We start from the raw sequence: 66,013 nt of genomic DNA on the forward strand, positions 1-66,013 counted from the left end.
AAATATAGCCAAATCAGACTTAAATAACACCACAAACACATGTGAGCATAAAATAAAATTGGTCAAATACAAGCTATAAAAGAAAATCAAAATCAAAATAATAAATCAACGAAGAAGAAGAAAACATAGCCAAAAGAAACAAGATTCGGCCGAAGAAGAAAAGATGATGCGATTGGAGGAAAGAGACGCGACCAGAACATTGACTTGATTTGGTTGTTAGAGTGAGAGAGCGGATCTGAGCTTCGTCGAAAAACAAGAACAAATCCGATGAACTCGAGTCGGTGAAGGTGAGTCATATCATGGACAACAGAGGGAATCCGACGGTGGACCCCTCACTGTGCGCAACTCGACTGCAGCGGCTCCTTCGGCTGCGGCAACGGTCGACCGCAACTGAGACAAAGTGGACAGAGATGGCTTTTTGAGATTTTTCACCTCGACAGAGATGGAGGTGCAGAGAACATATTCAGGAAGACAGAGACGAAGCACAAACAGATCTATGGAGGTCCGACTGGAACGACACGCAACAAGGAGGGAGACAGCGTGCGAAGGTGGCTGGGTCGTCAATGGTGATGGAGCACAACACTTGCAGCGGTGAAGGCAGGAACGAGAAGAAGAAACTAAGAGAAGCGGAGAGAAAAAGAGAAAGGGAAAAGTTGGGAAAGTCAATCCCTCATGGTGAGTGATATCTCTCTACTACATTATTAAAATTATGAAAGGGAGTAAGGAAAGGCTGGCAAAGATTCCTCTCGTTAGACTCTGATACCATGTAAAATAACAAGAGACGAAAGGAACATTGAAATAAATCTATATATTGAATTGATTTAGAAGAGTACAATATATAAAAAAAATACTAATGGGCTTAGCCCATACCTAACCTAAATCCTAATAAAATAAGAAAATAGATCTTTACAAATAATAAAGATATTCTAAAGATATTCTTTCCAACAGACTTCATTCTTCCTTCCCAACAAATTGGCCCAAACATTCACCATCCCTTCTACCTTCATCAAACCCCATGGAAACAACCTAGAAGCTAGCATTTTTGGAGAGAAAGACACCATCTTGAGGCATTTTGGATTTTTGTTTGTGAGTTTAAAAGTGAGATCTTTCCATGGTTAAAAGCTTGTATCACCTCTTATTACATTGGTGAAGCTTCAAAGGTGAAAAAGAATGATCTTTCCTTTGTTCTTCACGGTAGATTGTATGATTTAGGTTAAAGGATGAGTCTTGAAGTTGTTTATGTGTTTAAAACGTGTTGGTATGCTGATTAAATGACTAAACAAGTTTGAGGGTTCATTAGAGGTCAAATATGCCTTAAAAACACTGATTTCTACATTATGTCGAAAAAGTATTCGAATACTTTTTCGAGTAATATTCAAATACTTTCTAGAAAAATGCAATAATCGATTACTCTGTGAGACAACAGCGACATAGTTTAGTAAAATTGCGATATCTCGAGTTACAGAGCTCCAAATTGAGTGAAGTTTAGACCTATACGAAGCTAACACATAGGGCTACAATCCTGTAAAATTTAGTAGCCATTGTATAAGTGAATTGGTCAAAATTTAAGTTTAAAGTCGCGGCTTGGTTTCTAAAAATTTAATTGGCAGCAGTCACTTTGCAAAAGATGTAACGAGAGTTATACAACTCCAATTGAAACTTATAATATGTCATTGAAAAGATTGATATGTATAGATTAAATAGTAAAATATTAGAAGTTTTAGTAAAGAGTTGCAATTCTAGTTTTCAAAATGGTAAAGAAGGTTTGAGGTTGTATTCGCATATATAGTTGGTTTCTTTCGATTGTTCTTCAAGGAAATGATTTATAGACTTTATAGTGCTTGTAAGTGATGTTTTAAGGTTGTGGGACCTTAGGGAATGAACTTAGATCCTCCTACCTTAAGTTAGTGTCCCTACATAAATAATGACTACGTAAAAGATAAAATTGAAATGAACGTCATAAACTATTATATTTGTTAATTCTCATTACATCTTTGAAATAGGTTGTGATTTTATGAAGGCCTGTGATTGTGGTCCTTTGGATATTGCAAGTACATTGAAGTATGTTACTGATAAAGGTAAACTTTCGGTTCTCAGGGTTAATACCTTGTTGGTTTCACCAAACTCTATGGGAGGTTGGTTAATATGCATGGTATATTTTTGAAAAATAATTTATACACTGATATGTTTGATATCTTTTGAGATAATTTATGGCATAATGTGTTGATATATATGCAGATATGATAGTGTGCCGTACATGCAGGCGACATCCTTGGGTGTAGGGGTATGATTGGGTTCCTCATATATTTTTAGTATGTTGCAGACATACGTAATGCATACATGAGTTGAATTACCTAAGTTATCATTGATAAGTGAAACTGTAAAGCAACCATTTCATGCGGTGTTAATAGTTTTATAGGGTCGACACTACATAGCTCTCCATCTACCTGTCCTATGGATCAAACTCGTGACTATTTGGTCTCAAGCCTATTAAATTATTAGATCAACGACACATGAGTGATTTTCTGATTTTATATTATTTGTTTATAACCGAAAGGATATTATACATTTACAAGGAGTCTTTCATTGGAAATGGACTAACGGGGAACGGTACAATTGATTATTGTCCCTGGGCCATTGGCTATATATAGTGCGTTTTCGTTTCTGCCGGTGAAGTGAAATTACTGATATTTTACTAATATTAATCCATGGACCCTCCGTCCGAGGATACTGATTGTGCAGGAAAGAGCAACACATCACGAACTGCCATCGTCATAGCAGTGCCGGTTGCTGCTGCTGTTGTTGTTTTGGTGCTCTGTTTCATCTGCATCTATTTAAGAGCGAGGAAGCCAAGGAAATATTTTGGAAGTAAGTCTGAAACTCTCTCTGAGCTTGGAATTACAGTCACTTATTATAAACACTAGTGCCACAATTTAAAGGGACGGGAGTGTACTATTAATCATAACTGAACTCTTTCTCACAAACCTTACAGGATTCCTTCTATTAAATAATGCAAGATACGTTATTCATTCATTTCGCAGAAAAAATAAATAAATATATATATATATAAAATGGTTCAAAGCATTTATTAGTCAAACACTCCTAGGAATTGTTAGAAATCCAAACTCAAATTTGATGAATAAGACAAAGGCGGCTAATCACTAAAGAAATTTGCCAAAGAACCAAAATGAAGTCTAGTTAGTGGATGAAAAAAGTAAACTGAATGTTATTGTGTTTTAAAAGATAGTGCTTTATTAGTGTTTTAAAAGATAGTGCCACAGTGCTAGTTTGAGTGGGCAGTGAACCATTTCTATAATTGTGGCGAAAGACTTTAGTTGTAAGTAATGCTCTTGTATCACATGCAATAACTCACTTGTTTAACCCCGTTCCCAACGTGAAGCTCAAGAAAAAGAAGATGATGATGATGATGATGATATTGAAATTACTGAGTCATTGCAATTCAACTTTAACACCATTCGAGAAGCTACAAATGACTTCTCTGAATCTAATAAACTCGGACAAGGCGGATTTGGGGCTGTCTACAGGGTAAGATAATACTTTTTAAATATCACTTCTTCATTAAAAATGTGGTATACTCAATTACTTGCTGAGAATTTACTATTCTTGACTGTGATACATTTTCAGGGTAGTCTCTCCAATGGACAAGAAATTGCAGTCAAAAGGTTGTCCAAGGATTCTGTTCAAGGAGATCTAGAATTCAAGAATGAAGTGCTTTTAGTGGCTAAGCTCCAACATCGAAATTTAGTAAGGCTACTTGGTTTCTGTCTGGAAGGAAAAGAAAGGCTACTTGTCTATGAATTTGTTCCTAATAAAAGCCTTGATAACTTCATATTTGGTACGTTTGAATGCCTTTTTAATTGGACTATACCTCTATTACTTCTATTGTGACTTAAGACTAAGCTTAATTACATAGTATTAATATTCAAATGGCTTGTGTGTATATGTAGATCAAACCAAGAGAGCACAAATAAATTGGGAGAGCCGTTACAAAATCATTGCTGGTATTGCTCGAGGCATTCTTTACCTTCATGAGGATTCTCGGCTGCGCATTATCCATCGTGATCTCAAAGCAAGTAACATTCTCTTAGATGGAGAGATGAGTCCCAAGATATCCGATTTTGGCATGGCAAGACTGTTTATTGTGGACCAAACTCATGGGGATACAAATAGAATTGTTGGAACCTAGTAAGTATTCGAATGTACCAGAGCTTATTAATTGTTATTATTATCATTGGGCTTAGACACTAAAAACTGGAGATGGTTGTGAAAAGATTTTGCTTAATCAAGCTTGTCAATGTTGTTATGTAGTGGATATATGGCACCTGAGTATGCAATGCATGGATAGTTTTCAGTGAAGTCAGATGTCTTTAGTTTTGGTGTACTGGTTCTTGAGATTGTAAGTGGCCAGAAAAATTGCAGCATTGGTCAAGGGGAGAATATAGAGCATCTACTGAGCCTTGTAAGTCATCATTTTCTTCCCATTATATATTCCTTGAAGTTAGAAGAAAGCAAGGAATTAGAAGATTATGTGTTAGCCTATGTTAGTGCAGAAGTGGAATCTAACTTATATTGAGAAAATTCTTGCAGATGTGGAGAAATTGGAGGGACTGATCAGCCACAAATATTATAGATCCCATGTTAAACAATGATTCACGAAATGAAATAATGAGAAGCATCCACATTGGGTTACTTTGTGTTCAAGAAAATGTAGCTAGCAGACCAACCATGGCTTCCGTTGTACTGATGCTTAATAGCTATTCCGTCACTCTGGCGCTACCTTCAGAACCTGCATTTTATGTGGAGTATAATTCAGGGGCAACAAGACCAAGCGAATCCACCACTAAATCAGCTCAGGCATCGGTCGACGAGGCTCCAATTACTGAGCTACATTCTCGCTAGTTTTCTTTTATTGTAGTGATGATATTCATAAACAAAGTGGATTTAGAGTAAACAAATTCAATTCTTCAACCAAAATACAAAGTCTTGGAACACGTGTAAGTTCTTGTTTGCATGGACCATATATCCTTTTGTTTAAGTGAGACAAGAAACGTGTAATGCGACCTTCAGTTTATGAAATGCAGACAAGGGCTATTCTGCTAGTAGCACAGCTAGGCCTACAATAATTCTCAGGGGAAATCTATAGCTTGAAGGACAAGTACAGTTGATCTTCCTCAATCGTCTGCACCTCCATTTTCTGTAGGCATATATTTTGAATCTGAAAAAGTTTCAACTGCTGGACAAGATATAGAATCTCCGCCATCTTCCTCAAGTGCTTCCTCAAACGGGGACTATAACACTGAGATAATCTACTTTTAATACTAAATTTCCTATTTGCTTCGTTAGTTGTTATGATTTGTCACAGCTTGTGGTAATAAAATAGTGCTTTGTTCCTTGCGTATTTTAGCTTCTTTCACGTTGGCCAAGTAGAGAGAAAACTAGCAAGTGACAGTAACTTACAGAATGCACGTATGCAATAATTTAAAAATACATTAGACTTCTTATCGAGGACATATAGAACTCTGACATAGTCCAAAAGTAAAAGTGAATTCCAAATTTCCAACCCCCGATACGAAAGTGTATTGTGATTCTACTAGCAATAATCTCAGTAAATTGTTTCTACTAACAATTTAATACAACTCAAGCATCTAACTCCGAGTCCCATCCCATACACTGGACTCATGATAGTTCAACTATTCTCGGACGTTTTTTCGAATGATGATTTCCCCTTTGTTTTTCATGAATTTTTTCTTTACCAGAAATAGATTTTTGAACAGGAGAAAAAGGCTTTTCAACATCATTTCCATCATCATCACTGCTTTCAATTTCATCATCCCCATTGTCATCATCAGCACTACTTTCATCTGAATCGGTTTCACTACCATCTGCAGCCAATGAAATCACAGGCTGACATCTGGAAATAGCAGATTCAGCAGCAGCCACAGCCTCAGGTGTATGAAGATCAGCAACACCAAGCATCAAATCCTGCAAGATAATGAAACCAAAAATAAATAATTTAATCCACTATTTACGAGTCCGTACAGTAAACATATACTGGTAGGTAGAGGGGTTTTTGATATGCAAAGAGAGATATAAGACAGACTGACCATTTCAATAACTTCGGATTCATTTCCAGTTAGCTCTTCAATATCATAATTCTCACGACGGTCCTACATTTAAAAAAAAAAACTAAAGCCATAAGAATATAAAAAAAAAAAAAAAAAAAAAAAAAAACTATAAAGGGAGAAAATGGTTGCAAGCAATAAATATTCAGCAATCAAGTTTTAACCTTTGCATCAAGTTCCAGCCGCTTATTTGCTTCTGACATCACTCCTAGGAAGTCTTTAACCTTCCCTAAAACTGCATAAATAAACTAAATTTTATAACTTCATCTTCAAAGAGTTTTGCTATATTCAAACAACTAATTCAATGCTTATGACCAGAATATAACCAGGTTGTGTAAGATATAGCCATTTCAACAGAGAAATCTCAGGGAAAAAGGCAACATATCTCCTGTCTGTCCTGTTATATTCAAGTTTAGTTTTTCTTCAAACCATAAGTTTAGCAGCTATTGATTTAATAAAGGGATCGACCACATACAAAAATGCACATGAAAAGGCAGAGAAAACCCAACCAAGATCATCATGCACAGACAAATAAAAGAGACAGTCAAGTATTTGAGTTTATATTGGATCGCCAATATGATATAAGATCTTGAACTTTGATTTCCCTGCTTAAACTATTTCACTTGTAAGAATAGCAGCTAAAAAGCCAGTCTGTTTGGCAAGCAAGACCAGGTGAGCACCAGTGTCATGTGAATCAAACCAAAAGTAAGTTGAAGACCACGTAAAACTAAAAGAGACCCTTTCTAGGGACTCCTATAGAAGAGGAGAACTGGTTCAGACTGAGAATTCAAGGGAAAAGGTGGTTAATAACAATAAAGTAATATAGTATAAATATAAGTCCATCACACTAAAGCGTAATTGGGTGATAAGTTGCATGGATACAAATCAAATTACAATTCAAATCAAGAATCAAAAATCGTATCGAATCGTTAGATTCAAATATACAATGAAAAATAGCTTGAAATATATCATATAAATAAAGTATAATGCTCAATGTAATAATTTTAAATTAGGAAGTGACAAAATAACTTAACCATAAGTCTCACAAAACAAAATCGTAAGTCATAAGTCATAACTGAGTCAATATAATTACTCCATGAAGCCTATGTTTCAGAAGAATGAAAATAGAGCAAAGGAATAGCCAAATAAGATGCATAAAGTAAGTTAATGACTCTAGGGAGCCCCTTTTTCAACAGAATGAAAACAGAACAATGGAATAGCCAAATAGGGTTCACTCAGTAGCACTCTTTTAGTTCCTTTTCAATTAACAATTTAAGCTTATTTGAATTTTCGAACTCTTCTATGGGAATTGAAAAAAGAAAAGCAAAAGGGAAAGAAAAAATTAACAAATCGCTGAATCATGATTCCTATTTGTGATACGGAATTGCATCAATTCATGCATGTATAGAATGATTTGAACCCATCTCCGATTTATCACATGATATGAATCGAAAGAGTGTCTTTAATCATGCAATTCTAACAACAATGATAGTGTGTTTTAGTAAAAGCTAAACAACTTACCAACAAAAGTTGATGAGTGAGTATTAGGTGCAAACCCAAGTGTACCAAATAAGTGGTGTTACGGGTACGACAATTATTTAGGAGTACCCATGAATCATAGGTGCCATGTATATCCTAAGCATCATTATGAACACTTGTAAAGGCATACCATAGCCCAGTAATGAGATTTGAATCATAAAGGTGAGACTTTACATATGAAGCAAACCAGAGTAGTCACAACTAGAAAAAAACATGTGCCAATTTATTGGCAGTATCAGTTAATTCCCTCGTATACTAAGGAAACATTGTAATTCTAAAACACTCCGCCCAAAAATAATAATAATAATGATAGTTAAGCATCAGAATTAAACATGAATAAACAAATACAACAATAATAACGACCAAGAATTTTAGAAAAATTAGAAGAAGAAAAAATAGAACTTGATTATTAACACAAGTCCCACTTCTCCAATTAAGAAAACCCAGCGTCAGTAAAGTACAAAAAAAAAGGTATAAAAAAAAATAAGAACTTGAGATGAATTTGAAACAGTACGTTGGCTTGGAGGAACTGGGTCAGTCAAGGGCGTGTCATCAGACGGGAGTCTCTTAGTTTGAGTGCTTGATTCTCTTTTATTATCACAAACAAGAAGAGCAGATTCTGCACACACACAAAAGCAACTTTATCATTAGAGAGCCCATAAAAAAAGAGAGAGGATAGATAACAAATTTTCATTGAATAAAGATAGAGAGACCTAAGGCCGAAAAGGGCATGCCCTTGTGCTCCAACTGAAGAAGCTCTTTGCTTCTCTCTGCCATCTAACTCAACAGCTCTGCTTCTCCGAACCTCGGACCGTTACGAAGAGGGTTTAAGGAAAGTGAATGGAAACGTTGTCCAGGAACTAGGGGCGAATAGGTTTAAGGGGAAAATAGATTATGAAAACACAAATAAAAAATAGAAAATTGGGCTTATCCTTCTTGGGACTTTGTTGTGGGCTCGTATGGCCTAATGTTATTCTTATTTAAATTATTTGACTGGGTTTGGGCTTGGGCTTGGGCTTGAGTCGTTTGTAGGTAGATGAGATATTGAAAAGAGAAAACTAGTAATATATAAAAATAAAAAAGAGAGAGAGAAAACTAGTAAAATGAACGTTAGTAATAATTTTTTTTTTATATATATTTTGTATTATTGGATAAAATTTTATGTTGATATTATTAAATAAATTGGATCCAAAATTTATTTGGAGAATTCAATCAAAAAATAAAATATATGTTATTAAATTTTTATAAAACAAATAACAGCCTAATAAAGAAATAATCTTCACTGTTCCCCCGCACTCCGGATTAGTCCCATAGCCGGCTCAAAGATTCGAAGCTCGTGGGGATACCGGAGGGAGCCAACTCGTCTCAAAGAGATAATTAGGGTTAGGTAACTCCAAAAAAAATAATAATAATAATCTTATTAAATAAGATATCAATCTTATCATATCACCAGCTATCAGACATGGAGCCCCAAATATTTTCAAAATATTTATAATTCTATTTTTATGGATAATTCATTTATAAATAAAGTGTTAAGTCAATCAGGTAGACACATAAGTGACACGGCCACCAAAATGAGTGTGTGTGCATAGTAACAATTAAGAAAAAGTATATAATATATATATATATATATATATATATAAATAATTTATCTATAAATAAAAGGGAAAAATGTGTATCATTTTAAAGGATGTAAAGTTGTGTCATTTTAAGTGAGAGAAAAAGATAGATAAAGGAGGAGAGAGTGGACAAAAAAATATAAAGGTGTATGTCCTACCTCTTTGTGAGAATGAAAGAATATAAGTTATGTTATTTAAAAAGACAAACATTTTCCCCTAAATAAAATGTTAATCAATTAGATGCACACGTTATACTTTTTCTTAACTGTTGTTGTGCAGCCATTCATGATAATGCATAGTGTGATATGCAAATCTCTACGAAATCTCTTTAATAGATTTTTGAAAGCATATTAATCCAATATAAACTCGCCAATTGATTGGACACCCTCAATTTGTTAGGATCCAGCTAGGGGTGTAATTAGGCCAGGGCAGGTCAGACTTTGCTCTTTATGGCCTAAGCCTACACAAAAAAATGTTTAGCCTATCTGACCTATGAGTTTACCAAAGATTTAGTTTAAATGTCATATCTGCCCCTGTTATTTAAAAATAAAAAGCCTACATGGCTTATGAGGCCTTTTAAGCCTATCATATTGCAAGTTAAATAAATAAATAAAAATAAAATATCTCATTCATTAAACAATATTTCAAGAAACTAAAGTGAGACTCGTGAGAGCGTCTCATGTAGAAGCGGCGCATACCAAAAGAAAAGAAATTAGGTTTAATAATTTTTAGAATATAAATAATATTATATGATAAATATTTTTCTTTATTTAAAAACTTAAAGAGCCTATAGGCCAAAAGGCCAGGCCTTTTATATTTAGCCAATGACTTTATTTTTACACAGGGTTACCTACAAGCCTTTACATGTTCTAATTACCTCAAAGGCCGGGTCGGGTCAGGCTTTACATAGGCCAGATCGTAAGTCCCTGTAGACCGGTCTGACCCATTTACACTCTAAATCCAGCGCATTAAATATAGGAGAACAAACTTTATATATCTGGCTGTCAAATCATTGTCTCAAAAATAAAATAACAAGAGGAGCTCCCAACATTGATGGAAACAGCCACAGAAGATCTGGGCAAACACCAATAATTAAAAATATATTATAATTCATTAAGAACATTATTTAGAGAATTTTTTTTCCTTTTTAGAAATGTATTCATATTGACATACCTTATTACATAATTGGTATCATATTGCCCAAATAATTTATTTAAATAATTGTAATTATAATGCTTGAAAATTTTATTAAAACATTATAATTGTACAAGCTAAAGAAGAGTAAATACTTTTTTTAGTCCTCAGCAAATTTCACGATGCTCGTTTTAATCCCTAGCAAATAAATAGGCTCATCGTGGTCCCTAAGAAATTCAAAATAGACCAATTTAGTTGAAATCGTGGTCTCTCACAAATTCAAAAAAGACTCATATTAGTCCCTAAAAGGACTAAAATGAGTCCATTTTGAATTTCTTAGGGACCACAATGAGCTTTTTATTTGCTAAGGATTAAAGCGAGGATCGTAAAATTTGCTGAGGACTAAAAATGATATTTACTCGGCTAAAGAATAAAGGTACTAGCCATGTCAAAGCTAGCTTGTGATTTATTAACATTAAACTCACGAATAATTGTGACAGCGTATTTGAAAATAGGGAAAAGTTCATCAATGCTCCTGCGATTTGCTTCAGAATCACCTATGCTCTTGTGATTTTTTTTATCACATATGCCCTTGTGCTTTGTATAAAATAAAAGATCACAGGGGCATATGTGATAAAAAAACATACCCTTTTGCAAACCGCAGGGACATATGTGATAAAAACATACCCTTTTGCAAACAACAAGGACATATGTAATAGAAAAAAAAAAACACAAGGACATAGACATAGATGATTCTGAAGTAAATCACAGAGGCATCGGTGAATTTTTCGCTTGAAAATAAAACCAAAAGGAAAAGTAAGAGAAAGCGAAGTAATCATCCTCTGTTTTTGTCAATACTTTGGAAGAGAACATTCCCTTGGAAGATTGTTTTGGAACCTCTCATTGTCTTGGCAGTAGTCATATATGGTGTGGTATTTCCTAACCCATTTGAACCACTTTCTTTGTGTAGATGTAAGTGAGTTAAAGCTGTATTGGTTCCACCAATTGGTAGGGTTAGATGCTCTACAAAACCTCGGGTTCCCTTTCCACACACAAGCATCAATCTTGTAATTTCTAAATGAAGCTATGAAGGGTCCCTTTGTCCAATCAATCTTATCTTGGCCACCTCTTGTTGCCCACGTATCACCATTCCACAATGTCACTTTCAGACTCATTGGCTGCCATCTAGGAAATGGTACTCCTTTGTCCGCGTGGTTTCTGTACACTCTTATAGGAATCATGTCCACCATAAACCTGCAAAAGGCAAAATTAACTTTGCATCAACTATCATTTTGGAGACACAGTACTAAATAAACTTAAATGGACAGAAACTTAAGCACATGAAACTTTTCAATTATGTTTAATTATTTGAAGCTATGCTTCCTCTACTCATTAACCAAGTACAAAGGATTGAAGAGCAATACAGTCCAGGCTATAAAGAGGTTTTGTTGATTGTAAGAAATGGCTTACACAATCTGGTGCAGATTCCACAACACAGAATAAGTATGGAAGTCCTTTGTTGGATCAAACCACAGATAAATCCTCTCCTCTCTATTGTCAAACCCATCTGCAAAAATATTTGTTTGCAAAATATATGGCTGGCCAGAGACATTACCTAGAAACTCAAAGTCTATCTCATCTCGATTGGGTTGATCAGAGGTCAACTGTAATATATTACCAAACTGATTTGTGTCTATATTTTGATAATTCAAAACAAACAGAATAAAAGAAGAGTAAAGGGTTGCTTACATAATAGGCCAGGACTGTGCCTGCAGAATGACCTGGTACTAGTTTGATTTGCATGTCAATTTTCCCAAATAAAAACATCTGGTTCGAAGCAAAACCAGCTCCTACAATGATCCAAACTCAGTAATTAAGAAAGGAGTCTTTAGCATTGATATTGTAGCTAGTTAAGCTATACTTATTACCAGATTCTTGATCCAGTTTCAAGCTTCTTGTCTGTTCATCAGCCGATGTGTTTACATGGGTAGGAGACCATATCACAAAGAAGTCCTTATTGAAGTCTCCTGTTGAAACGACAGATGCAGTTGAAATTTGAAAAAAAATTGAGGAAACAAACCCAACAAAGAAGATAAGTGCTTTGTGGAAGTTGCTCATGATTCCTGTGAAAGAATATGTCTGAAGGTTGTAATTGATATTGAAGAAGCTATATATATATATATATAGGCATTGCATGGAAGGGTGACAAGTATGCGAATAGGGACAATGTCTGCTTTGTTAGATTAAGAATGTCTTTAGAAGGAAGCAGAGGATTTTTCAGATGTCAGAATCTTCATAGTTGAGAGTACGTGTGTTTGTTAAGAGTTCACATTGCAACATAAATAAATGTTAACGTACTCAAAAAGTGATGTGAATCGCCACATTAACCTGCTTAATTTTTTATCGGCGAGCCAAATTGAATGATGAATTCAAGAATATTGCCATCCGTGAGTCCTGATCTCCAACCCAACTTGTCACAGGGAAACTCATTTTAATCAGATTGATCAGAATAAGGGTCTCAAAATATATACCATTCTTTGGACACACACTAGTGCATTCTCAAGAAAAGCTTTTTTCCTCTCTTATCAAAAGAAAGTTTGCAAGAATGAGAAGCTGACTACATTCTTGCTTTCTTGCTTCCAGAGATTTTCTCTTAGGATAACTTGGTTTTAAAGCTTCCATTTTTCTAAGGATTTCCAAAGATTTATTCCTTCCCTCCTTTGTAGGGACGTCATTGATTTAGTTACAGAGCATAATTATATTTCTACAATTTTTTTTTATAAACTCTTATAAACAAAAAAATTTATAAATATAATATATGTATGGGAAAAGTGTGTATCATTTTAAAGGATGTAAAGTTGTGTCATTTTAAGAGATAGATAAAGGAAGAGAAAGAGTTGACAAAAAAAATAATGGTATGGGTCCCACCACTTTGTAAGAGTGAAATGATATAAGTTATGTCATTTAAAAGGATAAACAGTTTTCCCTATATGTATAAAGAATACATAATATAATTTGTAAACAAAAAAGTTTATAAATATAACATATATTTTAGTTATATTTAAAATTATAGTTTAGTGCGTTATTTTGCCCACGAAAGAGTATTCACAAACTTACCAAAAATAAAAGTAAAGAGTATTCACAAAGAATGAAATGGAAATCTAAGGTAACTTTTGACATGCTGTGGATTAGATGTAAAATCAAAAAACGAGTTGCACTTGATATCAATAAACGGACAAGCATCGTCATTTGATTGGGCCGTTGCTCCTTTATGACACTAAAATGCCGTCGAACAAATTTAAGTGGTTTTATTTTTCACAAGGTAGATTTAAAAAAATAAAATACAGGCAAATATTACCAGGAGAAGACAAGAGTTTATGCCTATTAATAAGTTGGTGTTAGTTTTGGAGTCAAGGTTGACGGACATCGAAAATTGATTTACTCTATTAGTTATAATAATGAAAAATGGATTGATATTATTATTGTTAATATTAAAAAAAACTGATTATTGTATATTAGAGTAATGCATGTAATATTTTCTTAATTTGTGCCAATTTATAATGATGGAAAATTGTTGAAAAAGAGAAATCAAGTTGAGTGAGTGAGTCATTTGAAAGAGAAAACTATAGAAAAATCTAATTACATAAAAAACAATAAAAGGGGGTACATGAATCCTTGGGTTAAAAAAAATAGTATTATATTATTTGTACTTTTAATATCTCCCACAAACATAATCCGGTATTAGGTGAATAACATTAAATTTTATTTATACAATAATTTTATTCCAATATTATTATTAAAGTTCTCGTAATATTCAAATATCTCTAAAATTCTTTGAATTTATTTTCCTTTTTGTTGACTTAGAACAGCCATGTATATTTTTAGGGATAAGATATTTTTATTTATTTATTTTCATGTCTCTCTTCTCTATTTATTTTTAATACCAATAGATTAGAATCTGAATTAGTTTTTACTATTTCTCTTTTTTTAAGATTTTGATCCAATAATATTAAAGATAAGTAAATAAAATAAATATGAAAAAAAGACAAAAATAATATATGATGTACCATATTTCAATTCTTGCACAAAATGATAGTACTGGTTGCTTATTGACACTTTGCTTTGGGAAGCAAAATTCTATTATATTGTGAGTGGGGTAAAAGATCTTAGGGAGCATCGATCACTTCCTTAAAGATTGACCGAGTCAGTCGGTTATGGTCTGAAAATAATTTCCAGAATTCGAAGGAAATTTCACAAAAAAATTAAATTAATCAAGAATATTATTGTTTAAAATAAAAATTATGCTACTTCTACACCGGGTTTCAATTCCTACATGAAAAAAATTACCCACCAAAATAATTTATGGGCTTGGTGTTTGTCATTTTAAATGACATAAGTTATACCATTTTAGGAGAGAAATAGACACAGAAAAATGAAAATCATGAGAGAGAAAAAATGAGTGATTTTTTTAATTTAAATTTAAAATAAAAAAAATTAATCTGTATCTACTCTCTTAAAATGACGTAACTTTATGTCATTTAAAATCACAAACAACTTTTCCATAATTTAAATTGTAAACAAGTTTAATCATAAAGTTTAGATTTTTTTGATTTTTTTTTTTGAATACATAAGTTTATATTCCTTTTCTATATAAGAATAAAAAACCTGAAAATTTCTTAATGCTAAACATCTGCATAATTTTATAAAACATTTCCTAATCTGTCTTGATTCCTTCATAACAGGAAAAGAGAGAATTTCTTCTTAATCTGTCTTGATTCTTACCTAATAGGAAAAGAGAGAATTTCTATACTTTTAAAGATGGGATTACTATTTCTGCTACTCACATATCAAATTTAAAGATAGATTAATTAATTTATTTTTATTTTCACCAAATTTGGTGATATTCACCTTAGTATAAATAAAAAAATTATTCGTGGTTCTTAAAAAATTCAAAATAAATTTATTTAGTTAAATTGTGATTTCTTATAAATTTCAAAAATACTTATATTAGTCATTCAAAAAAGACTAAAATAAATCTACTTTAAATTTCTCAGAGATTATGAATAATCTTTTTACTTATTAAGAATTAAAACGGGCATCGTAAAATTTAGTCGGTACAGAAAAGAATATTTAATCTTAAAAATAAAATTCATCTCCGAGAAACATTGTTCCAAAGCAAAAGTCAAGAAAAGGACAACACTTTCTATCCTGACCCTGGCGTCTGGGGTAAATGTACGGTTGATACTCCAAATCTGGTCAAGTTCCACGCAGCTTCCTTGTTTTAGATCGCATTTCTTGTTCACCATTGTTCCTGTCTACCAGACTACCACTCCAAATGAAAACTCTTTGACACCTGTCTACCACTCTAAATGTCACTATTTTTGTCTTGGCCTCACTTTCTCTACTTCTCACTTGTTGTCAGTGCTTCCTTCTTCTCTTAATCTGCTCATTCAGGTAGTTTATTATTCTCTCTCCAACTCTTTGCTTTCTTTCCTCTTCATTTTTAGAACAAGGGTATGCTTAATCTCCATTCAAAATTCAATCTTTCTTCTTAATTTGAAATAGCTATGCTTGCAAGACCATATATCTGTTTGCATCTTTCTTTCTTGTTTCAGAATGGTTATGACCCTTCAAACATGCTCTTGATGAAGATTAGGGTTTTAGTGGGAAGGACAAAATATGGGCTTGTGCTTCTTCTTTTCTGATTGATCTGTGATAAACCTTTTTTTTTATGAATTTTCGGTTGATGGTTGAATGACAAAAGGAACTTTTTTTTTTTTTTTTCAGTTTGGTTTTGCTTCTTGGGGAGGAGGGGGGGAGGCGGGTTCTAGGTATTGCTTGTGGTTTCTTCTGTGTCTTTGTTCCTTTGTGTGATTTTTTTGGTGAAACCCCATAGTGACTGGTTTCCTCTCGTCTTGCCAATTATATAGATTTTCGTGGTGAAACTGTTCAACTCCATACCAAAATGAAATATTATATTGTTTCCACTTTCCAAAATAAACTATTATACGGTTTTCCTGAGTTGATTTTCCTAGTTGCCATGGAAGTTGAGAATGAAAGTCGAAAACCTATTAATTGTTGTTTAACATGGTTTTGTTGAAATTGGAAAAGCCCTGAAAAAACGTACCTTAATTGAAATGATATCCACATTTGTAGAAATTTGAAATGGAGAATAAATCCTTTTTGCCCCTTTTATATTGTTTTTGTTTTTCATTTCTTTATTGGGTTTGATGAGGGCACAGGTGGGTGTTTTCTTGATACAGACATTAAGGATATTTTAAGTTTATTATGTGTATTTCCCTTTTAATGATATCTTTAGATTGATTATCATAGCTTCGTCAGATCCTTAGTGATGCATTTCCAATCCAAAGCAGGTGGCCAGCCCTTGCTATTTGGAGAAGACAAGTCAGGGTTTTTTTTAATTAAGTTAAAGCATGATAAAACGATTTCCAAGTAGGAACTATAGGTCCAAAGGCATCAAGGTAAAACATATTCTGCAAATTATTCTGTTGCTCGGTGTTTGCTTCTGGTTGATCTACCAGGTTAAGCACAATCATGATAAGAAGAAAGAATTTGTCGAGAACGATGCAAAACTGTCCGTCAGAACACAGACTGATCAGATTCTTCAACTTGGTAGAAAGGGCCTTCATCCAGTTAGAGATGAAGTAAATCAGAATAAAAAGCATGGGGAAGAAGAGGAAGATGAACATATTGTAGAGAATGAAGAAAATAAACATGAACATGATGACCAAGAAGAAGGAAACAAGCATGAAACTGAAGAAAGTGAAGACAACAAGCATGGAGGGAGAGAACAAGGGGAAGAAGAAAATAATCATGGAGCAGAAGAACAGGAGGAAGATGAAAATCAAAGTGAAGATATGGAAGATCAAGGAAGAGGAGGAGATGGTGATATAGATGAAAATGATGAAGAGAAATCAGAGGTAGATATTGATCGTGGTGATGAGTTCATAGATGAAGAGAAAGAGAAAGAAGAAGAGGGTGATGACAAGGAGAACGAAAAAAGGGAGGATGAGGAAAAAGGGGGTTTAGCTGAAAATCACAACAACAATCATGAGGCTCGGGAGGAGAATTACAAGGGGGATGATGCTTCTAGTGCTGTGGCTCATGACACTCATGCAACTAGCACTGAAACTGAGACATTTCGTTTGGAAAACTCTGATGCAAACTTAGAAATGAATATCACAAAATCAGAAAACGAAACAACTTATTCAGATGAAAGTAACAGGAATCAAAATGATTCAGACGTTAAGGTTACAGAAGGTGAAGTGATGGGCGAGATTTCTTCAAATGCAACTGCTGGTAAAGAGACTGGAAATAACAGTTTGTTCAACCTTGTTGATAGCTCATATCTAAATAAAACAGCCACAACCAGTAACCTGACAGTAGCGATTACTGAAGCAGCCGGTGCCAACACTTCAACCTCATCTGAACAGAACAAAACGGTGATATTATCTGAATCTGACCATGCTCAAAATACCACAATGAACACAACGATCACTGGAGATGTAAAAAATGTGCAAAAAGAGGGATTAGAGCAGAGTAGCAATAGAATTTCTGAAGAAAACCTCCCTGACACTAATTCAACTGTCTCTGCTAAAACTGAAAATGGTGATGCAGCTGCAGGAGAAACTTCTTATCCCGTGGCTGGTGAATTAGAGAAGACAATTAGATTTGTAGCTTCAAATGAAACTGAGAACACTTCTAAAAATTTGGATGGAAATGAGAGCTCTTATACCTCTGAAAGTGACAAGTCCGAAGGTAACACTGAAACGAGCGAGGCCATTGAGTCAGTTGAACATGATGCCATTGATTCTTCTGATACTCATATCCACGAGGATGTGACCGAGGTTCGAACTGATCTCGATACATTGCCAGATATTAGAAATGAAGGAGATAATGATGATGAGACTGCAGCAGAGTAATTTTGAAAGTTCATAGTTGGGGTTATCGAAAAGAGCTTTTTCAGTAAGTACATGGCAGATCCACATAGTTGTTAGAACCGGTTTGCTTGACTCAAAAATGTGTCAAGACAAGATCATCAGTGCTACAAAAATAGTTTAGGGAATATTAATATGATTATATCAAGTTCTGGATATGTATGATTTATTTCTACGTTCCACTATCTACTGCTATTGTTTCCCCTATTTTTGTTTGAACATCTTGTTCTTTCCTAGTCTTCATATACTAGAGTGGAGTTGATATGTAAAAGGAGTGTTTAATTAGGTAAAATATTTTTAATTGATTGAAAATTATAAATGTGTTGTGGGTAATAATGAGAAGTAACAAGCAGTGTTTTAAAATCCCGCCCCACCCCACCCCACCCCGGGGTCGATCCCTCCGAGTCACTGACCCCTCCTCTCTGAGGGTTCGGGTTAGTAGTTAGATTCTATTTGCACGTTGATCCCACTAACCTCCCAAACCTCAAGTTGAACCCTTGACTCCCGGGTCAGAGGGGTCATTGCATTTTAAAAAAAAAAAATTATATATACAAAATGATGTTACTTGATGTGTAAAATAAAAAAAACAAAAAAAACTCTTTGTTGTCTAGATTTAGAACTAGATCTGAAATCTGAATCCTTTTTCTTCTTCTCTTCCGATCTTCTCTCCCTGACTCAGACTCAGTCGTCCTGTTCCAATTATTTCCTTCACCGTGCTGGTTCTTCTTTCCTCACTGTTAATTTGTCATGTCGTTGCTTTTTCTCCGCTATTATCTATTGGGTAAGGGATCTCTTTTCACATACTATTGTATGTGCATGAGAAGAACAAGAAGGACTTGAGTTTGATGATATAGCTTTTCATTAACTCCATTGGAATATGTGTTTTATAATTTGATAATTTGATTAGCTTGTGAATATTGATTTGTAGTTGTAATTGGTTGAATTATGTTAAGTATATTTTGAATCTATAATAATTGATGGTTTGATTTTTTTTGAATTTTTCATATAGAATATATATTTATATTTTTTTTAATGTATAAAACCGGGTCAGCGAAGTGATCCCGTGACCTCCCAGTTAAATCCGTGACCCCCCGGTTGAACCCGTGACTCCTGACCTCGGCCGGGTCAATGGTCGGGCCGATTTTTAAACACTGGTAACAAGTACGATGATGTATAGAGGAAAATGCAAATATGACATCTAAAAGATTTCATTTAATTTGTAAAGAACCAATTCAACCCAAAAGCTTAAGCTGTTGGGTGAAGCTACATTAATGATTTTATATATCTCAACACGCCCCCTCACACGAGAGCCCACTGGGCTCGAAGGGTGGACAATGCACAGACCCACCTACTTGTGCGAAGAAAGAAATTTCACTAGAAATAAAGTGAGGGGCGGCGAGATTCGAACCCGGGGCACGAGGCTTTGATACCATGTAAAGAACTAATTCAACCCAAAAGCTTAAGCTGTCGGGTGAGGCTACATTAATGATTTTATAAATCTCAACATAATTAATTAATTTTCGAATTTTTTGGAATCTTGAGTGTTTTGATCACGCACACGCACGCCTATTATTGTTTTGTAGTGCACGTGTGGGTATGTGTATCAGTGTATGTTTGTGCATGGCAACTGTAGTTTTGGAAAGTGATTAATGTTTTTTATATTGTGAGAGATAATTTTATCTCATATATATACATAAAAGTGTTTGGGGTAATATAAAAAGAAAATAGACTTTACATAATTTTATGTATTTGTAAGAGATGAAATTATCTCCTAAAAACAATCCCTTCAAGAATTTAGCTGGAGGGGCAATAGGCCGTATGAAGAAACAAGATTTGGTTTGGGTTTACACTTCATTTTGTAAATGCGCCTTTTGTCTTTGATAAGTACAAGCATAAGGCATAACGGATGAGTAAATTTATGGGCTGAGTGGGGTATCAATTGAAAGAATTTGATAAAACTTCTGGCGTTGCATGGTTTGTAACAGCATATCTTGTAAGGCCGTGATATTTTATCTGTTGTTGAATTAAAATTTTCGGTAAAATCATATTATTCTCATTTCAAAGTCAAATTATAATAATGCAAAAATAAAAAAAAAACGTGTGTCTAATGCTGTATACGAATGCAAACAGAAAGAACACCAACAAAACCGTTAAATGAAACGTTTGAAAAAAAATTAAATCTTTTAACCAAAATCCTAACATTCTATTGCATTGGATGCTTCATCACCTGTTCACCTGCCCTTTCAGCCAGGTTCCACCTTAACACAAACATGGACCTACTAAATTCCTCTAACTGATCGTTATTCATGTCATCAATCGGCTCGTTCCACCTACGGATGTGCAGAAATTCTAAAAGAACTGATCTGGTTTGAGAACTGCACCAACCCACGCCAAATAAACTATTTTTTTTTAAAGCAGTTCTTGAACTAGGACTAGTTTTTATTCTTACAAGCAGTTCAATTATAAATTCGTTGGGGCAAAAAATTTAATTAATTGTAATTTAAATACAAAATTATGAATTTATTGCTATTTTGAAATTATTTACGTATATATTACAGTGTGTCACGCTCAGATTGGACGTCACCAGTCACATCTAAGTTAGGCGTCAACCACGAGGCACTCACGCCTAATTTAGGCGTGACTCATCTGGTGTTGACACGTATCACAAAAAGTTAACAATTTAACGTAAAACTTCGAAAGATCACAACTTTGGACTCGGGTATCCAAATCAGGTAATTTTTTTTAATTCCACATAACTTTTCGAGATCTACGCAATGACACTTCAGTGTCATTGCGTAGAGCTCAAAAATTTATGTGGCATCAAAAAAAGAATTACTTGATTTGGATACCCGAGTCAAAAGTTATGATCTTCAGAAGTTTTACGATTAAACTGTTAATTTTTTGTGTCACATGTCAATACCAGACGAGTCGCGCCTAAATTAAGCGTAAGTGCCTCGTGGGTGATGTCTAAATTAAGCGTGAGTGATCACGCCCAATCCAGACGTGATATCCTGCAATAAATATGTAAATAATATGAAAACAGCTATATATTCGTAATTATTTATTTTTTTGCCTTGGTTCCCCGAATCGAACTATTTATAAAGGGGAGAGATCTTTTGACTCTAGAGTAAGACTTACAACTCTTACTCCTCATCTCAACCGTTGATTTCTGTCCATCTAACGGTTATCTATAACAATTAATTAATTATTTATTTCAAATATATAGTAACCGTTAGATGGACGAAAATCAACAGTTGAAATAGAAAGTAAGAGTTGTAAGTCTTACTCTAGAGTCAAAAGATCTCTCCCCATTTATAAAACATTAGATTCATATTCAATCCCTCGTCACTGAGTAATTGTTATAGATAACCGTTAGATGGACAGAAATCAACGGTTGAGATGAGGAGTAAGGGTTGTAAGTCTTACTCTAGAGTCAAAAGATCTCTCCCCATTTATAAAACATTAGATTCATATTCAGTCCCTCGTCACTGAGTTTTAAATATATAGTAACCGTTAGATGGACGAAAATCAACTGTTGAAATAGAAAGTAAGAGTTGTAAGTCTTACTTTAGAGTCGAAAGATGTCTCCCCATTTATAAAACATTAGATTCATATTCAGTCCCTCGTCACTAAGTTTTAATTACATCTCACAAGCCCTAATTACCCTATCCTCTTTTCGTTCCAAATTCGTTCATAACTGTCGCTCGTGAGGCATCTCACTACCACTGATGCAATACCATAACGTAAGAACTCAGGTTTTCTCTTTCTTTTTCAGCTTTATTAACTATTGTTTCATTCTAATGCAGCTCTCTATTTGGGTTAGTTCGGATTCATCGCTAGACTTTGACGATTTGTTTAAGGATGCTTACATTTTCCCTAATTTTTAGTCGTTCATGCTTGGTCTTTCTATTTACCTTGATTCTTTTGAGAACCGGTTCTAGTTCAAATAGGTTCAATCTGAACTGATTTAAAATCGAAACGAATCATTTTCGAAACGAATCATTTTCAAACCGAATCGGGTAAAAAAAATTGGTTCTTTGAATCGAATTGGTTTAAACCAGTTCAGTTTAGTTCTTCAAAAAAATTCTGTTTAATTCGACCACCCCCTCCCCCGATTCCACCAATTCTCTTTTTTCCAAAACTTTGCTAAAGTCTCAGTGCGTGCAAGTTTCTTCTTTTCCAATTCCAACTTCTTTATGGCCTCCTCATATTCTCTATCAAGTGCATTTTTGTAGGACACTGATTTGTCTCTGACTCTGTAGGGTTAAAATCTTTTGTCTTTGCGTTGGGATGGCCAATGCAGTAGCATTTTCAGCAGGAGAGAACACAATTATGGCCAGTGGCGTATCCACCTTAACTTAGGTAGGGCTTAGGCCCTAGTTACATTTCAATAAATTTTATTTATTATATATAATTATATATATAAGTAATTATAATCGGGCCCCAGTTAAAGTTGTAAGTTGACCCTAGCTAAAATTGTAATAATGGTAACAGATGAAGATTTGGAGCTGCTTTGCGTGTATGACCATATAACAGATTGTCTTCTTCTTAATTTCTTCCTCTTCTTCTTTCATCTTTTTTCAATTAGGATTTTCTTCTAACTTTTTTTTTCTTATTCGCACTCACCACCAGAAACCCGGAGCGCAACCATTTTGCGACAAGGTACGTTATTTCGTTTTCTTTCTCAAGATTTTACGGATACATGTTCTTGGAATATGAATTGGTAATTATATTGTCCATTGGGAAAAAAATTGATTTATATTTTTGAATCTTATAAAAGAGAAATTCTTTGTCTTTACTTACCATAATTGTTTATTGGGTGTTTTTAACATGAGTGAAATTCATGCCTCTTTTTTTTTATTTACAATTTTTTTCTTATGGTTGTATTTATTGATTTTATTTCTTTTGAAAAATGGAGTATTGTTTTACGTTTACCTTTTTTTAATATATATATATATATACACACACGGGTACACTACAAAAAACAAGGCCTATAGGGACATCAGTTTAACCACGTTTATCAAAATGTTGATAAAAATCCAAAACTACCCCTGATTAGCCACATTATTTTCAAAATGAAGTAAAACTCTTTTTAAGTTTTTTATTATTTTTTCTTCTTCTAAAAAACGTTTTTTGTTTCTGTTCACTACTCTATTTGACGTTTCTGTTAGAGATAAACCCTAAAGTTTATCTTGTTCTTTCCTGCTTAAAATCGAATAGGGTTCAGCTTGGAACTCAGTTCCTTTGTTAATCCCGAGCTTCAAATCGTGGTATTTGATACCTAATACCTCGAAGCAAGTTCTCCGTTCCAACAAACTAGAATTTCTCAGTGCTAAGGTCTGCTTTCAGATCCTTATAAATCTATGAACGTTTTCAATATTTTTTGGTATTATATATTTTTATTTAATTATTTTTTAAATTTCAAGTTTAGGTTTAATTGCTGTTGATATTAAATTTGAAGTGCCTTAGATCTGGTTTTTCCATGCAATTTTAAGGTTCTGGAATTATAATGGAACTTCAATTTTTAGGGCTCTGAAATTATAAGGAGATCTGAAGTTCTTTTGTTCATTCTGTGCGCAGATTGGTGTCATTCTGTATTCAGGTACTCTCTCTCTCGTTTCTTTCTCTGTATTCGTGGGTACTTGCTCTGTTACATGGGAATATTATAATGGTATGATTTATAAATCATACCCTTATGAAACAGTCATGGAAGAACATCCTCAAGATACGAGCTAGGATTTTTGGGTCATGCATTGAAGCATTGAGAACCGTCTCTGAAATTATTTTTTCCAATTGTGGACATGTTTGGTCATAGTAATGAGCATGAAGTTCAGCTTTGGATACAGAAAATATTGCGAAGAGGAGGAAAACGATTAGAAAGATGTTTTTTGCTGGCAGAGGAGCCATATGATAAATCAGATTAGAACTCGAGAATTAGAAAATGTTGATTAGATGAGAACTTCATGAAAAGATATATATAGAATAGAAGTGAACGATTTTAGCAAACACATGCTTATTTCTGAATTATTGTACTTTGAAGCCACTCAAGGTTGGAATATTAGCCTAGAAGTAGAATTTTGACTCCCCTTTTGTTCTGCTTTAAGACTAGTATATCAATCCACCTAGACACATCTTTGATAATTGATTAAGGGGATGTTATGGTTTTGTTTTCCTTATAAGAATAGGTTTTTCCTTATTCAGGTGTACCGCATAAAAGTACATCATTGTTAGGTAACATACTACTTCCTTAGTTGTTCTGTTGGTGTATACCTTTCAGGTTAGTTCAGTTAAGCTATAAAGTTGATGAGAGATGGAGTACAAGATTCTGCACTAACAAATTGCCTCCTTTATGCAGGAAGTTTCCTTTTATCTGATGTTCGGGTAATTAGAAAGGAAATCAGAATTAATCGAAAGGAATATTTTTTGAACATTCATTTTTCCGCTCGAATAATTGAAGATATTGAGACTATTCTTAGTTATAAATGACATGCTAATAATTGAAGTTTCCTTGTAACATTCATGTTACAAGGCCCTAATGGAACATCTGTGACTATTCAGGTTTTGGATTTTGATTCCAAGTTAGTTTGGCACCTGCACTAGCCTTTCTTTGTAGTTTTAATTTTTATATTTTTCCATGTTCAAGTTAATAACTACAACCCATTGCATACCTGACCTCCGGATCTGATGGCTTCTAACACCATCATCAACTTTGTTTTTTTCTCAGATTCGATTCGACACAAGAATCACTTTCCTCCGTTCAAATATTAAGTGTGAAAAGATGGTAATTCTTATTGTCTCCTTACAATTTACATTCTACTAATTCAATATTTGAGGACTTGCTTAAGTTTTGCTTTACTATTTTAACTCTGATTATTTGATTTTATAATACTTATTACTTTTATAACATGTTAATTGCCTTCTAGGAATGTCAAATCTGAACACACCCAAGATTAGTGGAGACCTTGCATGTGTTTTGTTTGGGACTTTGATGATTTGGTAGAAATGAATTTTGTGATAAATTTTCTAGGATGCCATTGAAATATAATATAAATGCCATTTACATTATATTTTAAATTTTAAATAAATATTTATTATTTGTTAAAATAACATCAATTATATTACTTTAAAAATTTTAAGTAAATTTTTTCCTAATAGATTTGTGTAATTACGAAAATATTTTGATAACTTGATATGTCATCTTTTTTGGCTCCTACTAAAATTAAATCCTGGCTCTGCCACTGATTATGGCTGCATGAACATTGTATAAAATACAGAGTTCGCTGGCTCTTTTGAACAAACCTGCTAGTCGTTTCGAGAATTTGACCTTCTTGTTGCTATCCTTGTCAATCTTCTTGCGGCCTGTGCTTTTCTTGCTGTGATCAAACATATCCCTGGCAAAGGAGAACTAGGGTTATGGTATACGGTATTGGTGGCTTAGTAAAATTGTAATTCAAATGGCTTTCTTACAGTGGCAGGTTTAAATATCAACGGCTGCCTAAAACCCTAATGGCCCGACTAATATGATTTTAAGTTTGACACTTTTCATTTCACCCTCCAAATAATTTTTTCTATAATAGAATATCTGAATTGGACTTATTATTCCATGTAACAATATCCTATAATATTTGGCCCTTTAAGATTCTAAATCAAGTAATTATCTTTTTTTTTAGAATAAATAAAACATTCTCTAAATTCTTACATTTCAAATTTTAAAATGGTTTCTATAAATCAAGTAATGAGTTCATTTTTTCTGCCGTTAATGGTTTCAATAAGTTAACTGCACTGAGCTCAAAATGATATTGTTTTGAGACAGAAATCAAGATATTTTTGTAATTTTAATTTATTTCAGGGTTATAATAGTCTTCATAATTATAATTTTTTAATATTCAACACCAAAACGATGTTATTTTGGGAGTAAATGCAGATAACTTACCTGCAGCAACTGCAGAAACATTTTTCTGTTAAAAGATTGACCTTAAAATAGCACTCAAATAAACAATATTAAAAAACTATTCAATATTTTTTTTTTCTCTAGGCGCCACTAAAAGCATCTTAGTTGGACTATAATATAACGGTTTGGTTAAATGTTATAGCCACATATAGAAAGGACATTAAATATCAAGTAAATTTTGCAACTCTCTATATTTTTGGGATAAGTTATTTTACCTACTTTTTTTTTTTGCCTACCACTCTCCAATATCGTTACATTAGAATAAGATTCTGATCTAATGATCTTTAAAAGTGATAAGCAAGGGTAGGCAGAAAAAAAATAGGTAGAATAACTTATCCCATCTTTTTTATTATGTAGGTTTTGTAAAATATATTTTCAATATAATTATTTTCTAAGGTTATTTTCACAAGATAAGATATTTTCTTAGAAATTATTCTCAATCAAAACAAATTTTAAAAATTGATATGTACCTCTAATTTGTTTTAATATTGTTTGATTTGTTAACAAAAATGGCTTTTTTTCCTTTGAAGGTATGTAATAATTGGCCAACAAAATATTTCCTTTTGATTCCCATATGTATTTTTCATTAAAACAAATAAGATTTAAATGTATTCAAGGCTTTCATTCCAATTTTGTTATACGCGTTATTAGGAGGATTTTTGTAATCAAATATTAATGAAAATAGTTATTTGTATTCTGCTGTACGATTCCTGTTTTAGAAATTTAGTTTCAAGTATATTGTGAGGGTATTGAAAAAAAAAAATTGCTCTGACGTGTTATTATTTATTTTAAACCAAATTCTATCCGACTCGATCAGTTTTACATATTTTTTTTTTGGTACATAGTTTTACATAATTTTAAGTTTCTCTCCGTCCTCATAGGCCCAAATCAATAGCTAAAATATTTTTTCTATAAATATATGAATCCATCCCTCTATATTTATATGAAACCCTAATTTTTTTCATGCATGCATTATGCACACACCACCACCCTTTATTTCCAAGCATTGTGTAACATCTGTCCACTAATTAACGTCTCCGTCCTAATTAAAATATGAGTTATATTTATCTTATTTTGTATAAGAGAAACAAATTTTTTACACACACAAAAAAGAGGTGAATCCCACCTCTTTTTTCTCTCTCTCGTCTTACCTATGATCTCACATGTAGTTTTGTTTCTACAACATGAGATAATCATTTTTGCATAAGAAAATTATTTTCCTTAAAATATATAAGATTGAGTAACCAGTTATTGTAAAAGTCTAAGAATCACACAGTAATAGAATAGTTTGATGATATAGTTAGTAACGCTGACAAGATACCCTATGCTTAGATGTTCATTTACTCCAATCCAAAGAGCTCCAAATAAGATATTCATGTTCTTTAATTTGTTGTATATTTTTGCAACATCACAATAGAATTTTTCATATGACATTGAAATTTAGAGGTGATCGAATTGTGTAACCATAATGCATTTAATAGTTACATCACAATTTCACGCTGTGCACATCATGAAGATTTTTAGTCTAATATTAATCTTAACAGAGTAAATACTCTTTCAAGTTCCTAACAAAAAAACACGGTCCCTATTTTAGTCCTTTACAAAAAAAAACAGTCTTGAGGTTCCTAAGAAAGAAATTCAAAGTGGATCCATTTAGTTGAAATCGTGGTCTCTCACAAATTCAGAAAAGACCCACATTAGTCCCTTTAAAGGACTAAAATGGGCCCACTTTGAATTTCATAGAGACCAGACAACTATTTTTTTTTTGTAAGGGACTAAAGTGATGATCGAATTTTTTGTTAGGGACAAAAAATGGTATTTACTCATCTTTAATAATTGGGTGCAATATTTTGATATTTCTTATTATAAATAAGTTGGAAATAGGGTGAACTCTGTTGTGTAATATATAAGTAGGGTTTTATTAATTTCATGTTAAAGGAGATAGTTATCTCATGTCATAGAGATAAATTTGTGGGCTCCACCACTGGAAAAATAAAAGAAAAGAAAAGAAAAAGGTGGCACAGTTATCGAAGGGTGTGTAGGAGAGAAAATGTATCTTATGTAACATAAGAATAGTTTTTCTCATATAAGTATGGTGTATGGTTATACATATAGTGGAGTCTCCTTGATGGAGAAAATTAATTTTGTCACAGTTGTCTCCTGTGTAAGTTGTATAGATCTCAAACACGATTATTAGTTAGGTAATTGATAAAATTGCGGAAATATCCAAAAGTAAATAATTTTATATATATAGAAAGTACATGGTGAAGTTTGTGATATAGAATTATGCATAAACTTTTTATCTGTCCCACATAAAAATTATATGAGGAATTATGGTATATGATCAAAAATTAAATTTAGAATAAATTCATATATAGAAACATATTAATTATGAGAAATTAATGTGTCAGAACTCATTGAACATGGAAAATGAAACATACTCAAAGGTGTAACCTACGAAGTCCTTATAAACACACAGAACAGTTTCAGTTTATAGGAATCTTTCTATTATGTATTCATTTCTACAGTTACTAATACAACTTTTTACTTTTTCAGCAACTTTTTACTAATTCTTTGTGCTTTGTATTTTTTTTTCCTTTGATATTTTTTCTATCTTCAATTGATAACGTTCTCTCTCTCTCTCCTTTCGCCTTGTCCCAAGAAGGTCTACACTCTTTATTCCAAGTTTGTTTGGGGGTTTGTTTAAGTCATTAGAGCTGAAGTGGGCATGGTAGATAATTTGAGTTATTTAAAGGGCATATATATATGTTATGTTGAAACCTTCACGTTATTGTTGTAATAGAAAGAATATACACTAAGTAATTTATCAATTGTAAGCATTTATATGAATAAAGAAATCTGTTTACCAAAAAAAAAAGAAATCTACAAGAACAGCAACAAAAGCAGTAAAGATAAATGTGAAATTTTATTCATGAGGAATCCTTGGTGAAAGGACAAATTATTTCAACCATGATTGTTCTTCAACCGTTGTTATTGAAAAAGAAAAAGCTAATAATAAGAAGTGAACAACTAACTAGTCAGGTACTAGTTTATGATCACTTCTATGGATACAAAAGCAAACCCAAATAAACTGAAAAAAAAAAAAAAAAAACTATTCAAAGATACCCATGCCGAAAACCGGCATTGGGAGGTGTTGAAGCAATATTAATCCCAGCAGCATATTTGTTCTCAAAAGCATCATAACGTCCAAAGCCATTAGCCCCAATAATTGGTAGAGATATATTGTTTTGGTCCATCATGAATTTGGAAGCATGTTTTCCAACAACCTTCTTCAGCTCCTCAATAGAACCCTTTAATTGAAGCAATTCATGCAAGCCAAGCTGATCAACAGGGCTTTCCCACCAAAACTGGCGCTGCCTAGCTTTCCTCACATGATCAAGCTCTTCTCCTTGCTTCTTATCAATCTCCAAATGGCTAAGAAGCTGAGTCAGCTGCATGTTGAGATCACGAACATTTGCATTTCGATGAGCCTCAACAAGCAGGTGAGCACTAGACTCTTGTGGAGGGTTTCGAGTCAGATAACGATCAATGATGGACTCAACTTCTGGATGGCCAAAAGAGAAAGCCTTATCAGCTGGAGAGAAAACTACAATTGCAATATCTACCCCACAAAGGGTGCAAAGCTCACTAGCTTTCTTGAAGAGTCCTGAACGACGCTTAGAGAATGTAACTTGCAGATGACTTTTTTTCCCTATTTTCTCAATAGGGATCTTTTGCCGACCTAAACTAGACTTCTTCTTCGATGACATAATTGAAAGAAATGACCACTAAGAGAGAAGAACAGAAGAAAAGAAAGAAAGCCAAATGCTGCTTCTTTTGGTTTTGGATTCCTATAGAGGAAGCTCACATCGGTATATATATATTGCTAAATCTTTGGTGTCTGACACCTAACACATTAATTTTCCATTTTATGTTTTATTACTTTTTATTATGTTTCCAAAATTAAGAAGTTATATAATCTTCAGTTTTAATATCATGAATTTAATGTTAGTGATGTAACATTACAAATGTAAAAATTCTTATATAATGTCAACTAAGAGTTTTATAAAAGTTATGTTGTAAGAAAAGTGACTGTGTCATGTTACTGAGATTCGTTTTCCGTGTCTTAGTTTTTTTTTTCAAAAAATGCGGACCACACAAGATGTTTTGTGTGTAGGAAACTTTACCATGTCATGTTAAAGGACAAACTAAAACCCCTTAAATAAACTTTAAAACTGCACTCAAATAAATTTAATAATAAAAATCTATTGAATGCATTTTTTTCTTCTTCTCTATGGGCCACTTAACACATCTTAGTGGGACTCTAGCCATTTTTTTAAATGTTACAGCCACCTATGGAAGGACACTAAATCGTATATCTTTTACGGGAAAAGTGTTTGTCATTTAAAATTATATAATTTATGTCATTTCACTATCACAAAGATATGAAATCCACACCTTTATTATTTTTTGTCCACACTCTCTTCCCCTTTATCTATCTTTTTCTCTCACTTAAAATGACACAACTTTACATCCTTTAAAATGATATACATTTTTCCCATTTTTTATATTATGAAGGTTTTTTAAAACATATTTTCATTATAATTTTTTTCCAATATTATTATCACAAGATAAGTATTTTTATAGAAATTATTCTCAAACAAAACAAATTTTAAAAAGTGATGTGTACCCCCTCTAATTTGTTTTAATATTTTTTGATTTGTTAACAAAAATGGTTTTTTTTTCCTTTTAAAGAATGTAACAATTGGCCAAAGAAATATTTGCTGTTGATTCATATATGTATTTTTTCATTAAAACAAACAAGGTTTATATGTATCAAGGCTTTTATTCCAATTTTGTCATATGTCTTATTAGGAGAATTTTTTGCAATCGAATATTAATGTTAACATTTATTTCTATTCTTTTATATTTTTCCTTTTAGGACGGTTGGTAACGTAGTACAAGATAGTTTTAAGTTTATAGAAATTTAATTTCAAGTACTTATGAGAGTATTAATTTTTATTTTTTACTTTTTTTTGTATCACTAAATGCGTTATAATTTATTCTAGGTCAAATTCTTTTTTAAATATAATAATAGGAATTGACCACGTAACTTAATACAAACCAACCAAATTCCTGATACAAGAGTTAGATACATGAAAAGACTTCAAGTTTTTCCTAAGGAACCTTAGCTATCTGAAAGGATTTTAGATTTTTTGGAGGAACCTTCACCCCAAGTTAATAGTTAGGAAAAAAAAATTATAAATATGAGTTCACTTTTAAGGTATACATTTTTGAAAGCCTGGTATTTCATGCATGCACTATATATGCACATACCACCAATTCTTTAATGACTTTAATGTTTCTACAGTGAAGGTAGATAAGTTATCTATATTTACTCCCAAACGATATCGTTTTAGGTTGAAAAACTAAAAAATTATAATGAAAAAAATTATTATACCCCTAAAATAAACTATAATTACAAAAAAAACATGATTTTCGCCTCAAAATGATATCGTTTTGGACTCAATGTCGATAAGTTATCTATATTGACGGTAGAAAAACTAACCCTTCTTTAATTTCAAGAACTTTCCTTATAATAGAGATCTGTCACATGTGATTATCTTCTTCACATGTGATTATCCTTCCAATGAAATACAACTTAACTATAACGAAAAATATAATTAAAATGTAGGAGATTTATTATAACTAATACAACTTAATTCACTACTAAAAAATGTATTTTTTTCAACCGAAAAATTCCGTCGAAAATGGTTAAAATTCCAAATTTTTGACGAAAATTAAGCCATGGTGTATCTCTTCGTTGCTAACAATTTTTTTGACGGATTTAGAGATTCAGTCAAAAATTTTAGACGGAATTTCCGACGAAAAATCAATGAAATTCCATCGAAAATTATTGTGATGGTTTTCGACAGAAAATGGATTTCGTCAAAATATTTCAACGGAAAAACAATTGAATTCCGTCCAAAATTGTTGAAAAAGTTTTCGACGGAAAATAAATTCCGTCAAAAATTTTCAACGAAAAACAATGAAATTTCATCGAAAATTGTTGAAAAAGTTTTTGACGAAAATTAAATTCCGTCGAAAATTTTAACGGAAAAGCAAAAGAATTCCGTCGAAAATTGTTGAAAAAGTTTTCGACGAAAAATAAATTCCGTCGAAAATTTTCAACGAAAAATCAATAAATTTTCGTCGAAAACTATGTAAAGATTTTCGACAAAAAACAAATTCCATCAAAAAAATTTAGAATTTATTTTTTAAAATTTCTCTCTACAAAATTAATACTAATTTTCTATACTACACCTGATAAAAAGATATAATCAAAATAAACAACATATACCTTAATCAAAATCAAATCTCCTTAATCAATACAATACAATCAAATCTCCTTAATCAATACAATAAAATCAAATCTCATTAAATCAAATCTCTATAATCAATGCAATAAAATCAAATCTCCTTAATAAATAAAATTATAACATATCAATTTATAATTCAACGTAACAATTTCTTCTCGGCCTTTTTTGAACTTCACATTAATAAACAATCCTTCTATTCCTTGGCTTTTTTCTCTGTCTCTGACACCATCTTCTTTTTCATCAAGAGTTTCATCTTCCAACTTGGAACTGTCTACGGTGGGGGAGTGCCTAATTAATAAAATCACATCATAATGGATCCCTAAGATCATGTATATTTTAAGATCATGTTTTAAAATAAATTCAAGAAAAAAATAAACAAAATAAGAAATCTTTACCTCCTCTGCTCTTTACCTCCTCTGCTCTTAAAGTTCAGTAGTGATTATTTTTGCCAACAACTCTGTCAACAACTCCCGTTACAGCCAATGAGTCTAGGATCTAATTGACCTGATGACGCAAACTTTCAGTATTAACATTCAATTCCAGACTAGTAATATTGGTACTGATAATTGAAAACTGAATTCAGAAGAGAAAATACCATATCAATATTTTTGTCCCCTGCACATAAATAATAAACAAATAGCCTATACCATCAGAAAACTTGCTTTAGAAAATATGGAAAATCATACTTTTAAGTGAATTTCAGTCATGGCTGCAAGCAACGGTACTAACTATCAGTATTGGGGACCTGTTGAAGAGCTTCATTCACCATTTCTTGCACCGATTTCCCTTTTGTAGGAAATTAAGGAAAATATAAGTATCCAATGGAGTGCACATGATGACAAGGACAACAGAGAGATCAGCTGCCATAATTCATTAGTGACCAAAATAATTTTATAGGAATTTGTATGTAGAAGACTCGAGAAAAGGGAGCAGACAGTTTGCTGATATACGAACACAATCAAGGCCCTATAAAATCCACCAATTCAAACAAAAAGTCAAATTAAAAATGAAAAAGGTCATGGAAAAATCCACTAATAATACTGAAAAATCCACTAAAAGTTAAAGGTACACTATCATTCAAATAGAAAACAAAAACATCAAATTTAACATTAAGAAATAATAAATAGCATTAAGAAAAGAGTTGGATAAGAAAAAAAAATTATGAGACCCGTTTGAAAAATATGAGCGTGGGAGATAATATTTTTCTTATGCAACATAAGAAAAGTATTACCCATTTCTTATATAGCATTAACATCAACATTAAAAATGCCTTTATCTCAAAAACTGGTTGTGACTTTTAGACATACTCTGAGGGAGGATAATTCATGTGTAGCTGGTTGGCGAATTTTATATTAGACTATAAGAGACATGAATATTATCTTGTTTGGCAGAAATCTCCTATTGGCATCCAATTACTATTGCTTGCTGATCTGTCAAGTGTTGCGAGACTTCGTACTTTGAGTTGCAATAGTTAAGTTTTTTTTTTTTTTTTGTTCTTTCTTTGTAATGTGACTTAGGCCTTTTGTTTTAAAAAAAAATATCCCTTTATCTCAAAATTCATATAGCATATGTCATATGGTATTAAAAAAAAAAAAAATCAAACCTTTTCATATAAATTTTTTATGACGCCATCGAAGAGTCACGTCGATTAGACAAAGACTTAATTACAAATTACAATATAATTCAATGCGAATTATTTAATAAATTTTGGTTAATTTTAACAAAGTGTGCATCATTGCTGTAAATTACGTACATAAGATGTTGTTGTTTTTTTTTTTTTTTTTGGTAAACATAGGATGTATTATTAAATTGCGTTACGATGGTTACGACTCTCTCATATAACATCATATAAAAGACTCATACTAAATTATTGAGTAATTTTTTGCACATATATATATATTCATCGTGATAATTTTAATGTTCTTTAACCGTCTTATTACGATAAACTAATTCAAAATAACGGAATTAAGTGGATTCATTGGACTTCAAAAAACTATGATTTTGGACATATATAGATCATATATAATAAATAAAGATGCCCTTTATTTGAACAACATATATAGAACTACACCGTTGGAGGACCCAACTACATAACAAAAGAAATGACATGAAAGGGATACATTTTAACAATACATGATAATGGTTCAAGACAAGCTAGACAATGAAAATCTGAACCTCAGCTAATCAGTCAAAACCATGAAACTGATTAAGCTTGTTTTTATACGGTTATTAAAATAACAAAACATAATTTAAAAAAATAAATAGGGCATCATTTAGGGAGGATCAAAAAAATCCAGCAGGTCCATACCCTCCTCCCATGTTGTTAAAGCCATGGTGGCGCATCATGCTTCCATCAAACATATGATTCTGCAGCATAGGGTTCTGAAGCATTGGTGGCTGAATCATGTGTGGCAGAAACACCTGAGGTGGTGGTGGAGGTGGCTGATGCATTGGGTTGGAAGAGGAGTTGCCTACAAAAAACTGAGTTGGGTTAGTAGCACTCTGAATGATAAGCCTATCAGCATGGCGAGTGATATGTTTCTTGAGCTCCTCCAAGGCCACTTTGAATTGATCAAGTTGAGCCCTATTCATGTCCTCAATGGGAAAAGCCCACCAAAACTGAGCCTGAGTTGCCTTGCGCATACGGTTAACCTCTTCGCAGCGCTTCCTCTCAGTGTCAAGCTGGTTGCTGATCAGAGTGAGTTGTGCATTGAGCTCACGCACGTTGGCACTGCGGTGAGCCTCAATGAACTGCATGGTGCTAGAGTTTTGTTGTGGTGCTCGCATCAGATATCGATCTATCACAGCATCAACATTGGGGTGGCCAAAGGAAAAGACTTTCTCACCAGGTGAGAACACAACGAGAGCAACATCAGCACCACAGAGGGTGCAAAGCTCACTGGCTTTCTTGAAAAGCCCACTACGACGCTTTGAGAATGTGACTTGGAGGTTGCTCTCGTTGCTCATCTTTTTCATCTCGATCTTTTGACGACCCTTGCTTCTCCTTGAGCTCGACATGGTTGAATGAAAATTCGTACAACTCAGGGAGGGAAGGATAGAAAAAAAAAGTTTAGGCTAGCTGTGAATGACACACGTAATGGGGCTGTGAAGGGATCAGTTTATAGGCAAAATTAACATGTGGTTTGGTTGAGCAAATATAACACGTGGCTGTCAACACTCAAGCATTACACCCTTTCGTTGCATTGAAATCGTTTCTAGATTGAGAGATTCTGAAAATCCCCTTTGCATGGCTCATATGGTAGGAAATTCAATGTAAGGAAATGTCGGCCTCAAGGCGCACTTCATATTATATCTTAGCTAATTCATCATTTTTTAGATGAAATGTACCTAGATAGAACCTGCAAAGTTTCCATAAATAATATAGCTATATATCGTATTATTTTTTTAGGATAAAAATAGTTTAATAAGGTGAATCAACTTAAAAAAAGTATTTATATACTAAGCAATATGATAAAATGTTAATTATTATATCATTAAAATAATTTGATTCTTGAAAATTTCTTGAATAAAATATTAATTTGGGAAAAAATAACAACGGTGTCTTCATGACGATTAAAAAACCGTCTCTAAACTTATAGATTAAAGATGAGCAATCACAATGTCGCGTTAGCGACAATTGAAGAAATTATACCTAAGCCTATAGATTAAAGGTGGATAATTATGATACCTCATCTATAATTGGTCAATTAATCAAGAAATTAACTTTGTTAATTAATTAAGGGGAATAATGGTTTAATTTATTATAATTTAAGCAAGATTAAATAAAATTTTGAAATAAATGTGTTAAAGGAATCATTGAGTTGTAATGTATTAAACAAGGGATATGTTATTCTACCTATCATCTACCTTTGAAATTCTGACCTATCGGTGTTGAAGGGTGATAGACAAAGGTAGGCAGAAAAAATAATAAATAGAATAACCTATCCCATTAAACAATGTTTGGCAATTAATTTATATATTAAATGCAAATAAATGAGAATCATTGTTGCTTGTTCATCCCTTCATGTCAAACGTAAGACACCTGACCATTGATTTTTATGATGATTTACCTTTCATTATGAAAAACTAGACAAATTGTTACGGTTATTTAGCCACGTTCGTACACTGTGATAAAGAGACACCAAATTATTACGCGATTTGGAAATATAACAAAATTAGATGGTGGAATTTTTTTGTCTTTGTATGCTTTTATTAGTTTTGTCACTCCCCTTGTGATAATAGCACTAACCATTTCTCTAATTCTTCACAATTTATCTTTGATTATCTTTGTCATTCTCTAAAATTGGCCAAATAAAGATATCAATATTTATTTCACAACTAATAGCTACCGTCATTAGCTCAGGTAAATAAGCATAACTGTAGCTATATTAATATTATTACCAAAAGGACCTTGGTTAAATAAAAAATAATTGTAGCTAAAATATTGTGACAGAATAATATAGAAACAATTGTAGTGTGTGTATATTCTTAATTAGTGATATTTTGTTTTCATGCTATTATTCTTAATTTGATGCTAAACCTAACTAATTCTTTAGATAAATAAAATTTTTCTTGTTCTGCCCAAGTTTCAAATTTGCACTAACCTACCAAGTGCTAGTCAAATTAGTGGCACTTACTTCCTCTTTTTGTTATGGTATAATGAAAAGAAAATGAGGTAACAGTATGTTTCCAAAAGGTAGATTCATTCACATTTTGATAAGAAAAAATATTACCAGAAGATCCTGAAACAAATAGAAAGCTAAAGCAATTAATTAAGATGTAGATAATTTACAAATTACGTTTAACATTTTCTTCATATGTTATTCTCCCTTAAAACCAGGAAATCTGAAGCTCTAGGATCAAAAGCATATGGAAATTGTTAAACTTCAAATCTTGAAATAGGTGTGGAAAAAAAGGCACAAAATTTCTATTTGCGTGAGAAACAAATAATTAAGACGTGGCTTTAAATATAAACAACCAATTCTTTAGAAACAAAAATTAGAAAAAGATTATAAATGTCATGTCTTTTTTTTAGGTATTTACACGATAAAAAAAGGTCGTTTAGTAGACTTTCATGTCAAGTTAGGGTTTTAAAAAGGACAAATCAAGCTTAAAAAAAAGGGGAAAATATTGTAACAACCAATTAGTGTTACTATCAATGTTATTAACAATCAATTTCACCGTTAGATCGATTATGTGGATCCAACGGTTATATTTATTTCCATCTTCGTATGGTTATGATTCTCCATATTTAATACTTTATATTTATTTTCACCTTTGTATGATTATTGATTTTACAAATTATTTTACGGGCAGATTTTACAAATATTATTTTTCAAATTATTTTTATTGTACTATTTTATTTCCATCGTCCCTCAATACATACTACTATAAATAACAATTTTTACGGACATATTGCGCAATATTCAAGTAATTTTCATCAAAAAATTATTTTTTGACGGGCTAAACGAAATTTTTTTACTGTCGAAGTATTATTTTTCCGTCGAAAACTTGCGTATGACAAATTACTTTTTTTATATAATTTTGTAAAAAAATTCGATGAAATTAACAGATAAATTTCGTTAATACGGAGAAAGAGTTATTAAAATGCATATATCGATGAGAAATTCAACTTTCTGATTAAGAATTTCTTAGAAAAAAATAAAACAAAACAGGTGCGACTTGACGTACACTTTTTGACAAAATCATTATATCTAATTGTAAAATCTTCACATTAATTGTGATGCATTCTATAGCACAAAATGAAAGATTTGTATGAAAAGTTATAAAATAAAAATTAATTTAAGTATTGAATTTTTATTTAGAAAATCATTAAATAAATTGATTTAGTTTTTAAAAACTCTATTAGATTTCAATCAATGTGTCCTTCCCTTAATTTTCAATCAGTAAAAGTGTTGATAATAACCATTTAATTTAAGTATGGTGGTGGTGATGATGGTAGTGATGGTGGTGGCGGTTACGGTTATGGTAGTAGTGGTAGTTGTGACAGTTGTATGGTGGTAATGACGGTGGCGGTGACGGTGGCGGTGGTCGTGTTGGGATGGTGGTGGTGATGTGTAGGTGAAGAGTGATTAAGAGAGGCAAGTGTTTCTTTTTTCTGTTCCTCAGCACAAAAATTGAACCGATTTATTATCGAGAATAAAAAATAATCTGATTTTGTCAAATACTATTTCTATCTATTTCTATTTCCGAGAATAAAAATTAAAAGAAAAAAAAAAACTGATTTTGAAAAAGTTATCATGGATACCCTTAACTGAGATTTACACTGCAAGTCTGTGACTCCATTGTTAACTTTAGTTCATATTATTGCCTCGTTGAACACACTGTTACATTGACATATATAACACCTCTTGAAAGAGATAATTCATAAGAAAATTAAAATACAATTGAAAAATTTGCAGCCATAGGATGAGCACTGCACGTCGTGTAAATGATTATTTTTAACTGTAGATAATCTTAACTGTCAAAAAATTTAGTTCATTAAAAAAAGGAAAATAGTTGTTATAAGGCAACTATCTTATATTACACACTCCTGTAAATTTAGTGCAATTATCTTATGGTACATATTTATGGAATCTTGTGTCTATTTTTCTTTTCTTTTTTTCTTTTTTAAAATTATGGGCCATAACTTGTTTTTACCCATATAAGATACTTATCTTATATGACATAAGATTAATAATTTTCTTAAAAAAATATAAATATAGTTAAAAAAATTGCAACCTCAAGATGAGAACTGCATGACGTGCAGTTAGTTTTTCAGCTGCAGATTATCGGTTTCTATTATTTAATAGTGATGACGGGCTCAATATCAAAAGTATATAATTTCATTTTAACTCTTAAAAATATGATCAGGTATGATTTAAATTTGAATGAATTAATTTTTTTTTTTTTTTTGATAACAGAATGAATTACTTTATATTAGGAGGAATATGTTTTCTTTGGGATGTGCTTGGAAGCATAGGCCTGGATATATGAAATGGGTACTGATCAATTCAATAGATATTGGATTGGATCACAAATATTTGAACCTGGTTTAATGATAATCTGAAGTAAATTTGCTTTGAATGATCTTTGACGCGGGATACTAGTCCACACTCCACATGCTAATTTGCATAACTTGATTTTTACACATGTTAAAAATTTTAATACTCAATCCGTTTAAAAGTGAATAATAAACTTATCAGTTTAATTTGCATGTTAAACGGGACCACCGAGACTAACCCACAAAATAACTGGGCCAATGGGCATGACTCATGAGGCTCTTCATGCGTCATAACCATTGTTAATAATAATAATATAATAATAACTTTGTAACATACTTACACAAATAATGTAATCAATGAGAAATATATGAATATATATTGAATAAAAAATTAACTCTTGCCTCCAATCATGTTCTGTCTAATCTTCAATAAGATATATATTATTATATTTAATGATGTTTATATCTCATATTCTCATGTAATTGTTAATATAATGGAATTCATTAAATAAAGTGTCAACACATAGTTAGATGTCAATATAATTTTTTTATACTACATAATTAGCTGTCAATATAAAAAAAATTATTGACACTACATCAAAATTAAACGCATAAATTATACAAGTATTGTAACTTAAAAAAAAAAAAAAAAAAGAACCTTCTTACTTCCGCTATCTGTCTTGGCAATGTTTTCCTATGTTACATCAATATGAAACACAAGATACAACACGACACGTTGATACGTTAATTTTAAAATTTTGACATATTATGATACATTTTAATATTAAATAATATTTTTAATATGTATAATATAAGGGAAGGATTATATTTACAAATTTTTTGTTTACAAACTACATTATGTGCTCTTGGAAGTAGATTATGTTACATTATATACTTCTGAGAGTATATAGTGCAATTTGTAAAAGTTTGTAAAAAAAAAAATTATAAACGAATCTTTTCTCATAATATAATTTACATTTAATATATATAGCAATTCATAATAAGTCATATAACTAATCAAATATTAAAATTTCATAACATAAATATAAAGAAAAAATAATTTTACATATCTTGTTAATTTTTCATGTCAAATTTCATAACAAAAAATATTTAATTTATAAATTATTTTTTTATATTTAGTTAAAAAAATAAAATAAAATTTAGATCTTAAAAAAAAATGTCAAAAAACGTTGATCGCATATAAAAAAACATAGACCGATGTCAAAACGTGTCAAGAGTCGAAGAATATTGGCCTTGTGTTCCGAACATGTCAGTGTCCATCATGTATTTTTCACCAAAAATAAACATGTCGGTGCTTCCTTGAAATATTCCAGGGGGCTGTAAATATTGTATATTACATGTACAGTCATTTGCCCCTTATACTACAATGCAAAAAATAAGGAAGATATATACTCAGTTAACATATACTAATCGCATACCCTTCGTCGACGCCCATAGTGATGAAAATAGAAATGTATATAAAGAGGGGGAAATGAATATTGGCAATTAAGTTATGTGAATTATGTTATTTACGCTAAAAATGTTATTTGTAGTGTATCTGACATATTGGAGTATATCACATGCTTGCCTGGTCTCATTACTACGACCACATTCCACTAGGTCGTTGAAAGTATTTTTGTTTTCCCCATTAGCTATTATATTTGAACTATTTGCAATAACCAACAAAACCACATATTCATAACCAATCTAAAGAACTTGCAGAATAATCTCATCTCCGTTTAGGAACATTTTATTGTTACCCAGTGGAATATTCAAGACATCCGGAATTTTTACAAATGAAATTCAAATCTTTGTACTTATTTACCATCAATGATGGGTGTCATAGAAACTATATTTTTAGGATCAAAGATATAATAAATAAAGATAAATATGATCCAGAACATAATAATAATTAACAAATCCAAAAAATTATAGAGTTTTAATACTTGGATGTAATTCTTGACTTTTTTTTATGCAAATTTCAGGTTTAAAATAATGAATTTTAATTGTGAAAATTATTGAAGTTATAAGAGATGAAATCCAAGCCAGGAATTCAAAAAAAAAAAAAACTTATTATTTTATGCTCACCAGGTCCAGCAAGGACATTGTTTTTCTCACAATCTCTCGCTCCGGTGAGCAACATAAGCGAGCGCGTCGAATTTTCTTCTTTTCTCCTGAGCAGCTTGCTTCAATGAACTCCTTAGCGAGTCTGGTCTAAATTAAAAGCTCTCTTACTTTTTTAAAAGAGACGTGACTATGGTTACAGATAAGGGGATTCACGCGGCAGAGGAGATTTGGAGAATGCAAAGGAGAGCTCTTGGAAAGGAGAAGGAAGAATAACAATTCAAGGCTTCACGGTGGATCATCTTTAATTCGATTTTATCATGCATTCTCTTTATCTTTCATCTATTGTTTTTTTTCATGAACATGCTAGGTTAATTTCTTTTATGTTGTTAAGGTGAGATGGAACCGATAGGTTCTTGAACACTGTTTATGCTTTCTTGTAATTGACATTTATGATCTAAATTATGCAATTAATCTATTTATTAATGATTATTTTTGTTTATGAATTGTGCACTCATAGATAAACATAGAGTCTTGTATGTCAATAGGGATATTGGTATTTTAATTCTGATTAATTAATTGCTATGATTTGTATATTTTAAATATAGACTTATAAATTCTATGGCATGTAAGATTCTTGACGTTAATATTTACTCTAGAAAATGGCTCTAAAAAATTAAGACTTTAAATAAAAGAAATGATTAAATCATCAAAAAATCCGAACCTACGCTCTTGAATGTTTGAATTCAAACTTAGCTTTCTTATTTGCATTCTTAATTCTTGTTCTTGGTTATTAATCTTGAAAATAAAGAAGAAAAAATATTGTTTTTATATTCTCTTTTTTTTTATTAATTCAAAATTATATTCTTCAAAAATTACAAAATCGATTCAACTTTGATTATATAAATAAGTTATTGATTAATAAATCAATCCTCGTGAGAACAACATCCCCACTCTTTATCACTTTATTACTTGATCCCGATTTATAGATCTCTCGATTCAATAAATAAAAATAAGAAGATTGACCCATCTCTTATGACTCTTTCAAATTTGATAAATGTTGGTTGATCGTGTATTTCATTATCGTTCAATGATTCAGAGTCTCATTTCCTATTTGATATCTTTGAATTCCATATTCGAAGTTGCAATCAAATCGATTCTTTTTTATCAATCGATTTAATACATTTCTTATGTACCTATAGGTGCTATATTGGATTTGAATCAGATTTTGAACACGGATTTACTTGCCGAGTCGTAACAATCAACAAAACTTGCATTGATTTGGATAAGCATATAATTTACAACAAAGACATTTTTGCTCCTTTTTGAGAGAGAGAGATTAGACAGCCATATTTCAAACATTTTAGCAGCTTCGTTGACATTTCATACCAGTTTGTATATATTGTTAAAAGTACGATGTTCCTCAATTTTCAAGAAAGCCACCAGCAAGGACCACCGACTCAATAGAACTATTCACTTCCCTTTACTTTAGGTAGTAAGTTTCTTCTTACACTTGCTCTGCACTAGGTTAAGGAGAAAATCTGTAAATATGTGCTCATAGTCTGGCATTTTTCCATACCCTGCAGTGGATAAAACCGTAAAAGAAGATAAACTTCAGCCGGTATAGGATAGAAGGCTAGCAGCATATTCAATATATGTGCATTGCCAAGAACTGGAACAATAAATTATTAACATGTTAAAAAAAAAAATAGACAAAATTTGAAGTGAACAAACAACCAAGAGATAACCAGTGGAAGAATGCAAAAATATCAGTCAAAATTTTTTGTATTAAATGCGTATGGCTTGAGATAATGCAAATCTCAAACCCATAATCCAAAAAACATCTTGATGAGAATATTCTGACTTCAAGAAGTTTTCTTTCTGTGAATTCCATTTCTTACTAAAATCCTATCACTGACTAATATAGAGCTAGTTTCTTTCAGGAACGAAGTTCAAATTCAATTATCTTCTTGGACTTTATTAAGCGACATACAGTACATAAAACCAAGAAACGAGTTATTTTTCAATTGGACGTTTAAGGGAATTTCTAGGACAGAGTATAAAGAACAAACGCTTCACACAATTTATGCACTAACACAATCAGAAACAATGGGACTAGCTTAAATGCAAATAAGTATATACTTGCCAGGAAAGTAGTTGATATCAATGACATAAAACACATCCTTGGTCCCATGTTCCCGAATCATATCTATGTTGAACAAGCGGAGTCCCTAAAGGTAGTGATGCAATTCAGTTTTAGTATATCATCTAGAAATGAAAAGTGACAGTAAATGATAGTAAAAAATAAATGATTATACCAATCTATGACGGAGCTCCCTTGCAAGCTTCTCCAATAAAGGTCTTGGTGGATGTTCTGTAATCAAAAGTGTCACGGTAAGTTGAAACTAGTGACTAGTTCCAGCCATTTACTCACACAATCACCTAACTACATAAAGGCCTCATGAAAGAGAAGGGGAAGAGGTAGTAGTTGCTGCACAATGGGATTCACTCTGTAGTGAGTCAATACACATGATGTAATGGCAGGTCTCAACCATTCAGCAGGTCCACGTAAAGTTTTAAAAAGACAGTCCATATCAGGTGGGACGTAGAAGATAAAAGAGTAATTCACAAAAACATTTGACATTAGCAAAATATAAATAAAATGCAATAATATTGCTTTCAAAAAATGTTCCATCTTCTGCTGGTGGTGGGAGAGGTCTTAACTTTCTGGTATTCTTATCTTGAAAGAAATCATATTTCATCTATTGAAGAAGATGATGAAAAATACAACTGAAGAACTTGAGTTTACAGAAGCTAAACTATCTACTATTTATACAGAGTTAAAACAGTAACAGTAATAACTAACTAACTGTAATAACTAACTAACTGTAATGACTAACTAATGAGGCACGTGTACTGGACAATTTGCAATTCTTCTTTCTTCAGTATTAGAAGATAATAAGAGGAGGGGCTTTCTGAGTCTCACCAGCTATACTAGGATCCAGATCAGCATCATCTGCAGAAGCTGCTGCACATGAAACTCTTGGGAAACGGAATACACCTGCAACTTTTGATAGCTCACGTTTACTGATATTAGGAAGAGAGAAACGTCTCACAATCTTGATGGTATCACCAACAATATAAATCTTAAAGAGAAGACCACCTGCAATGTCACAGCCCACCACCCCCAAAAAAGAGAGAGATTACATAACAATGCAAACTGAACAGAAGAAGATTATGGTCTATGGATTAGTTCACAAACCATGATTGACAAACTCTTGTAGAACAAGTGGAGGTTCAAGTTCCGAAAGAGAGAATTCATCATAAGCAAGAAACAGTTCATGTGACTTTGCACTGCCATCCACAACTAGTGGTTTTGCAACTGAAAATTACCAAAAAAAAGGGGTGAATATTTTCAACATACACATCAACATCAGAACACACAATGAGAGATGATAGTATATCTGAAAGGAGTAGATCCTCTCATGTTATTCACGATCATGTCATGTGAGAGGATCCTAATTTAGGAGAAAATCAATGGTGATGATTTTGTCATTCCCTAACTCAATATTTTTTCTCCTTCATATATCTGAAACAATCCAATCAGGATAATAAGTAATAACCTCAGGCCCATTCAACCCGAATTTCCTCCTTCAATCCATTCAAGAATATCCCCTTTAATTATTCTGGGTGAGAACAGCTTGGGGAGAGTTAATGATATGAGTAAAAAGAAAATGAGCTCTGGAAGCCATGTGGACTGTTACAGTTACTGACACTGAATGGGTACGTGGGTAACGCAAATAATGATAGGAGTAACAGTTTCGACCTGTAACTGGATGAGAATGTGGATAGTGCAGTTAATAACAGAAGACTTGTAACTGATGCAGTTAATGATAGCAGAGAAGGGAAGGTTATTGGGAGAGGAGTTTTCGTTGTTGTTACTCAGTAGTTGAGTGAGAGGAGAGGGCCAGAGGTTATTTTCCTCTGGAGTTTCCATACAGATATCCAGTGTAATTTTTCTATCTTGTGTAAGCCAATATCTTTTTGCTATCTAGAAGGGATTAATAAAAAAAGATCACTCTTTCCCTATCTTTTCTTGATATTCTTGACAAGTATCTTACAGGTTCTTTGATTCCATTCAAATCTTCTAAGATATTTTCATTCAACACCATCAATGCAGAGGTTGGCTTAATGCATGCCAATTGCATGTGGCTAGAATGGTATGTAATAAGCATATCCATCCCTAGATATAATGACCTGGAAAAGGATATTAAACAAAGATAAATACCTAATGGCAACTTCATCCCAGCTTTAGCGACTTCATAAGGGATAGTAGATGGGTCTTTCTCTTTTGTGATAACTAGCTGTCGTGGAATGCCAACCTTGCCTAAAAAACAACAGTAGTCAATATATAAATGCAAATAAAGGTGAGATTTGCAAAAAACTAGTTTACCATACACTGAAATACAGGTTCAACTAGAAAAATCAAAGAGCCAATAACTTCTTACATTCCAATATATTAAAATAAAAAAGTTGAGTAAGTAGCCCAACACAAGAGCATGATGATGTATGCTGATGTTATAAAACTTTTGATTTAAGATTCATGCACAATCAAAAAGTTTCTCTGGGGGAGTTTTAAAACACTTTTATCCCAAACTAATTGGGGTTCGTAGCTAATACACCCAAATGACAAGCAAGAAAAAATTGAGAGGAAGAAAAGAATAAAAATAAAATGAAAAATAACATGAGAAATAAAATAAAGATAAATAAGAGAAAAAAATAAAGAAAAAATTAAAGAAATAAGAGAAAAAAATTAGAGTGGAAAAAAAAAAGAAACAAAATTAAAAAATAGAAAAAGGAAATTGTAGTAAACAAGTTACCGTTGCAGTCAGATAAGTTTAGATCCACCACATCTTGCAGCATGGATTGGCGGTTGTGTAAATGTTGAATTGCACCTGGAGGATCAAGGACAGTTACCTCTGGATGTTTTTGCCTGTAATCCTTCAAAAAAAAAAAAAAAAAGGGTCCAATTAGCTACATCGAACTACAAACTTCACGGACTAACTAGAAAGCATGAAACCATCATCAATTACATATTTCCAGTCAGCTATGAACATTTTAGCAGAAAAGTTTTAAAAATAGAGCAATATTGTAATTTACCATCTCATTAAACTATCAAGCAAACTTTTTTAGGAGACAAAAGAAGCAAAAGATAAAACTTTTATAAAGTCAAATTTGCGAAGAAGTAAACCAGACTTCTCGTGCACTTAATCTATTATTAAACCATCTGTCAGAAGCTTTCTTATCCCTTCTATGCTGATCTCGTTATATGTATCGGGGATTTTCAATATTATGAAATTCCCAGACCTGGTTGCATTTGGTATGTAGCATTATTGGCTTCTAACCTATAAACCCAGCAGCCTTGTACTGTAAGAAATTGGATCTCCATGCCAAAGTACTGTAATAGTCACTATCAATCAAACGTAAAAAGAAACAATATTTTCAACTAAGACAATGAACCAAAAGACAAAGGGAAATAATAATTCGTTCTTTGGGCAACAAACTCCACCAATGCCTAACCAAATTATTTAGATTAATCGCAAGAGTAAATCCTCACTTGTGTGAATACTTGAGGGACTGATTTCAACTATCTGATCATGATTCATGATGAGGAGAGCAAGAACTCTGCAAATTTTGTCAGACAGTAATAAGTTTTTAAGACTCCAGAAGATTTGGTTGTCCAGCCAATCACTACCATTTCATACTTAACTCCCAGACTAATGATCCTAACGATTAAATGCAATGTCATGACTGTATTCGTCAAAAAGGATTAAAACATCAAAATTGTACAACGTGAAAGTAGGTAGAAGTGTCTGGAGTTCACAAACCTCAATAATCCCATGCCACTCCTCTCCTAACAGCTGGAAAGGACAAAAAGCGAGTCAGTTTATAACATAGAGAAGACAGAAACAGAAATAGTTCTTAAACTGCTGATAACCACCTGTCACTGAGCCACTAATTCAGAAAAACCATAAAAAAAAACACCCATATATGAAGAATTTCACACGTAAATGATGATAAAATCCTGAAAGAAATGTCACAAACCTTATGCAATACGACATCAAAAGGACCTTGTTCTGGCAGCGGCTTGTTTAGATCAATTGCAACAAAGTTTATCCCCTTGTTCCTGCCCCACACATAAACAAATATAGTTGTGAATAGTTTTTTTTTTTTTTTTTTTAATATACACCGCCGGCCAAATATATTTTATAATAAATATATATGAGATAGGATCCGTTTACAAATTTTTTGTGCAAATTACACTAAGTACGACCGGTCGTACACTGCATGATTAAAGTATGACCGGTCGTACTTAGTGTAGTTTGTAAGAGTTTATAAACAAAAAAAATTTATAAACAAAAAAGTTTGTAAATATAATCTGCCAATAAATATATATATATATATATATATATATATATATATATATATATATATATATACATAAATTATATTTGCTGTAATTCTGATGCCCAGATGGTAGCAATCTTCAATGTGAGCAGACTACAAAATTTGTGGACAATAATGTAAATTGAACATTCCAGAGAAACAAGCAAGGTGAATTAATTTAAATTGAGAATAAAGAACAATGTACTAAGAGTTGACCTTGGGTTGTCAGTCACAAACCCAAAGGTAGGGCATAAATAGTGGAATATTCTCATTTAAATTAGAATGGAGAAATGTCCAAGATCTTACCAAGAAGTAAATAAGATGGTAAGTTTACAAGAAATATTATAAAAAAAAAGGGAACACAGTTGCCCGGGTTCGACTCACGAAAGTGATAGCCATTACCCATTTCATCAGGCATGGTGCAAAATTGCTCCACCACTATATACTAGACAGATAAAGACACTACGTGTCGCCGTGAACCCCACCACTGCAAAAGCCGCTTTAAAGCTAGCGAAGCAGAAAACGAAACAAATGAAATGATCCAAACAAGAAAAGAAAATAATGGGTTTGGCAAACCCATTTGTGGAAAATTGGAAACATAAATCTCAAATGTTGCATGAATATGCATGCAGATGAAGATGAAAGGTTAAAACCGTGCAAGGCCAGTCAAGCTTGGCTGCAGAAAGCTCTTCTTCTTCTTCGACGTCAACGCGTACCCAACCACCACTTTCTGCCCGCAACCGCCACTCGAAAACGCCGTCGTACCCGCTTCTTTCTCTTCTCCTTCTCCGCGTGAGATTTCTCCGTTAAGCCTCATCCCCAAAATCTCCTAAATTCAAAGATCGAATCTTTTTCCCTTATTTTACAATTTTCCACGGTGAAACCCGCCAGCTGAGTTCTCAATCTTATATTAAAAATGAAATTTGCGAATCGTGCAAGAAGGAACAGAGGATGAAAAAGATGGGAAAATAATAGAGACGGAGAGAATCTCAGTCTAGAAGTTCATTTTGTGTACATAAAAGTATGTGTGAGGGATAGAGAGGAATGTGTTGTTTGTATATATGGTTTTATGAGGAGAGGAATATTCAGTGAGCATTTGCAGAGAGGATTGGGTTTAGGTGTCCCTGTGAGAATGGAGTGAAATCAGAAATAAATAATAATATAATATAATTGTAACATTAATGATGGTGCCAAGGTGCTTTGGACTTTGGATTTTGGAAACTCCTCTGCTTTTATACTTTCTCAATTTTACCCCTTTTCAGCTTTATCTAATTCTTTTGTTTGTTGGCATACTCTGTGGAAGTCAAAATATTTAAACTTTATACTTTATAGGCACCTGCTATATGGGGTTGGGATACATAGTATTGGCAAGAACAAAGTGATCTTTATCTTATCCTCTTTATCTTATTTTAGAATAAAGTTTTTTTTTTAAAGAGAGTATCTTTCTTTATTTATTGTTTTATAAAGCAATATTCATTTTTAATTTCTACACTTATCGGATAAGAATTTTGTTATTTTCTTTTCTCATTCTTACATTTATAGGTACAAGCTAATTCTTGTTAAATATAGGAAGATATGACCTAACCACAAAGTGTTTTTAATAAAATTTAAATCCTTGGTTACTTCTTAAAAATCCAATAAAAGATTAATCATTTAAACCAACTAAATTGATTTCACATAATAAATTGTGTGGTTGAGCAAAATTCGTTACCAATGAGTTTAGGAAATATCTCAATGTAAGTTTTATAAAGAAAAAAAAATGAAAATGTGATAAACATTTTATAGGAAAAAAGAAAAAAGAAAAAAGTTTTCTTTTTGAAATTTCGGCTCTCCACTGAAGATTACTTTACACGGGATATAAATTTTACACGTTATAAGCATTTGACGATATGTCTGGTACACAGATATTTCTTCCGTAAAGCTTTGGGTTGTGTACTTTTCTTTGTCATTGTAAAAGCTAAATAGCCTGACGTTAATACCAAGATAAGCTTCACAGTAAATAGTCACTGCCTTTGTTTTTGTTCTACCTTTCCATAATATTTAAAAATAATAATAATAATCCAACAACTAAAGTTGTCGACTACTGTATTGTTCATGGGGTTCAAATGACATTTACCCCTCTCTTTCTCTCTGTCCAGTCAAAGTTCATTTTCATATTCCAGCAATAAGGAATATTTGCAGGAGTCTAGGAATATGCTCGGAGTTAACCCGTGTAAATGCGTGATTTGAGGGGCCAAACTCTGCACCACCCCCCAGAAATTGACGTTCATAGAGTATGGGAGAGTCAAGATGTTGAACCATCGAACATTACAGGTAATTGGGCCATGCAGAAGTCTGTCCTAAATATATATACAGCATGATTTTTTAATATTAGTGTCAAATTTAAAGTTTGATACTTCATTTCATAGTCGTTAGATCAAAAAAAATTAATGACTTTGATTTGTAAGTATGTTACATCATTGATCTTTTTTTATCTAACAACTATGAGATGAGATGTCAAACTTCAAATTTAACACTGATATCAAAAGATCTTATCTTATATATATATATATATATATATATACGCTCAAGTTCAACATCAAGTAAGTCAATTCATTGAAAGTTGGTTTTTTTTTTTAATTTTTTGGACTTTGTTTTTTTCCAAAATTGAAGTTAGACTAAAGACCGACCTTTGTATACAATATTGTGGTAATTTGTGATAAGACTAAATGCATGTTTGGGGTTTTTTTATTTTTTTTCCTTATAAATAAAAGTTAGATCAAATAAATTTTTAAAAGTTCTTATAATAAAATTAATTTTTTTATAATAAAAAAAAGTGAAAAATTCTTAGAAGAAACTTTTTTAAATTGTATCTATTTTTTAAAAAAAAAATTGTGTTTATTTTAAATAAACAATTTTTAAGTAATTTTTAATTTAAAAATTTTATATAATTACCAAACAACTTATAATTTAATCTATAGGGGGCGTTTGGTTGAGAGGAAATTTTTATGAATAATAGGGAAATAAGAATAGTGGGGAAATGGTTGGAAAGTGAGTTTGGTAGGAAAATGTAAAAAAAGTTGTTTGGTTGAAAAAAATATTACCGGAGAAATTAGGTAACATTTATGAAGTCTATGTTTGGCTGTAGGTAAAATATAGATGGGAAAAAACGATGCTATTACGAAAATAGCCCTGTTTTAATTTTTTTTTTGAAACAAACATGCTACCCTTTACCTTCAAAACAAGAAAAAATCTGTGTCTTTGGAGGGTATAATGGTCGTTTGAGATATTGTCTACAGTGCCTTTGCTGGTTTTCATAAAAAACCACCTCCAAGAATTCTTTTTGAACAGTGCCAAACACCATCATTCCACTTGCATATTCAAAATGCAATGCAATTAGGATTGGTGGGAATTTACACTAAATCTATGGAGCCAAACGAGTGCTTTCCGGAATGCTTCCTTCAGATGCATGGGAAAGTTTGAAAAAGAATGCAACCAAACACCACCTTAAAGTTTTTTTTTAACTTTACCTTTAGCTTTTAACACCAAACACGCTAAGATTTGTAATCTTCCTGATCTTTTGTTTTCAAGTCTACCTAGTTTGAGCTAAAAGCCCTCTAACCTAGTGACATTAATTTCCTTCCCCTTCATCTTGAAAGGGATATATATTGGATTCAAATACCCAAGGTTGCCTAGAGTGCGACACTGTCAATTACTATGCTGATTGTTTGGCAAACACGGAAAATTGATGATAGCAGAGGGTTATTATTAATGGAGTAAAGATAATTCATCATAATAAGTAAACTTTATATTACTTCTCAACAGTGCTGAACCCATAAAATTTTATTTATATTTGTATATTTAAAATGGACGTTCGGGTGTAATGTCACGGAAAAAAAATTAAAGAAAGTTTTAAATATATTAAAAAACAAAAGAATATTTTAGATAGATTAATGTGAGTCTGCTTTAAATTTTAGATGGATCACGATTTTAACTAATTGAGTTTATTTTGAAATTCAGAAAGATCAAGAGTTGACTTTTTTTCCAAGAAATTAAATTAGGCCGTGTAATTTTTGCTGAGAACTCAAAAAATACTTTATTCTTTTTTTTCCTAAAATTTTATATTTGCACTTGCAGACAATTGCATAAGAGTAGGTCCGTCAATCCATCTCAACCCAATATTTAAGATATTAATTTTATGTTCCTTTCAGTTGTATGATTATGATTTAGTCTATTTTAATCAATATAGAATTTCAGTATTCATATTTGAATTTTCTAACAATGATCACTGCCAATAATTTTACAGATTGTTTTAGTATTTTGAGATCTCGAAGGTAAAATTGGTGCATCAGTAACACACACTATTATAGTTCTTCGACTGAAAGCAGAAACACGTGACCCATATTATTCACATGCATGCTCCAAATTTATCCCTTTTTACTTTTTTTGGTTGACATATTGGCATCCACTTTTTTGCTGCAAATTCCATCATACACTTTGTCTAGGATTCCTGCCTATTGTTCTTTGTTTTTATGACTCAAAATATTATTATACCAAACTATTGCAGGCAATGTGATTTTACTGAAGAATATACAATTACGAAAATCTAGCCTTTGGAAGAGCTTAAATCCCTCGTGACCTTACACGAGTCCAAGGAGCAGGACACGTGAAAACACTTTAGAGTTCAAAACCTGCTCTGCTTGGATCCTTGTCGTTTATGTTGGTCGAGATGCAACGAATCACAGCTGAGAATCTTTTCTAATTCCCTCCAAATTATCCACATAAACCAATACTGGAGACATTTATAATTATAACATATATATTGTTAGAGTATAATCATCTAATAGCTCAAGTTTTTAGGTGAATTGATTCTTTACATAATATCATAGTTTTGGTGTTCCAAATTTGATTCTCGCCAGAATTTCTTAGTACAGATAGATTGGACTTAATGCATCATCAACTTCTCAAGTCTAATGTACTCTCTTGTGGAAGGACGTGTTAAAGTATAATATAAATCATTAAAAAGACTCCCACCTAACAATTTAATCTTAGGTGAATTGATTTTTTACATATATATATCATAGAATAAGCTTGCACTAGTATGAAAATTGCATTAAATATCTCTAATTTTTACAAGTTGTTAATATATACTAGTTTGTTAAGAAGGTCATTCGAAACTGCATGACGCTGATACAGAAAAATTGATAATTAGATATTTGTATAACATAGGCCATAATAGCCCATATAGCTGTCTTTATACAAGAAATTGCATGCAACGAGCCAAAGAAGTAAAAACAAAGTCGGTTCGTAGATTAATTTAGGACATGATTCATGTATAATTTATGCTTAGTCATACTTTTGATCTTCCTAATTCCAACGAGTTTTAATTTGATTCTTCTCGTTTTAATTGTTATAATGTTTTCGTCATAGTTTTTAAACTGATAAAATTAAATCATCATGTCATGTTACCTTATCCACTTGTACAAAATATATATATTACATTACATTGGACTTCCTTAGATGGGCACTATAGTATAAGTTTTGCCCTGTCATGTGGCCAAGTGGGGACATGCTCTGTTGCAGAGTGGAACCAGTTTGTGCATAAGACTCACGTGCTGCTGTATGTGTTCCAATCCTGTGCCACGAAACTTTTATTTTATTGCACGATTGCAACGTCCTGTCCCGTGCCACCGAACTTCTTATTGCATTCGTCCAACTGCCCGCTTCTAAATGCGTGTGCTTATGATCTGGCCGGTTTTGATAATTTGGTCTGACTTCAATAATTTTTTAAATGAACAGTAATTTATGAAATTTTATAACACAAATTAACATTTTTAGATGATATATTTTTTTATATAATTTTATTTAAAATATTATTTTATTTAATTTTTTAAAATTGTATGACTAATTAATAATATTAAAAAAATTGAATCAAATTAAACCTCCGACAATGCTACCGGTTACCACCCCTTCTTGTATCTAGTAACCATTTGTTCCTTCATACAATACAATGTTAGGTTTTTTCTCCTTAATGTTGCACACGGCCCAATGTTGATGAGTGAGGCACAAGAAACTTGGGGCTACAGTAATCCTAATTCTCACTTTTGATATTCTAGGACTTTCTCTCTTCCTTTATATAAGTATTATTTGAGGGTTGGAGGAGATGTTGGCTTGTTAGACAATTTTTGTGAGACAAATTTGAGCGCGTCTCTAGGGAGAAGCTTCAGTGTTAGTCCTCATTGGGGAAGCTTAAGAAAATACCACCATTGTAGGTGAGATTGGAGTGTACCATCATTATTGGTTAAGTTTGATATGTTGTACCCATTCGTTTCATAGTGGAAGTTTGATTCTGAACTAGTATCCCGTGGATTTTTACTTCTTCATATTGGAGAAGGTTGTTCCACATTAAAATTTTGTTGTGTTTATATTTATGTCTCTCTCCTCTGCATTTTCAATTTTTTCGCTGCGCATAGGTCGGCCTGATGAGTTTAAGCCGACCTCTAATTGTGCCAAGCTCCGAGCTCGACATTTGACTTCCACAAAGGCTTCTCAGCTGAGGTTGAGGGACCGAGTTCATCCCAACAGTGGTATCAGAGCCCGGGTTCAACGGGTTCTGAAGAAGACGAGATGGAGACCAGTGGAATTTCACATGATGGAGCTATGTTTAAGCTGACTGCGGACAACTTCACATATTGGAGACCTATGATGGAAGACCATATGTATTGTAAGGACATATATGAGCCCATTGTCAATGAAGAGATACCTGAAGGCAAGATCGAGAAGGATTAGGAAATCCTGAATCGTGAGGCGGTGGCCATAATCAAGAAATATATTGACAAAATTCTCTTTGAGCACGTGTTCGAGCTTGCGAACGCGTACGAGTTATGGACGAAGCTGGAGTCCATGATTCATAAGAAGACTCTTAGGAACAAAGCACACTTGATTCGCCAACTTGTGAAGCCAGAATACAAGGACGACATGAGTATGATTGAACATCTCAACACCTAAAAAGGTATTGTGAATTAGCTATCTAAAGCCGATATGAAGATTGATGATAAGATGCAGGCATTGCTGTTGTTGAGCTTACTTCCAGAAAACTAAGATACTCTGATAGTTACTTTAAGAAACTCAGCTCCTGATGGAAAATTGAATATGGATGCCGTGACAGATAGCCTACTGAATAAAGAGTCCAGGAGAAGGGAACGAGGTGTAACCAACACGTCCAAGGCCAACGTTGCTTAGAATAAAGGAAGGTCTGACGCCCAGGTTCGAAGCAAGTCTTGAGGTCGTGATGGACGTGATAAATCCAGAGGCCAGTCTAGGCAATACGAGTTGAAGTGCTTCTACTGTGGGAAGTCGGGTCACAAGAAGCCAGACTGCAGAACTCTGTAGAAAGATAAGAAAAACGAAACTGTGAAGCCGGATCAAATTGTGCCAAAGAAGAAAGAAGACAAGAGCACTGCTGCGTTGGCTGGCAACTTAGATGCCGAGATATTTCTCCTTGATGAGGATATTTTTTTGAATGTTGCATATGATAACTGCACCTGGATTGTTGACTCGGGTTCCTCCTTTCACGTCACTCCACACAAAGGTTTTTTCTCCTCTTTATAGAGGTGGTGATTTGGAGTCATGAAGATGAGAAATCAGATGACCAGCGAGATTGTTGGTTCGGTGATGTGACTCAAACCACGGATGTCGGGTGTCGTCGTGTGTTGAAAGATGTAAGGCATGTGCCTGACATGCAATTGAACCTAATTGCGGTTGGCAAGCTTGATGATGTCGGGTTAGTAAACTACTTCGGAAGTGGTAGATGGAAATTGGCCAAGGGAAATTTGGTGGTTGCCCAAGGTAAAAAGGAAAGCTCCTTGTACGTGATGCAATAAAAGATAAATGGTGAAGAAGACAACTCTGTCTGAGATGGACCTCGTATAGAGTTATGGCGCAAGCACCTCGGCCATATGAGCGAGAAAGGGCTCCAAAACTTGAACAAGAAAGAACTTCTGACCGGGTTGAAAGGCCAAGTGCTGGAGAGTTGCACGCACTGCCTAGTTGGAAAGCAGCACGGGGTTTTTTTCATGAGACCGAATCAACCCAGACGACGCAGGTATATTCTTGACCTCGTCCATACCGATGCATACTCCATGTTGGAGAGATCCCTTGATGAAGTTTAGTAATTTGTCTCTTTTATTGATGATTATTCCCTCAAGTTGTGGTTATATCTGTTGAAATCTAAAGACCAGATTCTCCAAACCTTAAAAGAATTTCATGTTATGGAGGAAAGGGAGACTAAAAAGAAGCTAAAGGTGGTCCGATCTGACAATGATGGTGAGTACTGGGGCCCATTTGATGCATACTATAGAGCTGCTGAGATATGACTTGAGAAGATGCCCCCAAGACTCCTCAACTGAATAGAGTTGCTGAAAGGATGAACCAGATTATTGAAGAGAATGTCTGAAGTATGTTATCCAATGCCAGGTTGAAGAAATCTTTCTAGGGTGAGGCCGTCAGAACTGCTGTTGACTTGATAAACCTCTCACTCTCAAGGCCACCTGAAGTAAAAACTCCTGAAGAAGTCTGGACAAGTCAGAAAATAGCCTATGATCAACTGAAGGTATTTGAATGTCGAGCTTTCGTGCATAACCCTAAAGATGAAAGGGCAAAGCTCGATGCAAAGACAAAAGAATGTACTTACCTCAGTTCGCCGAGATGTGAGTTCGGGTTCCGACTTTGGGATCCAATTAAACAGAAGATAGTGAGAAGCCGAGATATTGTCTTTCACGAGAACATGACTATCCAAAATATCTCGAAGCCCAAAGTTCGGGTTGTTATTCGGAGTGAAGAACTTATCCCTCATGTTCGAGTTGAAGCAGAGGGAGAAACAAATGTTGAAAATGAACAAATTAATGAGGACTGAGATGCTGAGGTCCGGGATGATGAGATTCGAAATGAGTATGATTAACCGAATTCTCAACCTGAAGAACAACCCAGACACTATACACAAGTGAGACGACATTCTACAAGCTACCTTCCTGATGAATATATTGTTGTTGCTGAAGAGGGAGAACCACAAAGTTATTATGAGGCCATGACGAGCTCAGATAAGGAAGAATGTGAGAAGGAAATGTAGGACGAGATAAAGTCCTTGCATGAAAATCAGACTTATGAATTGACCGAGTTGCCTCAAGGAAGACAATCTCTGAAGAACAATTGGGTGTATAAAATACAACATGAAGAGAACGGTCAGAAGCCAAGATACAAGGCCAAGACTATGATGAAAGGCTGCAATTAGAAGAAAGAAATTGATTTTGAAGAAATATTCTCTCCTGTGATGAAGACGACTTCAATTTGAACTGTTTTAGCCATGGTGGCTTCGATGGACCCTAAAGTTGAACAAATGGATGTGAAGACAAAATTTCTTCACAGCGACCTAGAAGAGGAGATATATATGGAGCAACCTGAAGGGTTCCGAGCTTCGGGACAAGAAGACTTAATCTGCCATTTGAAGAAGAGCCTATACGGCTTAAAACAAGAACCTCGATAGTAGTACAAGAAATTTGAATCCTTCATGACTGAGCACAAGTTCATGAAGACGGAGGTCGACCACTGGGTATTTGTGAAAAGGTATGTGACCAGAGATTTTCTGATTTTACTCTTAAATGTTGACGACATGCTGATTATAGGGCAAGACAAGATAATGATACCGCCCTGAAGAAGGCGTTAAGCTCTTCCTTCGTGATGAAGGATATCAACACTGCAAAGCAGATACTCGGAGTCAAAATTAGGGGGAGATGCCAATTCGAGGAAGACAACGATGGATATTTGATGACATTTGTAGGAGGAGATATCTCCTGGCAATCAAAGTTGCAAAAATGTGTGGCACTTTTGACGACCGAGGCCGAGTACATAGTCGCGACTGAGACAAGCAAAGAAATAATGTGGATGAAGAAGTTTCTTTTTGAACTCGGCCATAATCGAGCTGAAATGTGACAATCAAAGTGCAATTCATCTTACAAAGAATTTGACCTATCACTCCCGCACTAAACACATTGATGTAAGGTATTACTGGATCCGGAATATGGTGAAGGATGGACAGCTCGAACTCGTCAAAGTGCACATTAACCTGAATTGGTCCAACATGATGACCAAGCCGATGCCAACAAGAAAATTTGAAGATTGCTGTGAAGATATTGGGGTGTTGCTGATGCCGACGCATTGAAGTCCGAAAGGAAAGAATTGTAGGGCTTTTCCTCCTTAATGCTACACAAGGACCAATGTTGGTGAGTAGGGCTCAAGAAACTCAAAGAACTTGGGGCTCAAGCAACCCTAATCTCCACTTTTGATATTCTAGAACTTTCTCTCATCCCCTATATGAGCATTAGTTGAGGGTTGGAGGAGAGGTTGACTTGTTAAACAATTTTTGTGAGACAATTTTGAGAGTACTTCTAGGGATAAGCTTGAGTGTTAGACTTCCTTAGGGAAATTTGAGAGAATACTATCATTGTAGGTGAGGTTTAAGTGTGCCACCATTATTGGTGAAATTTGATATCTTGTACCCATTATTTTCATAATGAAAGTTTGATTCTGGACTAGTGTTCCGTGAGTTTTTACTTCTTCACGTTGAAGAAGATTTTCTCATATTATAAATCTACTATGTTATCTCTCTGTCTCTCTTCTCTGTATTTTTGTTTTTCCGTTGCGCATAGGCCAACATGGTGAGTTCAGATCGACATCTGATAGTGCCAAGTTTCGAACTCGATGTTTAACTTTTGCAAAGGTTTTTTAGCCAAAGTTAAGAGACCGAGTTTGTCCCAATACACAAGACCATACAACCTTAAACGTGACAAAGTTTATGGTGTTGCTAAAAAAAACATGTTTTATTTTTTATTAGGAGAAAAGCAAAGCATTGAAGCAAGAGGGGAAAGGCATTGACGATTGCTGGGTTTCTAGGTTATATGAAGGTGCCTTTTTCATATTCATATTAGGTTTTGGACTACATAAAATGATTAAACATTAATTTTAAAAATTTTGAAGGACCAAATGTGCAAATAATAATAATAACAATAGTCGGCCATTAATACGGTAGTCCACCGGTAAACCGTTTCTAAAGCGGTCCAACATAAAATGTACCTCTTAAACGAACACATCTTCAGTAAGTCCGTCGTTGGTACATCTTTGTTTGAAAAATCGACACATGTATCATTTTTTTTTTTTATTCTCTCCGTACAATTTTTACACTCACTCTCCAATTTTTATTCGTTCGCCGCACTGAGAAAACGTTGCTACCGATGCACATTAGAAAATTCCCTCTTAAACATACAACCTCAGCAGCTACCAGACATGAGACAACGCAACGCACGTTAATTAGGGACCAGTAACAGCTAGTTGACAGTTAAATCCAACAGTTAATTGTATTGGGCCTGCCTTGCCACCTTTCATGTTCCTCCAATTTTCAAAATTAATTTATGCGTAAATCCTAAATTGGTTTCATTTTTTTTTTGGTAGACTAAATTGTTTTCATTATTTTAAGGAGGAGTATCTATTGTTATCCCTTTGAATTTATGATCACTCTTATCTTATTTTTATTTTTTTATAATTCTCTAATCAAATTAATAGTTTATTATCCATGTCGATCTGAGTGATAAGGAATTGTTTTTTCTTAAAGAAAGTATGAGTTTCAAGTCTTGTGAATAAATTGACAAAGAAAACAAGAACTTAAAAAAAAAGTGTCCTCTTTAATAGGTTTACTCAATTCGATTCAAATTTGTCGAAATTTAAAATAAGTTTAGATAACGAGAATCTCATACTAAAATTAAAAAATTTCACAAGTGAATTATATATTTGTTTTGTTAGTTTATTTTAACTATTTTATTATTATTATTGATTGTTATACTAACCAGATACTTATAGATTAAAAAAATTAAAAAGAAAAATAATTCAATACTTAAGGTCAAAACAATTATATTAAATTAGTGAATTATTTGGTAACGACATACAAAAAATAAAAAATAAGAGTGACAATAAAAAAATTGATATAATTTAAGTAAATTCATCATTAAATTAATGGTAAGAAATTGAAATAAAATATGAGTTCTAATTAAAAAATAAATTTTAATCAATTTAGTGCAAAACTCCCCGGTTTAATGATTTTATCTTCAATTGAATATTATTATGCTCCTTTGTGGTAAACTCCCCTGTTTCTTGTGCAATCAAAATCCAAACACCGGCGGAGTTTACAACAAAACCCTTTCAAACCCCACATCTAAATTGTGGTGAAGTTCAAAACTTTGATCGCAAATTATAGTTATAGATCCCAGACCTTGATTTGTTCCCAGCAAGAAGCTGAGGTAAAGTTTCTGTAACCACTATTTTTGTAACCTTGGGTTTTGAAATCAATGGCGGCTTCAGCTGGCGATCTAGTAAGTCTTGTAAGACATTCTAGTGTTGTTGGAAACCCTCCAGTTGATTTGAAGAATGGGGTATTTGGTGGCCAAGTTATTAATATTGGATGTTGTTGCAAGGGAAAGAAATGGAAGGCAAACAACGGGGTTAAGGTTTGTGCAGCTGTGCAAGTGGGTTTGGAGGGATCAAAGAGTAATGCTTTGGAGGGAACTTTTGGATTGGACGTGGTTTCAGAAAAAGAGTTAATAGTGAAGGGGTTTGAGGGGTTTAGGAAGACAAAGCTTGTGTGCACAGTTGGTCCTGCATGCAGTTCATTGGAGGATCTAGAGAAGTTGGCACTTGGAGGAATGAATGTTGCGAGGCTTAACATGTGTCATGGTACTAGGGAGTGGCACTGTGACGTTATTAGGAAGATCAAGAAGTTGAATGAGGAAAAAGGTTTCTCTGTTTCTGTGATGATTGACACTGAGGGTAGTCAGATTCATGTTGTTGATCATGGAGCTCCTTCCTCGGTTAAAGTAGAGGTAAGTCTTGCTTATGTTGTCTGCCATTTGTTGTGGATTCTGCTCCTATTAGATTGTGTTTGTGCTAGTGCTAGTCCTCTATGGTCACACTTATTAGAATTAGACAAATTGAATTTGGAACTATGCACTATTTAAAATTGTCTATTCTTTGTTTCAATGTCAGGAAGATTCGATTTGGCGGTTTACTGCTGAACGTTTTGAGGGTTCTCGTCCATTCACCGTTCAAGCAAACTATAGAGGATTTTCTGAAGGTACTGATAGTTTGCTACCCTTTCTTTTCCCAATGAATTTCACTTTTGACAACTTGACGTATTATGCTGAACTGAGTTAATGGCTTTCAGGTATTGAAGTGGGTGATGAACTTGTTATTGATGGTGGAATGGCATGCTTTGTGGTCGTTGAAAACACTGGAAATGATTTGCACTGTAAGTGCATAGATGCTGGTCTTTTCCTACCTGGAGCCAAGTTTAGTTTCTGGAGAGAAGGAAAGCTTGTGAGGAGGAATTACGAGCTCCCCACGCTATCGACAAAGGTATATATTGCAGCTTCTTTCCTCCCCACTTTTCTGGTGAAGATCATGATGGGTAAATTTTGAGTTCTAGGCAGTTACTTTACTTCTGTGTTGAAGGTAGTACTTCTTCATATTTACTGCAGTGAATCTCTGGAAGCGTCCTTAAGCTAACAACAATGTCAACTGTTGTCAAAACCCATGTTTGATATTTTTTGTTACTATGATGAATAACATCGTGCCTCAAGAGCCCATGCTCTTACATTTGTCAAGATATAGATAAATTGCATAATATATTTTTTCAAATTTCCTAATTTTGCTCCTCACAGCCCTTCAGAAGAGCAGGAAGAACTGTTAACTGATGTTCCTTCTACTACCTTAAATGCAATAATTTTGATAAATTCTCAGTCAATGGTGCAAATATTTTTTTCCTTTTACAATTTCAGTATAAGAACTTTTATACAAGTTTTGGTGGTGACATAACCAGTATAGCACGGAGAGAAGCGACCTTCTTCAGAAATGAGCATATCATATACTTACTAATGATTTTGTCTGTGAATTTTTTTATTTTTGTAATTTCTTTGAATGATAGCTATGAGTTTGAAATTATTCCGTTATATTTTTTTTTCTGATAAATTCAAATTGTTTTATCCACAGGATTGGGCTGACATTGACTTTGGTATAGCTGAGGGAGTTGATTTTTTTGCCTTATCCTTTGTCAATCATGCCTATTCTGTCAAGGATTTAAAGAACTACCTCTCTGCCAAATCAACCAAGTGAGGAAGCACAAATTCACAAAAGAATCATTTATAGTTTTATCAATATAATATAACCGAATACTCCTCTGAAAAGATGTTGGCTAAATTTCTAGAACAAAATTGCATGCTAGTGGCTAGGAATCTGCTTAGTATTAGAGGCATTAGTGCCATTACATCTATTGATTTTCCTTGTTTACCCATTTAACGGTATGATAGGAACCTGGCCACCAGCAACAACTAAACATAGAAGCAGCACCAGCAGAATAGAGAAAAATGACAGGAACTGTATTATATTGATCTGGAATTACAAGAACTGGAAGTGAATTGCAGAAAATAAAAACAAGAAGAACGATAGTAGGAGAAAGGGATTCTCCGCCCTCAGCCTTTGCTGAACATAATTCACCCATATCTTGCCTAACCTCTCCCCAAAGGCTACTCCTAATTATATAAATCAACTTTCAACAGAATTGCCCTCCCAAAAGGTCCTTCCACACTAATAGTCTCACCTTCCAACTCATGTGACAGCCTCTCCCACTAAAATTCCTATGTTGCCCATCTTATTCTTCTTAATATACACCCTTTTTAACAACATTCATATCACGGTATAACAACACTCTGGTGCGCGGCACTTGCATTGCATCATGATGGGGATGATCACGTAACACCAGGTTATTATCAGCCTAGACATACCCTTTTTTATCTTCAATCTTCAACCATATAGGTTGCAACCAATAGAAACATTATAAGTTGGGTTTTTCTTAATCCTATAAGAAACTGGCACATTCTGCGCTATTTCCTAGGTTACAATTGCATCTATTGTGATAGAAGAAATGCAATAATTGAGTTATTAATTTTGGTGGTCAGCTTCCCCTCTGTCATTGTTGTTTGAGAATACTGATGTTAACAGCATATCTATTCAATAGTTAACTGCCTCAACTTGTTTAAACATCAACGTTCTTTTCTTCTATATAAGTGCTTGAATTCAAATTTATTTTAGCACAAATCAAGAATGGTAAACAATTGTTTCAGATCAATAAAAGTATTGGCAAAGATAGAAAGCTTAGAATCTCTTCATAAACTGGAGGAAATAGTGCAAGCTTCTGATGGAATCATGGTGGCTCGTGGTGACCTTGGTGTCGAAATACCACTTGAACAGATTCCTACAGTCCAAGAGGATATAATTTATGTTTGCAGACAACTAAACAAGCCAGTGATTGTAGCATCTCAGCTTCTTGAGTCAATGATTGAGTATCCAACACCAACACGTGCTGAGGTAAAATGAATTTGCGCATCCAGGATGATTATTAACAACTTGGTTGAATAGACAGCATCTTAGGTTGAAAAGAAATATTACTAGGAATTTAGGGAAGAATGCTGAACTTACCTCTTGTAATCATATTTGCTTTTATGCAAAAGGTAGCAGATGTTTCTGAAGCAGTTCGACAGTATGCTGATGCTTTAATGTTGTCTGGTGAGTCAGCTATTGGATCATATGGATCGAAAGCTTTGGCAGTCTTGGATATGACTAGTAGTAGAATGGAATCGTGGAGCCGGGATGAAAACAGACAAAGTCTTCTCCATCATCATCAACTTGGAACATCATTGCCAGATTGCATCACTGAGCAAATATGCAATTGTGCTGTTGAAATGGGTACTTAATATTTTTTTTCTTGCAACTTCTAATTATATGAATCCTGCTGTTATTGAAATTTACACATTTGATCATGTGTGCAGCCAATAACCTTGGCGTGGATGCCATCTTTGTGTACACAAAGCATGGATACATGGCATCACTCATATCACGAAACCGCCCAAATCCTCCCATCTTTGCTTTCACCAATGATGAGAGTACTCGTATGGCTCTGAATTTGCAATGGGGTGTTGTACCCCTTCTGGTTGATTTGTCAGATGATGCTGAATCTAACATCTTAGAATCCGTCCAACTTATGAAATCTAAAGGATTGATCAGCCAAGGAGATGTTGTTCTTGTGGTCTCAGATGTTGCTCCAACACGTGCAACTCCTATGACTTTCCAGTCAATTCAGGTGAAGACTATTATCTAGAACCCATAGCTGCAAAAATAATGAAGGACACGTGTCTGTATATTTTCATATATAATACGACAAACATTATAAATTATTCTTGGTTCGAACTGTTAGCAATTTTTGTCTTAGACTCAGGAACACATTCCAAAAGTTGCTTATCAATTACATTTCATGAAATGCCTATTTTACGTTAGTGTTAATATATCCCAATTATATTTGATATATCAACTTTGTTAATGATTAGTGGAGTTGCTTGTCTTTCCGTACTTTCTTGGTTGCTGGCTACCAATAATTAGTTGAGCAATTTAGCATGATAAGAACAAATTAAGCCTAAAAAATAGTCTGAACATTTCGGTGTGTACTATAAATAACTAGAACTGAGAACAACTGGAGGATGATTAATATTGAGGGTTAAATTAGAACAAAAGGGTTATACATTTTAAACTAAGCCTACAATTGGAAGTTAGATGGTGGAGAGTTACGTGAGAGAGTGATACAATTGAAATTGTCTTGCATTTGCCTAGCACAGACAAAATGAGAAAATATTCGGTGTTTTTTTATTTGTATTTTTTGTTAATATTCTTTTTGTAATTACTGGTTTTTATTTTCTTTTTATTTTACTTTTTTGTTTCTAAAATTTTGAAGCATATTGTTTTTATCGGTTTCATCGTAAAATTTTTAGAACAAAAAATAGTATTTTTCTACGTATAATAAAAATATATCACCTTAAAAACAAATAAAAATTTATGAAAATATGTTTGGAACCTAAAACGATAAAAATGATTTGATCTTTTAAATTTCTATAAATCTCAATTGTTTGAATTTCTAATATAACGGCAGTTGTTTGTATTTGATTTGATTTTAAATATAAAAAAAAAAAATTGGCTTTACTAACTCTGGGTGGATATTCCATATTATTATGAGGAAAATAAGTGAAATCAATTTTATTTCTAATAATTTCAAACAAAATAATCAATTTAAATCCAATTTTCTATAGTTAGCTTAGCTCTCATCATTTTCAATTTTTTATGATTCCAACACAGCCTCTAAGATTCACATCTTTTCTTTTTTTTAACCCTTTGTACTATGCAATATATTAAAAAAAATCACTCTTTAATCGGGAATGCATTGATTTCCATTTTTCATTCTTATTTTTACTTATTTCCTAAAAGTCCATTCTAAGTTGAATTGTTGATAAAGTATTAATGCAAATGAAACAGTTTCTAGAATATATGGAAAAAAAGACAAACGGCGTAATATCATTTTGTTTTTCTTATTTTATTTAAGTAATATAACATCGCTAGTTTCCCAGATTTTCGTGGAAGGAACAGAATGATAGGGATTTTTGTGAGGAAATAAATCATAATTATCTGTATACGTTGTCAGCCTTTAGCCGCAAATCCACAAATTCATGGTTCTTTCTGGCCACAAACGCAGACCAACCCCGGCGCACATTAGCCACCATTGGTTATCTCACGCTCTAAATCATAATATGAAAGTTTTATTTCTTGATGACATGATACTTTCTAGATTGATAAGTTAAAAATATATCTTTTTTTTAG

At 33.1% G+C, this 66,013-nt stretch overlaps 7 protein-coding genes and 1 pseudogene across 8 annotated transcripts; 3 read left to right on the plus strand and 5 right to left on the minus strand.

The window, feature by feature from the left end:
* The first annotated feature begins 2,708 nt into the window (after positions 1-2,708).
* On the plus strand, positions 2,709-4,920 carry LOC133300145 (cysteine-rich receptor-like protein kinase 10; annotated as a pseudogene).
* A 560-nt stretch (positions 4,921-5,480) lies between these two features.
* On the minus strand, positions 5,481-8,557 carry LOC133300158 (uncharacterized). Its single transcript, XM_061499659.1, has 5 exons — positions 8,396-8,557; positions 8,197-8,301; positions 6,308-6,378; positions 6,126-6,188; positions 5,481-6,003 (listed from the first exon to the last, which is right to left on the minus strand). The coding sequence occupies exons 1-5, from the start codon at positions 8,457-8,459 to the stop codon at positions 5,698-5,700; spliced, it is 609 nt and encodes a 202-aa protein (XP_061355643.1). The 5' UTR covers positions 8,460-8,557; the 3' UTR covers positions 5,481-5,697.
* A 2,729-nt stretch (positions 8,558-11,286) lies between these two features.
* LOC133300153 (probable xyloglucan endotransglucosylase/hydrolase protein 10) lies at positions 11,287-12,553 on the minus strand. The gene is made up of 4 exons (XM_061499652.1): positions 12,364-12,553; positions 12,185-12,285; positions 11,906-12,099; positions 11,287-11,689 (listed from the first exon to the last, which is right to left on the minus strand). The coding sequence occupies exons 1-4, from the start codon at positions 12,551-12,553 to the stop codon at positions 11,287-11,289; spliced, it is 888 nt and encodes a 295-aa protein (XP_061355636.1).
* A 3,194-nt stretch (positions 12,554-15,747) lies between these two features.
* LOC133300154 (uncharacterized) lies at positions 15,748-18,674 on the plus strand. The gene is made up of 2 exons (XM_061499653.1): positions 15,748-15,889; positions 16,810-18,674. Exon 2 carries the CDS (start codon positions 16,870-16,872, stop codon positions 18,376-18,378), a length of 1,509 nt encoding a protein of 502 aa, XP_061355637.1. The 5' UTR covers positions 15,748-15,889; positions 16,810-16,869; the 3' UTR covers positions 18,379-18,674.
* Positions 18,675-29,460: 10,786 nt separating this feature from the next.
* On the minus strand, positions 29,461-30,168 carry LOC133300146 (agamous-like MADS-box protein AGL62). Its single transcript, XM_061499644.1, has one exon. It carries the CDS (start codon positions 30,112-30,114, stop codon positions 29,461-29,463), a length of 654 nt encoding a protein of 217 aa, XP_061355628.1. The 5' UTR covers positions 30,115-30,168.
* Positions 30,169-35,007: 4,839 nt separating this feature from the next.
* On the minus strand, positions 35,008-35,742 carry LOC133300147 (agamous-like MADS-box protein AGL62). Its single transcript, XM_061499645.1, has one exon. The coding sequence runs from the start codon at positions 35,740-35,742 to the stop codon at positions 35,008-35,010; it is 735 nt and encodes a 244-aa protein (XP_061355629.1).
* Positions 35,743-43,046: 7,304 nt separating this feature from the next.
* On the minus strand, positions 43,047-49,244 carry LOC133300156 (inositol-tetrakisphosphate 1-kinase 4). Of its 2 annotated transcripts, XM_061499656.1 has the most exons (10): positions 48,892-49,244; positions 47,897-47,978; positions 47,680-47,712; positions 46,672-46,792; positions 46,080-46,178; positions 45,054-45,173; positions 44,778-44,954; positions 44,110-44,165; positions 43,938-44,022; positions 43,047-43,371 (listed from the first exon to the last, which is right to left on the minus strand). In XM_061499656.1, exons 1-10 carry the CDS (start codon positions 49,053-49,055, stop codon positions 43,280-43,282), a joined length of 1,029 nt encoding a protein of 342 aa, XP_061355640.1. In that variant the 5' UTR covers positions 49,056-49,244; the 3' UTR covers positions 43,047-43,279. The 2 variants fall into 2 exon arrangements, with proteins under 2 accessions (XP_061355640.1, XP_061355641.1); XM_061499657.1 differs by lacking the exons at positions 47,897-47,978; positions 48,892-49,244 and adding an exon at positions 47,409-47,476 and having other exon boundaries at positions 47,680-47,692.
* Positions 49,245-60,609: 11,365 nt separating this feature from the next.
* Positions 60,610-64,643, plus strand: LOC133300148 (pyruvate kinase isozyme A, chloroplastic-like). The gene is made up of 7 exons (XM_061499646.1): positions 60,610-61,140; positions 61,304-61,391; positions 61,482-61,672; positions 62,306-62,424; positions 63,436-63,679; positions 63,823-64,057; positions 64,141-64,643. The coding sequence occupies exons 1-7, from the start codon at positions 60,610-60,612 to the stop codon at positions 64,467-64,469; spliced, it is 1,737 nt and encodes a 578-aa protein (XP_061355630.1). The 3' UTR covers positions 64,470-64,643.
* The last annotated feature ends 1,370 nt before the right edge of the window (positions 64,644-66,013 follow it).

The sequence above is a fragment of the Gastrolobium bilobum genome, unplaced genomic scaffold, assembly GCF_033153095.1.
Source record: "Gastrolobium bilobum isolate Gb01-03AN ecotype WA unplaced genomic scaffold, APGP_CSIRO_Gbil_v1 utg60503, whole genome shotgun sequence".
Taxonomy (NCBI): Eukaryota; Viridiplantae; Streptophyta; class Magnoliopsida; order Fabales; family Fabaceae; genus Gastrolobium; species Gastrolobium bilobum.

Coding starts and splice junctions, on each gene's coding strand:
- LOC133300158 (XM_061499659.1), bottom strand. CDS start 8,459: ATGGCAGAGAGAAGCAAAGAGCTTCTTCAGTTGGAGCACAAGGGCATG. Junction 6,379..8,196: donor CCCAGTTCCTCCAAGCCAAC/GTACTGTTTCAA, acceptor TTATTTATGCAG/TTTTAGGGAAGGTTAAAGAC. Junction 6,004..6,125: donor AATCCGAAGTTATTGAAATG/GTCAGTCTGTCT, acceptor ATTATCTTGCAG/GATTTGATGCTTGGTGTTGC.
- LOC133300153 (XM_061499652.1), bottom strand. CDS start 12,553: ATGAGCAACTTCCACAAAGCACTTATCTTCTTTGTTGGGTTTGTTTCC. Junction 12,100..12,184: donor GCACAGTCCTGGCCTATTAT/GTAAGCAACCCT, acceptor AATATATTACAG/TTGACCTCTGATCAACCCAA. Junction 11,690..11,905: donor TGGAATCTGCACCAGATTGT/GTAAGCCATTTC, acceptor TGCCTTTTGCAG/GTTTATGGTGGACATGATTC.
- LOC133300154 (XM_061499653.1), top strand. CDS start 16,870: ATGATAAAACGATTTCCAAGTAGGAACTATAGGTCCAAAGGCATCAAG.
- LOC133300146 (XM_061499644.1), bottom strand. CDS start 30,114: ATGTCATCGAAGAAGAAGTCTAGTTTAGGTCGGCAAAAGATCCCTATT.
- LOC133300147 (XM_061499645.1), bottom strand. CDS start 35,742: ATGTCGAGCTCAAGGAGAAGCAAGGGTCGTCAAAAGATCGAGATGAAA.
- LOC133300156 (XM_061499656.1), bottom strand. CDS start 49,055: ATGAGGCTTAACGGAGAAATCTCACGCGGAGAAGGAGAAGAGAAAGAA. Junction 45,174..46,079: donor TGGGATGAAGTTGCCATTAG/GTATTTATCTTT, acceptor GGTAATTTTCAG/TTGCAAAACCACTAGTTGTG. Junction 44,023..44,109: donor GGGAGCTCCGTCATAGATTG/GTATAATCATTT, acceptor CACTACCTTTAG/GGACTCCGCTTGTTCAACAT.
- LOC133300148 (XM_061499646.1), top strand. CDS start 60,610: ATGGCGGCTTCAGCTGGCGATCTAGTAAGTCTTGTAAGACATTCTAGT. Junction 61,141..61,303: donor CTTCCTCGGTTAAAGTAGAG/GTAAGTCTTGCT, acceptor TTTCAATGTCAG/GAAGATTCGATTTGGCGGTT. Junction 61,392..61,481: donor CTATAGAGGATTTTCTGAAG/GTACTGATAGTT, acceptor AATGGCTTTCAG/GTATTGAAGTGGGTGATGAA.